This window comes from Rhyacophila brunnea, unplaced genomic scaffold (assembly GCF_057557595.1).
Source record: "Rhyacophila brunnea isolate RB1 unplaced genomic scaffold, BYU_Rbru_1.0 scaffold_8, whole genome shotgun sequence".
In the NCBI taxonomy this organism is placed as follows: Eukaryota; Metazoa; Arthropoda; class Insecta; order Trichoptera; family Rhyacophilidae; genus Rhyacophila; species Rhyacophila brunnea.
Genome location: NW_028233350.1, coordinates 9810099 through 9882187, shown reverse-complemented (window position 1 = coordinate 9882187; position 72089 = coordinate 9810099).

The following is a 72089-nucleotide window of genomic DNA, read 5'->3' as shown; positions in this document are numbered from 1 at the left end:
ACCTAAGTATTATTTATTAGAAAAATTATATATCAATAAATAAATAAATTTTGTGAAGTAAATAATTCAAAAAATATATTAAAATTTGATTTTTTATTAATTTATCATGAATAGATGAACCATTCTGAATCTATTATAACCGCTGTATGGAAAAGATGAGTTTTGGTCCAATACAATAATTCAATTACAATTATCATGTGCTATATGAGACACAGATGAATCGCGTACGATTTCATCAACCTAATCCACTGTAATATTTTTTTATTCAACGAATTATTCACAAGATTCAAGAATGTAACATTCTAATTATAAAACATACCTACATGGTTTTGAAAACACTTTTGAGAAAATATATTACAACCAATAGAAAAAATCTTAGCTCAATAATTTTAGAAGCGCTTCAGTGATTATTAAAAGGCCAATAGTTAAAATTTGTCGTAATTAAGTATGACTCCTTTAGCATAGTGGGCTATTTGAGTGGGCGCGATACCTGAGAGATGCAGGTTCGATTCCTTTTTTTGGGAATGGGACGACTAGACTCCGGACAATTGGACGCCGCAATGTCGTAGACACGTATACAGAACGTAGACGAGGTATTTTAATCAGTTTCTATCTACTATTTAGTAGTTTTTATTCATTTTACTCTTAACATAATGTATTCTTTATTGCGGATTGAGAATTACCATGGATAAGGCTTTATATAAAATAAAAAAAACTCTTTTTTCGTTGGAACTTAAACATATGGACGATTAAATCATTATTTACGCCTGCATATTAACATTCTCACCAAACTATTAAATCATAATATAATAATTTACATATAAATAATAATATCAAATATTTTTTTTAAAGCACCTATAAGTACCTAACGTCTATTTATTTTCAAATTCCGTGGCGTCCAGTTGTCCCGGTGCCAAATCGTCCTAGACCCTTTTTTTCTATTGGTTATAATATTATATTCTCTGAGAAATGTTTTCAAAATTATGTAATTATTGTGTTTAATAAGCATTGTGTAATATATATATTATCAAATAAACACTATATTATTAATATAATATCAAAATATTATTCATTAAACGATCTGTAACTCTCAACTGACCCAACCAATATACAAAAAAGTAGGCACTTTTACGGTTTTACAATAGCTAATCACGTATTTTTTGGTGTATCTACCAACATAATTTAAACAAATCGTAATTTCATATCGTTATTTTTGAGCTGGGACTAATGTGTATTACAAGTTTTTTTTCCGGCTAGATTGTAGCAATTTTACAATGATATAATTTCTAATTGAATCAAAAAAAACTTTTTATTACATACATATACCTACTATAATATTCAGCATATTAAAACAGCTATGACACGATAATCACATCAAAATTATCAGCAAGACCAACTCATCTTCTTTTTTTCATTTTACGTAAACTTTGACTGTAACCCGATGTCATATCGCCTCCTCTGAATAAGGATCCATTATTCAGGCCCTTTCTAATTTATTTTAAAAAAATGTACTTTTGCATGGCTTGCAGTTATCCATACTATGCATCAAATGACTATTGTATAATGTAAACAATGATTAAACTGAATATCCCAAACTCTATTACCTAAGCTATTGGGTTATAACGCTAAACTAGTCGCGAAACATAACTTGTATCGGACAACAAAATATAATAGTTGGATAAGAGAACAAATTAGGATATTCGACGTAGTCAAGTTTTCTAAGAACCTTGAATGGAAATGGACAATAAAAATAGTTTATGTGAGTAATAATAAATGCACATATTTTGTTGCCCAGTGCTAAAAAATTCGATACGTAGAACTAAAGATCACTAAATTGAAAAAAAAGGTCTGTGGTTCAAGGCAATGCAATGCTCTGGATTAAAAGAAATTGAATCAGACTGGAGAGGCCTTTAGTCAGTAATCTATTGATTCATATTGATTATGATAGTTGTGATATCACCTTTTATTGCCAGTATTCATCATTTAACCTCATTTACACTTATGGAAAAGATCACGAGAAATTATTGAAAAAAACTTTTTGTGCAAGATAACTAATCATTATTATTATTAATAATATGTGATAATTATTATATTATGACACCCAATAAAACCTGCTCTGTCATATATATATGAAAGCTATCTTGTGGAGCGACGCATTCGTTTTCAGGCTTAATAACCATTTGATATGTTGTATTCTTGCATATTAGATTTATATATGAGATATAACCCACAACAGCTAGTGTGACTAATTCACAATATTATGACAGATAAAAAAAACGTATAACTATCATAGTTTATGGTAGCTTTTTCTCTTGTAAAAATGTTTTTAAGAAATAACAAACGCTATATTATGTGTTTTTTTATTCTTTCCATTTTTTGATTTATTTAAAGACGAGTATTGTCTTAAAGATAAAATAAATTATTAAATGATCCAATTTAAGATATGTTAAGAACAAAAATGATTTTTAAGTAAATGAAAGAATGTGAAAAATGTAAATATATATAATAATTATAATTCGATGTATTTTCATCAAGAAATAACAATGAAGACCAATAATATTTAAAATATAAAATACATTCCATGTTTTTTTCCAATTACGAATTAAATTCATTTTGCAATATAACTACAAAATTATGTAAATAAAAATAAATATTCAATGATTTTATGTGTGTGAATACATAAAACACCGTACTATTGCAGATTAAACGCAAACAAATTATTTTTTTGACTGATTCGGAGGTTCTTTTCAAAGTTAAAATTTGAACTTTTATGCTAATCTTGACATATTAATCGCAAAATAGATGTAATAAAATCGTATCGACTTATTGAATTAGTTGGGAAAAATTTCTTCATTATGGTAGTTCCCGTAGAAAATTATTACATTCCGAATAAGAAATTAAGATTATAACAGATTACCAAATTTAATAATAATTGAATAATAAGTATGTGATATTAATTTTCTTAGTTATTTTGTGAAGAATTAGTTATAGATCTTTAAATATGGATGCAAAGCAAAGTTGTAATATAACTTAAACGTTTTGGTTTCGTAAAGGCATCCATATTTCATCAATATCAATATAATATCAATCATTGTTAAAACACTTGTAAATAATAATCACAATATTAAGTAGGTATTATAATGTAAAAAAAATGTTAATACGTACACCTGTTATCTTTGTAGTTAGTAATAATTGAAATGTAATATATGATTATATAATTGTATGTTTTGATTAAATGCACTTTCATATATCATAATAACATTTCTCTTGCAATTAGGTACATTTAATTTTATTTTTAGCAATACTGATACACCCTATTAATGAACTCTTAGTGTAAATTCAGGAATTATGAGTAGAGCAACGCGGCATGCAAAGGTGCATGTTGGGCATAACGCGGAAAGATGCAAAATGCTAGACATATCGCACAAATACCGTCATACTGTACACAATAGGCACTAAACGTATAGGGTGTAGTTGTTGTTTGCTTTCAACTACTACCGTTATTATTTTATATTCAGACGGTTGCTTTTGTATATGAGATGACAAGTGATATTGTATGGACAGTGTTGAAGGAAAATACACATTGGTATTTTATATCGTTTATATGGCACAAACACATAAGTGGTCATTTATTACAAAACAGATAGCATGCAATTATATTAATTATGTTTTAATAGTGACAAGGTTATCTGATCCTTTTTACTTGATAATTTGGAAAAGGGCTGAGCGCCCTCTACATAGGTCTAAGGTCTCCAGACAATTGTCATTTCCAACTCTCCATCATCTATGCTCTGAACATGAGCATAGACAATAACGTATCAGTTGTAGAGTTGGGTAAAACCTCTACAAACGATGCCTGATTAGACGAACTCACAAAATTCAGTAGGTGTAAGTAGTAACAAAGATCCAGGTTCCGAGAAGAGTGGCCGCAGCTAGGGTAGGCCTTTATCCAGCAGTGTATTAACCCCGGCTGATTATAATGGTGATAAAGATAGTAGTGTAGTTTAAGTATTGAAATTGTAACTACTGTAGTAGTTAGTATAAATAAAACAACCAGGGCTTGAAAAAAATAACAAAGATAAGAGTATTATATTGTGACAAGCCATTGACTTATGAGTTGAATTACGAATATTATCATTTTTTTTATTTATTTTAAACTAACGGGTTTACATATAATATATTTATATTTTTATATATTCTTCAGATTAACCGACAACTACGTTATTTTAAATTGCATTTTACTTTTCACTGCGCAATATTATAAAATTTACTGTTTTGATTTTGAATTTATAGTAGATGAATAGTATTATTTTAATATATGCCATGATGTCATACACTGGTACTACATTGTATCAAAATGAAGTAGCCACAGCATCCAGTGAGTATGATTGGTGATTACAAATAAATTTACCTGTACTGTGAAGGAGTAATTTAAACAGGCCATTGTTCTGCACGGCAAGACCAGCACCTTCGATAATAGGAAGTCCACGGGTTGCACTTCAAGATGAATTTACCTTTCATAGTGTGGGCCAAACAGTTATACTATGTTGTACAGTATTATACTCGAGAACACTGGGCTAATAATATTTATAGTTACTATCACAGATGATGAATGATTTTCATATTAATTATTCTTTTTCTTCTTCCACCCTGTCACGTCCCAACATTGGGGCATAGGGCAAGCACAAGTTCGCGCCACTTCCCTCGGTCCATCGCTAACTCCTGCGCCTCCCGCCATGTCAGACCTGCACCACGTAGGTCACTTTTGTAGCACCTCTGCAGGGTGAGGGAGGGCCAGCCACGGCGACGGAACCCTTGAGGCTGTGCCACAAGAGTACGAAGTGCCGCACTCTTTGGCGGCATTCGGAATACGTGTACCAGCCACGTAAAGCGTCTCTTTGTGATAACTTCAATCACCGAAGGCTGTTGTGTCTGCTCACAAACTCGGGTGTACCAATGTACCCCTAAGATTCGGCGGAGACATCGATTCTCAAAGCTCAAAAGCCGAGACTCTTGAAACATAGTTATTATACAATATATAAAATACCAACCAATTATAAAATAATATTATCAAAATGTAACGATCAATAAGTTATACGTAAGGTTTAATTTTATGTCATATCGTCAAAACAGGCGTAATAAATATTTTTATTTCTTCATGAGCACTCATTGTGTGAATATTACCTGGCACTTCCAATTATCCATATTCCTCCCAAATCTGATTGCATCTTTCCAGACTATGAATAAAAATATCGCGCAATTCTACTATATTTAGCACCAAGTTACTTTAGGACTCACTTACGGCTTGGTATAATATTTTAGTTTGGATGTGATGGGAGAATCCACTCTCACTTAGCCAAGTTTTTGACAAACTCGAACTATTACAGTCTCAGTTTCGAGAGCTTATTAAATTTATTGTTACTATACTATTTAGAATGAAAGCCTACATATTCATAGAAACAACTTCCGGAAAACTTAAGCTTTCAAAATGTAGGTGTAAAAATACAAGTTTTGTACCAACTGAAAAGATGAATTTACGAGTGCTAAGTTGATTTTAAGATAAAAAAGACATAAATAATCAGAAAAATAAAAAATAATAATTACAAGATAAAAAGAACTTTTTATATACAACGTTTTTTAAATTTTCTGTTGAATCATATAAACTTGACTTGACTAGCTTAAACGTTCAAAAAAAATTGTACTTGATAGAAATAATACTGAAATGGGTACTGTTCGGTTATACCGGAGCCAGCGGAAAACGCATTTTGAAAATAGCCGATAAACTGGATTATTTGTTAGTTTGGGTTAGTTTAGGTTCGGTTAGGTTGGGTTAGGTTAGGTTAGGTTAGGTTAGGTTAGGTTTGGTTAGGTTAACCTAACAAATAATCCAGTTTATCGGCTATTTTCAAAATGCGTTTTCCGCTGGCTCCGGTATAACCGAACAGTACCCTGAAATGTCATATTGATTTCCACAGTAACGCACGTATATATTAATATTAATATTAATAATTTAGTTGCTATGAACCACTTAGCAACCAATAATAGTTTTACTTTTTACGGATTTCTTTCGAAATAACTTTTCATACAAAACAGAATCAACTGAAAATTCTTCAATTCTAATTAAAGATGGCATAAAGTATTAAAAAATGCATTGGCATAGTGTTCTGATATATTCTAAAAGTTTCAAATATCTAGCTAGTCGGGAAGTTAGTTAAAAATCAATTGCAAGATTTGTACCGGACAAACAACCACCGGACAAATAAGAATACGAGCTAAGAAAAACGTTGTAAAATGTAGGCATTCTTTAGTGATGACATGCGGTATCTTGAGAAATATAAATATGTATGTTGTATTTTATCAATTAAGGGAAGAATATTATAAGGTGAAGTCCTGGCAAAAAACATCCTTGTTTAAGAATCTCAGAGACAAGTTTAAGGTCATCTTTGTTTAAAGCAGTGATAAACAGGGGAAAGAAATAGAAAGATGAAGAAGATTTATACATATTATATGTAATTGTATTGTGAACAAATTGTTTTATTATATCGCAATATAATCATCGTACTATTATCATATTTTAAACTGTAATTGATTGTAGTAAACTAGGATAGGTTAACTTATATTCTGATGTGAGACTATGTCAGGAATCAAACACATCATATGATTATAAGTTTGGATCGTGTGAACGTTTTGTTAGAAATAAGCATTAAAGTCAAGAAGCATGTAGAGTTTGTGTTTAAATGTAATGGAAGCTATGCAATACAATAGGTAGGTATACCCAATAGATAATCGTAAAGAAACCTTGTTAGAAACTTTTTTGAAATGAATAAAAAATCTTGAATCAAAATAAGTAGAATTTGATATTAATCGATTTTTAGTTTATTGCCTGTCAAATTTGAATAAATTAATGACATGACTGGACAGTAAGAAGTTATGATTGATGTTATTTTAATATGATTAAAATAAATTACTTGGAAAACTTATCGTAGAGCTTAAAACATATTTTGTCCTTTCAATATATTATCATTAGTGTCATTTATGAGCCCTTTGGTAATAAGAGTAATAAAAACACGTCATGTTATTACTTGTTGTAATAGGCCGTTTACACGTATATGGATTTATTGGCGACAATGTGTAATTGTTGTGACCATAAGGCATAAAGCCCACTAAAGCGCTCGAGCGGGGCACTTGCTCATTTTTGCGGTGAATCAGCGGGAATACAATAGATAGAAGGTACACAGCGTATGACGAATATAACGCCACGCGCGCCTTATATTTCAACGCACACAGAATCAAGCGCGGCGTCCTTGACGTAATAGCACGACAATCAAACGAAAATACCATGCGAAACCGACCAGCGAAAGGGGCGCGACGGTCACTAATTTACTCGGCGGCGGGCGCGTTGTCAAACAGGCGCGTGCTTATTCTGCATACATATTTTAATTTATTCTACACCGTGCGCTTACATCGCTTATTGTTATTGCAAATAATAAATTACTATGCTAGCACAATGACATCATTGTGAAAATGAATTTAGAGCGGACAAATAAATTACTAAATTTTATAGCTTTGCAAAGAAATACGAGGCGAAATGTGATCGGCGCCGCTTTTTACATAGGTGAGAGGTAATGCGCGGCAAGAGGCGTGTGATTATGGTTATGTATATACGCTTCTCATGCCGACTGCGTCCCGCTCGCCGCTTTGGTGGGCTTTATGCCTAACAATAAAATTAAAATGTTTCTAACCACGTATCAACATGCAAGTTGCATAACTGCAAGCATGGATCAAAAAAGGAATCTTCAAGCGATAGTTGCAAATTGCATGACATATGCGACGAACTGCACCGTACAGAGTATTTTTACTACCAGTGAATCTATCCTAGATACGAGGCGACTATAATAGGCGGCTATCGTGGATGGTTTATGCTATTAATGTATTGAGGCGCATAATTGTTACAGTAAGCGAGTTAACCGTCTGAACTGTCAAAAAATGCTTTGTTTTAGCAACACCTCTCTCACGGCAACCGTGAGTACATCAATAAATACAGAATATATAAGATTTTTTTATAAAAAATTTAAAGTTACCATGGGTATTATATGTCTTATTTATATATAGGTATCTTGTGCGTTTTATTCATCTTGATTTAATACTATCAATCGGTGACAAAAACTATAAGCTCTGCTGAGGTTTAATAAATCATATGGAGCTGACTAAATAATAATGTTTATATTAAAAAAAATTATAAGCAAGATAGTATAACATATTTTTTACCAATATTAGAGTGGGGTCTTTTAGTTTTAATACTGCGAGTATAACATCATATTCTCAAGAAAAACAATCGCTATTCGTAATGTCTCATATTATATTAATCTAACACTCTTTTATTTAATTAAATTAATTCAACACAAAATTATTTTTATTAAACATTCATTAAAATTTTTCATATTATATTGTGTTCATTGTTTATTTCATTCGTCGAATTTATTGTAAAAAATAAGGAATTATTCAAATAATGAAATCAACGTTCTTGTTTATAATATTTTTAAGTCAGTATAATTACATTGAAATTCATTTCACCATGTGGAGTTTATTGGTATTTTTACGAATGCACATCACGTATTCTTTTGAATAGCGAATCTTTATCAGGTGAAAAATCGATGAAACGTTAATATAACCTTAATGACGAATGACTTGCCAATACCCTCAATATATTGCACCACCTTGTAATTATAAGCTTTAAGCTCAGATCGCTTTCAACAAGTTTTTTGTTATCAATATTAATTCAATTGCTTTATTGTGATACGTAAAGTGCGAAGATGTTATCGATTCATTTGAGTTGATATCTGGGAATAAAAATAATTTTACTCATACTGGCAATAAAAATGTTTAATTACACTTAACCGTCATAACGCCAAGAAATTTAAGAATAAAATTAAATCATAGAACAAATGTAATGTTTATAATAATAAATATGAAACTATTTGGTTAAGATTAATTTATAAAAAAAGTTTTTTTTAATGTATTGTTTTCAATAAAACGAAGGCAGAAAAAAAGTTGAAATATATCACATGGATTATGAACCTTCACCATAAGGTGACACAATACTATTATTTATCAACTAATATAAGTTACATATACCTAACTATATACCTATCCCACGATGGCTGCGCAGCTCAAACGTCGAAACCTGTGTCTGGCAAGAAAACTTATTGTTTTTCAATTTGCGTATGAGTCAAAGTATAGACCTAGTAGGTTGAGCAACTGGAAAATCTGCCAAAATCACCAGAATAACAATGAGGTCACCTCACGTTGAACTGCACTGCATCGACACCTGCATGACTTAATGAATGTTTTTATCATCTTCTACATGCTTAAACTTTTTGACTGTCATGTCAAAATCACGTTTCTTGTTTTTAGCGGTTGGCATAATGTATTTTCTATAAGAATATTGTCTATTATATTTAGTCTGCAGGTTGGGTTTTGTTCAAAATATTATCTATGGGTGTCATGTCGCAAGTAATTTTAACCTACGCACATGTAGAAACTGTTAAAATTAATTAAGATTAGCATGAATAATTATTAATAATAATTCAAATTACTAATACATTATAGTTGACACTCTTCATCAGTGTCATTCTTCAGTGAATTTAAGGATATTGTGATCGTTCAAAATATTCTAAAAAATGACGAAACCATAGACTAAATTTATCGCCGCGACAGCGTGACAGTAGGCGACATGCACCTCAATTTGATTAGCGCTTTAGATGTCATCATCATCATCATCAGTCTGAATCTATCCACTGCTGGATGAAGGCCTCTTCAAGCTGCTTCCACTTTTCTCGGTCCTGTGCATTGCGTTGCCACGTACTTTCGCAGAACTTTATCATTTCATCGATCCAGCGGCCTCTAGGTCTACCTTGCGGATGTTTTGTACTTCTTGGATACCACTGGATGACTAGATTTGTCCAACGATTGTCTCTTCTTCGAGCTATGTGTCCAGCCCATCTCCATTTAAGGCTTTTAATAAACTTTATTACATCGCAAACCCTCGTCTGTTTCCTTATCCACTCATTCCTCTTCTTGTCCTTTCGCGTTATGCCCAGCATGTACTTCTCCATACCACGTTGTGCTACTCTAAGTTTCTGGATCTCTCTTTTACTTAGGGTTCATGTTTCACACGCATATGTGATCACAGGAAGCACACACAGGTTGAACACTTTGCTTTAGATATAAATAGTGGTATAAAATAATATTCCACTTTTGTGTATCTAATATTAAAATAACAATTACAAAATTTTATTTAAAGTAAGAATTAATTTTATTTTTCACTACCAAATAATAATTGTAATCGATTTTTGAGTTGTTTCGGGCTCGTTTCTAAGGCAATTTTTAAGAGATAGCTTTTACAACGACTTCGAAATATCAAGAAAAGAAGGAAGAAAAATACGCGGTGATAACCCTAAAATCTATTACTATATAAACAACCGAGAAAGCTTCCAACATTATTTTACATACCACATAGTACGTCCCACACTCTGATAAGAGTCATTATCCTGTTACTAGTATACATTTTTACCAAATATAGGTATGAATTGCGAGTAATTTAATGTAGATTATATACATTAATAAATGGAAAATATTTAATAATTTTGGGTAGCGCAAAGTGCTTCAAAGAAAAATTACTATTATGTAATTTATTACAAATAAAAACTAAAAGCTAAATTTGCTTTTGGCTCCTGGATAATGAACGTAATTTTCAGATTGCACACTTATTTCATTCATACGCTGACAGTACTTTTAGCAAGGCGGGCAATATAATAAATGTGACTGGGGCATATTCAGAGATGTAAATGCATTTTTGTTCCCGTTCCGCTGTCCGAGTGATACACTTAATTGCCCCTCTTCGCTAATCGCCATTTAATTGGTCACAGCGAAATTGCCGAGCGCATTTTCGTAACGAAAATAATAATTTGCAGGCCACGGTGCGCTTAGCAGGATTAATGGTAGCCACTTAATATGAGAGGCTGTGACAGAAAACTTAAAAATGCAATCATTTAAAAGAGATACGATCATAATTATCGCGCAAACGATTGCTGTAAGTAATGATTTTTTGCACATTTTCTTCACACAAATAATCGCAGCTCGACCAGATTTTTTCCCCCAAAAAACGACATTAAAAAAATTGTACTCTCTTAAATTTAGATGTATTTATTATATGGAATGTGACTTAACAAAATACTCGTTAAATGCAAAACTAACTATGTCATAAGTATAATTTATATCGTCCGTGCGAATCTCATTACAAAGATGAGTGCATTTTTTACTTCAGTATAAATAAATGATGACTGTTTTTATTGTAAAAAACACACCTTGAAATCTACAATAACTTAAATGATATAAAATGTCTAAAAACATTGTTTCATGCAGTCACGGCAATTCCCGTTGAAGTAATATTAAATTTCAATTACGTTTTTTATATTAAATTAACACTACTACATTTGATAATATTTTTAATATCGTAGAGGCTGGTTTTGGATTAGCAGCGTGTGATAAACCAAAAACCCAAGAAACGACAGGATCATCATTGCTAATAAAATGATAAATAGTACAATCATATTATCTGGAAATAATTTTTCTAAAGTGGAGACTACATATTATGTACAGTGCTTGTACCTATCCACTAATAACATACAAAAAATACATTCTCACATGCTGTGCTATAATTTCTACGGATGATTTTAATTTTATGACCATTTCAGCCCTTCATTGGAGTAGGTATATGGACACCATACAGCGCCTCCAAAAATCCCTGTCGCTTGCCAGTCTTTTTGCGTCATCCCAGGTTATGCCATAATCCCGAAGCTTTATCGTATGCACTCTGTAGTTAGCATTTAGCAGCATCCCAAGACGCCAGATCTGGTCAATTTGAAAATCAGGCAAACTAGGTTATCTCATGAACTGGTAAAAAATTCGATTTTTTTCAGTAGGTAATTATTGTCAATCTGTAAAACATGTAAAACACAGACTTAGAATTTTTACTTTAATGAAGTGACGGTTACATTAAGATAATTTTTAATAAAATCAACATTTTTTGAGACATTAATTTAAATAAAAAATAAAAAAAGTACTTATAATTAAAAAAAATACATTGAAGCCGTCTTGTTTTTTATAGTTGAAATTTATGAAAAGGTATTAATTTTGATCGTTTGATCGATGTATTAAAATCTGGCACAATTACTTGTGGAGTTACTGCCAAAATTGGTGAGTCGATAATTTAGGTATTTAGAGCTAACAACGGACTATGAGTATGCTAGAAAAAAATCAAGGACAAATTATATAGAACATACACATAACATACAAAGAAATTAGCATTATGCTTGATTTTAGAGGGCATGTCAAACTTCAAATTGAAATTAATCCATAACATGATTTCGAGACTTACAAACTTTTGGCAGTTACCCAACAATTATCTGGAATTAATTGTTTTACATTATATACTATACTAAGTATGTACATACTTTCTTTGTCACAGTGAAGCGACACTATATTTTCAAAATAATGTATTTTTAGTACTAAATAAGAGAATGAGTTAAGTTTATCATTCAAAATTTATTCAAGTTCTTGATGCAATATGGTGATATAAATAACCGCTATTCAACAGTACAATAATTAAAACTGTAAGCACAATAACGCTAACTACATACGCAAAAACATCGATCGTATTATTTGCATACAAACGGAAAGCCGTCCAGGCAATTTAAGACCATTCAAAGGATAATCAGACACGTTCGCATTTAGTAGCACATCCGCTTTGGTGAGCCTCAAAGGCTGTCGCGCCGTCTATTTCCGGCGGATCCGAGCTCCCTTGCGACATCTCGCGGCCGTAAATAAAATTATAAGGGCCACCTGAAAAGCAAACGCGAGTAAGATATGCAGAAAATACAAGCGCCAAGAGTTATCGGCTTTGTATAAGACTAAGGACTATTGTTGACATGCAGAAGCTTAGAACATTTCCATATTTATTAGTTTTATTTTTTACGAAACTTAATTGTTATTAGATTTGAAATCTTTGGAAACGGAAACAAAGTAACCGAATGGGATTCGAGCTTACGAATTTCACTATTCAGATGGGTGTTCTTTTTCATGAAGAGGGAATCTTCTGCCATAGTGAATTTACTGTAGAAATCTAGCGACAAATATTGAATGATTCAATTTAACAAGTTTTACTAATAATTACACCTTAAAAAGTTTTAAATAATCAATATCTATAAAATATTGTAATGTAAATTACTTACATATATTTTAAATTCAACGATAAACTTACAACTTACTTTTTTGGTTATTTTATTAATAAAATTTAAATTAATTGGTTGTTTTGAATGTTGTAGAAAGAATATTTAATATTGCACGGTTTTAGTGTATTTAAAAAATAATAATATTGAATTTTATATGAAATGTGTATTACTTGAAATCTTTCATATTTAATAAAATATAGAGCTTCAGTATTGTAATCCTACTAGTTCAGTAGATTATTGATAAGAGCCTCGATATTTTTTAGAGTTTGTCTAATCTGTATGTTTCATTATTTCACAACTATTTATTTCCATCTTATCTAAGTTTTCTAAACTAAAATTAACTTATAACGGGCATTGTGCTCAATTTTAACCATTGTATAATAATATTATAAGTACTTACATCGATTTATGAAAATTAAATAAAATCATTTCCTAGTTACAGTAGTAGTAACTTTATATGAAATTATAAGATAGAGTCTTGAATGTGTCTCAATTTTGGCTACCATCCCATCAATTCAACTAAATCCAACCGGTTTGACCTAGGAAGGCACAACAAAATAAGAAATGACAAAGATTTTATGGAAGTATATTACTAGGTTCGAATCCTGGGTCTGGCAAGTACACATATTGTTTTTCAATTTGTGCGTGAGTCAGGGTATGGACCTATTATAGGTTGAGCAAGTAGCTGACATCCATTTCTCGTAAAAAAAACAAAATCTGTTAATACAAACCTCTAATCTGTGGAGGCCTATATGATCCTATTAGGATTGGACACGTTCAGAAAAAAAAATATTATTATGCTCTACGTATGAAGTAAAAGAAAAACTGAGAAAAAGATTAAAAAGTAGTAAACACGTGATAGTTCCTCTGATTGTTTAATTAGGTTTCACACAGAAAGCTAATAATATTATTTAGTTATATTTGGAAAAAAATATTTTAGGAATACATTTTTCCCAGTTGATTTCAGTATTCTGTAAATCATTTTTTTGTGTTCTGTGAAACGCAGACTGAAATGTCATCTCTACATTTTTTAACTTGTTTTGTTGTACGGGAAAAATGCCTTCAGCTTTTGCTACGCAGAATTCTATTCAACCATATTATGTAGAGTGTATACCAACATCACTTATATTTTGATTCAATATTCATACACGATTAAACAAGTTGTATAAATCAATTAATTATGACATTTTATATACAAAATATACAATAATTTCCTTAAAACAAACCTCCATATTTAGGTACATACCACTACCTTGTTTAGGAATAAGGGCGTAACTCACACATAACTAATTTTACAGGAGAGGCAAAAAATGTTTTTTGAATGATTTTGGTTTAATATTAATAAAAAATAGGCATAGACATTTGGTGCAAGATGATTGATGATTTGGTGTAATATCTTTTCAATCTACTAATAATTAAAAAAGTTATTACAGAAAATCATTAAAATTGAGGGTAAATGCTTTTTTCCTTAAATTAAAAACTTAATTAAAGTTCAATTAAAACCAGAAGTTAGATAATAAATCGGCATTTGCGGCTTACTTCCTTTTTACAGAACGTGTATTTAGTTGTATACATTGTTAATATCTAATAAAAGCACTTTTCGAAAAATCGAGGGTTACGCCCTTTTTACTAAACACAGTCGATTATAGAAATATTTTTTCATATTTACCAGATATCTAAATATATAATATACTATTGTAATCTTAACCATTGCAACTTGTAAGTGTCTCGCAAAGTTCTGTGCCCCACCCATCTCAAAATGATTGATACGAGAGGTTCGGTACAAAATATATTGTCGAAGCAATGTCATTCATTACGTATGCTTTACGACCAATGAAGATTTGTGCATCCACGTTACTGTCTTCAATCACAAATCACAAAGCGGACAACTATACGACTCAACGATGCACTTGCTCGAATTATGCAAAGTAGATTACTTTTTTTTTTAACTTCTTACTACATTTTGAATAACAACGCAAATGTCATTGTGTATCAGATAAGCTTGTTGGCTTTATTAACGTTATTTTTAATATAGTACAATATTTTACGCAACGAAATACACGACAATACAAAAATTATTACCCATGCTAATCCAATTATATTATTGTTCTAAATTATATAATTTAATGTCTTAAGTAAATTATTTGAATAGATATTTTTTGGATTAATTTATTCCTTCACTGCCTTTAGTACATTACGTTGAAAATATCAAAAAAATAGAACTGAATTGACAAATAATACTTGGTTTTATAAAAGTACGTTAAAAGCAACAGATAGGAATGAAATACCCGTGAAAACGCTGTCATCTAGCTGTAGATTGATTTTGATTAATGGTGATGGTAATTTGATATAAAAATAATTACAAGATAATAAGAACTTTTTATATACAACGTTTTTAAATTTTCTGTTCAACCATATAAACTTGACTTGACTAGCTTAAGGGGGGACATGCTCAGCGTAAGTCAAAATGGAGCTTTTATTTCATTTTCAAAGCATGATCCTGGACATTCCTTAAACGTTGTAGATAATCTATTTATATAATTTTGAAGCCTTATTATCCTTCATATTTATTTAAAAAAAATATGACTGCATAATATATTTTTATTACATAAAATAGTATTCTTTTAAACCTCTCGCTCTAATGTTTTAGAATATAGTCATATTTCAGTACATGCATGTGCAGTGGTGTTAAGATTTTATACATTTATTAATTTTTAAACGCATTTATAAAACCATAAGTATAATTTACGTTGACATTATTATAGTGAAATATTTACGATAAAAAATTATTTTGATAATCTATGTGATCCCAAATTTGACAAGAATTAGGCATTTTATTATTCAAAAAATGGGCAAAATTTAACACATTTGAAGATTATTCTAAAGATATTAATTATAAGCTATGTCTTTTACCATTCAAGTGTGATAAACATCCTACGAATAATGATTGCTTTATAATAATTATTGACCTAAGAATAAGGTAGTGTTTTTAAGAAATACGCCATTTCTTTTGGCATTCCCCGGTGGTTAAGCTACAACATACGACCGTAGCTATAAATTGACAAACTATAATTGGAGTAGGGTGTAAAATGATGTTAACGCATGTGTTTGAACATGTACCTAACCGATTTTTTTAAAACGGTTTAAACAAATAAGAATACGAGCTAAGAAAAACGTTGTAAAATATGTAGAATAGATAATTTACGAGATTTAAAGAGATTTACTGATGAGGTATATGGGTGATAAGATAAGCACTTCAAAGATTGCTTAGCTAAACGGAACTTTTGCTTAGGTCATCGAATCAAGAAGCAGCAATTCGCAGAAAAAAAACTACTTGACGAAACCAAGACAGACCTGGACTATAAATACTGAGCTGTCTACACAGTTGTATACACTTACTTGATTATGAAAATATAATTTAAAATATAGAATTAATTAGTAAACAAAATAGATTCTAATGTATTTATGTTTTGTATTTGAGTATTTTTTTGCTACCCAGGTTTCTTCTTTCGGCATCTTCAGGCACTGTGTAAACAAAATAAATTTGAGATATGCAACTAAGTATCGGTTGATGATCGCGCTTTACAAAATGTTACCATTTTTTTAATCGCTTATAAAAAAATATTCAACCACAAAATACAACGATAATATTCTTTTTGATAAAACAATATTCATATTAAACATACATAATTTGAAAACACTTCTGAAAAATAATATGACACCCAGCAGGAATCAAACCTGCGTCTCTCGGAATTCGCGCCTACGCGCATTGACTACAAGACTACAGGCATATTATCTAATTGCAACAAATTTTAACTAATGGTTCTTACAATACTCTCTGAAGCGCTTTCTATTGGTTATATATTTCTCAGAAGTGTTTTCAAATTATGCATGTACAACAAAAAGAATGTTACATTCTTAAATCTTGTGAATAATTTGTTGAGTAAAAAAAATATTTAATCGTATTCTTATTATTTTAAACTGCATTATATGTTCAACACTTGTAAGTAACTAAGTTTATTTAAAAAAAATAGTTTACATCTTAATTAATAATTATAGAAATACATATTTGATTATTAACTAAGTGGTACCTATTAAAATACTGAATATCAATATTGAACCGTATCGAATAAGCTGTGATACGTTTTAAATACCTATTTACTAACAAGTGTGTGTAAATATTTATATAAAAAAGTTACTAAGTAACAATTAAAAATTCCTCAACAACACATTGTATGCATATTCAATCTTTTAGTGCGACGTTTAATAAATCAGTTGGCTAAACCTGAACAAAAATGCTACCCGGTCTTTGTTTTATAATTTATCGCGCGTTGCCAGCTACGAAGCTTCAGTATAGACATTTTATTGATAGCTTCTTGTAAATCAAAATTTTGTAGCTTTTGTTTATGTGTGTACGCATGCCATCAGCTTATAACATGCTTTCATATTCATATAACGTATATATACTAAAATTAATTGTTACAGGACAAAAATACAGTGTATACTAACATAATATTGTAATGCTGATAAATTGCTCACAGACACCAAAGCTTGTAAGCAAATAAATGATACACCTAATATTTTAAGGTTAATTAATTAGGTTTTTATTATATAATATGCACTATTTACGGGTCACACAAAATTGTGTTTTTGCTAATTGATTTTCAAATGCAAATAACACGTGAATTACCAAATTAATTAAAAGGGCCCATAAGCATTGAATTTATTGCATAATAATCAATGGTGGGAACTTTTGATTTATTTTAGCAACGATTTTAGTCTGTTTTATCTGAATTCAAGTATTTTTTTATGCAACGAACAATTCAAAAGATTTAAGAATGTAAAATTCTAATATAATTTGAGAACACCTCAAAAGCATAATACGTATAAGACAAAATCTTAAAAGATATAGGTGCCGAGCGGTATTCGAACACCCATCCATTGGATTCCTGCCAATGTATTTTAACAATAATACAGAAATTTGAACACATCGTCATTGTATTCGTTGAATAAAAAAAATAGTTTATTAAAAATGCAGAACCTTTAGCCGTTTTAGCCAGTTCAGAATAAAGGTAAGTATTTATTATTGGTACCTTGATTCAAATGACAAAATCCAGTTGTCAATAATATTAACGAAATTAAATTTGATAAACCACTTTAGCAGTATACCTAATAGCTATTAGCAAGTTTCGTCTTAATTAAATACCAATGGCAAAAGTGGTTAAGTTGATAAAAGACATTAGGTGAGTTCAGTCCAGTCCAGCAAATATATTTTTTTCAAGCTTTTTTCTATCAAAATGTGTGTTTCTGACTTTACGACTAAATGATGTAGTTACTTTTGTATTCATATTAGGTTTGTCATTATTTTATACTTAACTTCATTACAAAAAGCATTGATATAATTTAAGAACAATTTACTATTATACTTATATTATATACTTAATGATGTTGGAGGTTTTCGTTAATCAATTAACATATTATGTACCTACACGTCATAACATTCTTAAATCTTTTCTATATTCAGTATCAAATAATAATTTAATTACGAAATAAACAAAGTTTATAGACATGTATCTATAATAATATACTTATCTAGAGATTGTTAAATAACGCTTTTTTCGCTATACAAAATCCCTAACGAACTACTTGTAGCTTTTGAGAGCAGCCATTAAAGCTCTCGCAATCGAAGGCACTAAAAAGTTGACATGATTTAAGAATAAGCCAACCACTTTTCCGTCGTAAAGCGAAGCGCAATGAATTATATTGAAAATATTTATTATAAACCTCCGTGCTGATCCTTTTCTTAGGGGTACCAAAAAGCTATAATATTTTTTAAATTATCAGTTTAATTTTTAATGAAATACCTAAGTGCTGTATATTTAATCGTCTACCCCATTTACTAATTTCTTTCTCTGTGATTTTTCCATATAGGAACCTGACTAAAGATTTTGAACTACCTACATTTTATACTAGAAAGAGTATCTAATGGATTTTGTTTTTGTAATACAACTTTTAATATGAATTCTAAAATGATTGAATTCGTAATTATAGAAACGTTACTGTATTTGCAGTGTTCGACGCATTGCATTGTCATTTAAGATTTACACACTTTGACAAATAAATCTCAAAGCACATGTGTAAAGTTTTATCTAATATGTTTATAGATTTCAATAACTATATACTTAATAACAAACAATAACATTTTTGAATTTAATTATAAAACTGTGAGCATATTCATTTCCCTACGTTATATTTTTAACTGTCTACGTTATATTTTTAACACATTTTATGAATAATTAATAATATATTCTTGTAAATACAGGGTATCGTAATAGATTTTTGGGTTTCTACCACGTATTCTTCGTTATTTTTTATTTGACATTTAGGGGTCGTTGCAGAGGCCATTTTTAAGATACATCTCTTGAGAATGGGCTCTGCAACGAGCCTAAAATATCGAGGAAGGAAGGAGAAAGAACATGCGGTGGAGGTTTAAAAATCTATTACGGTAACAACCAACCGTGGAAATCTTAAATATTATAAAATAGTGGTTGCTAATCCAAAATGGCATTCAGAATAATATATTATTTACAAAAATATGTTATCAGATTATACATAGTTTTATTTGTAGAACCCCGAAAGTTTCATTAGCAAAGTTACTGTTTATTTCAGTAGTACATTACTGTGAATTATATACTTAATAGATTTATGCAAAACCAACAAAATCATTGTTTTATTTTACTTTCATGTAAAATATCAGCATGTCATTATTTGGGCATACATGTTATATGTACAACTCAGGAGAAAATTGGTGCAATTCTTGTGCTATGCTTCTCTTCAAATGATTTTCAAGATGATCTTTTTTGCCCCCCGAAACATTTAAATTAACATTGGGAATCACTGCTCTACAATATAATTTGTAAAATAATAAACTTAAAAACTGTACTTCTATCAAAATCCATAGTGTCTGCCCTGCATGGACTTAGCTTTGTCCATACCAAACATATTGGTACTACAACTTAATTCCCTATGGGTTTTATGTGATTCGCTGATGTGGGATGTGTAATGGGTAAATAAAACTTGAGCGCGCAGTAACAAACACGTCCTCTCAACAGATTTATGGGGCTTAGTGTGGTACTTGGCTTTTATCAACCTTGTTGCAAGGTTTATTATGACACAATCTTGGAATGTTACTTGATAACTATATACAATATTATAATAATGCGTTTATTGAGGTAACATTTAGGTATTTTTTAAACTGCAACTAAAATTATTAAAATATAATATTTTAATAGATCCCTTATCGTCTAGCAAAACTTGATTTTAAATTCATTTATATTTACCTACACATACCATAAAGATATACTTCGACAAAACTAGTCTTAGATATCAAGGGGGATGAAATTAGAGTATATCTACTCATTCTGGCCCAGTATTAGCAGATCACCAAATTGAGACACTGATATATTGTAGCTAATAAAAATGCTTTCTGCACATGCCTTTGCACATTATAATTAATTTCAGTAGATCATTTTTATCATTACGTTTATCTACTCGCTGATATTGGGACAATGAGATATTTATCTCATTGCCTTTTCAGCAGTTAGAATGTTTCAATTGCATTGCTTACCTCCAGTCTGATTACTTATAACGTTATAATATATTATATAACAGTCTTTCAAACTCAATATAAAAAAAAAAAATTAAATATTTTGGTTCGGTATTTTAATATTTAACAGTAAATATTTTAAAATACCCTTGAATTAACTGAGATATTTAAAAATCTTCTACATATTATGTTAACCAAATTTATAAAAAAATTACAATTATTATGTAATAAAATTCTAGTCGTTACATATTATATTCGCATAGTATGAAAGTAATAGTGAATATATTTTTTAAATGAATTCAATGATAAAATCATTCTGGAAACACTGATGTTCTAAACCAGACTTATTTGTTTAATTAAATCATATTTGTCATCCATTGTCTCATTTAAAATTAGTTTCCGAATCATCATATTTTAAGATCACTGTAGGCATGCGTTTTGTCCCTTATTGTGTTAGGTAGTAGATTAGTGGATACGTTTCAAAATAGACATTAGAAGCTAAAATGAGAGATTTACAAACACAGAACAGATAATAAATATAATCCCGATAGGCAATATTCAATACACTACATTTTGATTTGCAAGGTTTTGAATGTGTGAGTGTCCCTCGAAAATGAAATACGTATTATGCACGTGCAATGGTGTGTGTAATACACCAATATTAAATGAACGTCAATGCATAAACCAAGAGCAGTTGTCAGTATTCAACGTATGACGCATTCTTTACACGTGTTTACGTTTATCTCGGATTATTCCTTACTCGAGATCAGTTACCTGCTATTCCCTACCCGTTAGGTATTTCAATTCCCATTCTTTCTCAGTTCCCTGTTTACAATCAATATTTATTAAATTGTATTGTTCAAATTTATGTACTTCTAAACAATGACATTAATATGGACGAATCATCTGGAAAAGAAAATGACACTCACTTTATTGTCGGGTCTGCCGAATGGCATAATCTGTTCTAACGCAATTACAATAAAGGTGATATTGCTATAAATTCCTGATGCTTTTTGTTGGGTCTGCCGAATGGTTCGGTTCAAACGGGTTCACTCAAATGAACATTGACACTAGAAACACTGCTCTAACGCCATTACAATAAAGGTCACATTGCTATAAATTCCCGATGCGTGATATCGCATAATGGAAATTGCGTGACGTCTACCTATACATGCGAATGCGCGAATTTACTTGCTAGATACTGTATTGAGTGCGTCGTCCATTAATAATGTCATTGCTTCTAAATGCTATATTTTATTGTATATTTCTAACTGTAGTTTTCCAGAAAATTCTCATTATTATGGTCACAAACTATGATTAAATTCGTAACTATAAAATGTATTTGCTACATAATAAAATAACAATTTATTTTATAAATGATAGCCTTTTAAAAAATGAACATTATAACATCCTTTTTATACAGATAACTAAAATCGTGTATTCTTTGACATAATAATATAGGCTCCTACTCCAATTTGACCTTATGTTAAGTTTTTTCTCTTTCTTGAATTTACGATCATTTCTTGTTTACCGTTATCTGTCATGCCCGGAAGGAATCATTTAGGAAAACAGCAGAGGATATTGGTAATTATCATTATTGAAAAAAAAAACAGGACGTACTTACATCAGATACTTGCTAAACGTTATTATCGTCTGAAGACGCACGTACATCTGACAGGATAAGAAATATTTTTTAGGCTATATATAATTATATATTTAAGTTAAGAATGATGTAAAGCTATTGCTATTTGGCAATGAAACACGAAAGATTTTTTTTACTAATTTTTCGCGTTATACCATCCTTTAATGTAAAGTGATTGAAAAACATATAAAAATGTAAGCAGACATTTTGATCTATCAATTAGAACTTTAATTTTTGGCCTCTCCGCATGAAATCTTGGCACCCCCTTATATATATATATATTTTTTTTTAAAGTTTGTCTAATTTTCCAAATAATTTAATTTTATACACAAAACTTATTAGCTGACTCTAGGCTGATATCTATATATTTTGGTAAGTATGTAGGTAATTTACGTCCAATATTTCAGGGTAAAAAGCATTTTTCCAACGATGCACGCTTATGAAGTTTGTGTGGTAGTTATCATTTTTTAAATAATAAACCCACCTAATTATCCAAAAGATAAAATTGACTTTGATTGAGTGACTTTTTTAATATTATACATGAGAAAAAGTTAAAAAGAGATCTGTAAGAAAATATGACATTTTTTATTATTATTTAAAAGGTTTAGAGAAAATATATGAAATCCATTTTTTCTAAGTAAGTGGCGGTCACTTTAAAAATGCTAAAAGAGCACCGTGTTATCGAACTCTTAACTATGATATTATTATCTCAAGCATGCACAAACCAGAAACTTACAAATAGGTTTAAAATGCTTCAGTTAGTTTTAAAACTGCTACATAGTATTATGTAGCAAATTTGGGAATGTCTAAAATACATACACTTTATGTATAGGCGGATTTTATCGATATCCGTAGCAATTTATTCAAATAAAGCTATTTTTATCTAATTAAATGACAGCTATATGCGGTTATAGGGTATTTCATTATAGGCGGTAAGTTCTACGTATATAATCGAACTGCATATAATCACATATTAGATAATTATAAGGGACATACATTTCAATAATAAGAAAAATGTAGAGTTCTCATTTACACCGCGTATATAAAAATTAATACAAGATAAGAAGAACTTTTTATATACAACGTTTTTAAATTTTCTGTTGAATTATATAAACTTGACTTGACTAGCTTGAACGATCAAAAAAATGTATTTGATAGAAATAATACTGAAATGTCATATTGACACTCATATTGATTTTCATAGTAACGCACGTATATAATATTAATAATTTAGTTGTTAGGACTCTTGCAACCAATAATAGTGGATTGAATTACGGATTTCTTCCGAAATAATTTTTCATACAAAACAGAATTAACTGAAATTGAATTTAATTCTACTTAAAAATGGCTAAAAGTATTTAAAAAATGCATTGGCATCGTGTTATGATATATTCAAAAAGTTTTAAATGTCTAGCTAGTCGAGAAGTTAGTTAAAAAGTGATTGCAAGATTTGTACCGGACAAATAAGAATACGACCTAATAAAAACGCTGTAAATAATAAGAAATACGTACCTACGTAGCCAAATATAAATATTTTCAATCTTTATACTATACTATGAAAACATGCACAAGATAAAATGAATCGAATAAAGATGGTAAACGTATATATTAGGCATACAGCCTACAGTACAAAAGTCTCAGTAATATAAATAATTTTCTTTTATGATGTTAATTGTCAATACATGGTAGAAATGCACTTACTAATTTCACTTTTTTACGATAAAAAATGTAATTTGTACCTAGTATTACATTATATATTGAGTTTTATTTTAATTAAATAAAGGTAGGTGTATAACAACACTCATTTCAATCACCTAATATTGCTTCCTCGTCTACTGTGGATATGATAATTTTATTATTATTTTCCTAAATGCTTGAGTAATTGAGGTTGCCATGTTTATAAAATAGCAATAGGCCGAACATATCACTTTGCGACTAGATAAATAATTTAGTCATACATTGATACCTAAGAGACATTAAACGACTACAAGTTTGCCCTAAAACCCAATGGGCGAACAGAATTATTAATTATGGTAGAAGTAGCAATGAACTAGACTCCCATAAAAAAAAAACTAGAGGAGGGCTGCATGCAGCTGCAAATCTTCCCCGGATGATAATGGTATTGAAACGTATTCAGTTCACAAACACCATATAAGTAAGTTAACCGTTAAATTTCATGTCCCACACACTTGATGTATCATTGAATTTTTTAGACGCATTTAATTTTATAATTATTCATTTGTTCGTGCAGAGCATTTCTGTCGAATAACTTACGTGACGTACCCACCTCATTTATTATGCGAAGAACCGTGGTTCACGACAACAGCCTTCCGGGTATCAGACACTGCTGGGAAGTACAATGATTCTGTACTCCTAACACTTAACAGGAAAAGAGCCAAATGGATAATAGAGATTTTTGTTCGAATCAATTGTAAATATATTTAGCTATCCTATCTAACACATTGGCACATACTGAATACATCAAGTAGGTATAAAGCTTTATCAAGTTTTTTTTATTATTAATTAAAATTATTGAAGTATTATATTAAATCGTTTATTAGTCAAGTCTGAGACAATAGTCCTTGTTCCTGTGCCATCTCTTAGTTATGTAGGTAATTCGACTTCGGGAGTAAAATGATATTGACGCGCGTGTTTGAACATGTACCGTTTAAAAAAAAAATAAAAAAAAATTCGGTTAGGTACATGTTCAAACACGCGCGTTAACATAATTTTACTCCGTACTTTAATTATAGTTTGTCAATTTATGGCTACGGCCGTATGTTGTAGCTTAACTACTAGGGAATGACAAAAGAAATGGCGTATTTAAAAAAAACACTACCTTATTCTTAGGTAAATAATTATTATAAAGCAATCATTATTCATTAGATGATTATCACACTTGAATGGTCAAAAAAATAGCTTATAATAAATATCTTTAGAATTATTTTCAAATGTGTTCTTGCCGATTTTTTGAATAATAAAATGCCTAATTCTTGTCAAATTTGGGATCACAGAGATTATCAATATATTTTTTTATCGTGAATATTTTACAAAAAATATCTCGTAATAAATTATACGAATGGTTTCATAAATGCGTTTAAAAATTAATAAACGTAAAAAATCTTAACACCACTGCACAGTTATGTACCAAAATATTACTATATTCTAAAACATTAGAGCGAGAGGTTTAAAAGAATACTATTTTATGTAACAAAAATACTTTATGCAGTCATCAAATGTTTAAAATAAATATAAAGGATAATAAGGCTTCAAAATACTATAAATAGATTATCTACAACGTTTAAGAAGTGTCCAGGATCATGGTTTGAAAATACAATAGAAACTCAATTTTGACCTTCGACGAGCATGTCCCCCCTTAAGGGGGGACATGCGTTAGCTAGATATTTGAAACTTTTAGAATATATCAGAACACGATCCCAATGGATTTTTTTATTACTTTTAGCCATTTTTAAGTTGAATTAAATTCATTTACAGTTAATTCTGTTTTGTATGAAAAGTTATTTCGGAAGAAATCCGTAAACCAATCCACTATTATTACTACTATTAATTTAATACTAACTATTATTACACTAACAACTTAATTAATAATATATACGTGCGTTACTATGGAAATCAATATGAGTGTCAAAATGACATTTCAGTATTATTTCTATCAAATACAACTTTTTTTGATCGTTTAAGCTAGTCAAGTTAAGTTTATATGATTAAACAGAAAATTTAAAAACGTTGTATATAAAAAGTTCTTTTTATCTTGTAATTATTTTGATTTTAAGCTGAAGAATCCTGTACTTTTGTTCTCTCATAATTTGGCCAATTACTGCATTTTTTAGTTTTAATACTACCCAAAACTTTTTAGCACTTTTTCAGTTATTTAAAAACGTCAATAATAATATATTCACTACGGCATCCAACAAGGATCTCTCTCACCTCTACTATTTAATTACTAACTAATTACTAATTTCAAACTTACATTTTAAAATGAATCGGCGGATATTGTACCTACTTAGTTAAATCTTCGAATCAAAAACTTCTCAGGTTGGTTAGTCATTCCTTGAACATAATTGGGTCGTTTTTTACTATTCAAATATCTTCATGATCACGATGTACATACCACAGTTCGTCTTAATTTTTGGCTCCTTAGTTGAAGCGACAACTGATTATTGCAAGTGGCAGATGGGCTAAGAGCGGTAGTCGGTATTACTGGCTAGCAGTGTACTTTCTCAACTCCGTAGTCAGTCTCTTATCGAGCATATTATCAAAGTCACTTTATAATTAGACATATAATAATACCTATATACAGATTCCCTTATCATCTTTGGTATATATTAATAGTAAATGATAATGGGTACAGTTCGGTTATGAGGAATACAGTGGAAAACACATTTTGAAAATACCCGATATACTGGATTATTTGTTAGCTTAGGTTAGGTTAGGTTGGGTTAGGTTAAATTTAGTTAGGTTTGGTTAGGTTAACCTAACAAATAATCCAGTATATCGGCTATTTTCAAAATGTGTTTGCCGCTGTATTCCTTATAACCGAACTGTACCTGATTATGTTATAGACATAAAAAAATACTCCCTCTCTCTTAAATTGTAGTTCTGTCAGTATGCACGGCTGGAACCCGTGTTCTTGATTCAAATACAGAAAAATCTTGAAAAAAATACGAATTTTCACACATTCACTGTGATTTGAACTTATGGGCCACTAAATAAGGTTGACGTGAGTTGAAGGTAGTTGAAGTAAATGAATACGATATCCATATCCTATTTAAACTTGATATTGGAATTGCTATCATACCTACTTAATAATAATATATTGAAAAAAGAAGTACTTTTTCGTGGGTATATTATTCTTGTGTGTCATCTACCAATAAGGGAATAATTTTATTAGTGACTTGCCGAAGAATCCATTATGCTGGCTAATAGAAAACCGAAGTGTTTTGGAACGGTTCGAAACATAGATGGCGTCTAAAGGAGACAGTCAGTGTATTTTGTACATGAATTCTCAAAGCAAGATGTGTCGTATTATTTTATAAAAGCTATTTAGATTTCTTAGAGTTATACTATGTAACTACATAATTTATTATTATGCATAATGAAATAGGTTTATTTTATCATATTAATAATATTACTTTCATCATAGTTTTCAATTCTTTTCAGAAATACGTATACGTATTTAATAACTACCCAGGTACTTTCCATTTGCAGATATAAGTAGGAATTTCCAGATATAAGTAGGAATATAATTTTATTTATTGTTTAATCAAAATAAATAAGTACCTAGTACCTACCTACTTATATTTTTATGGAAATTACTATTTTTAACATGTGAAAATGTCGTAGAAAATACACCAGCAATATAATAATAAGTAATATTATAAACTTTAAAACCACGATAGCGAAAGTAGGAGTTTTTTTGTTTTCAAAAATATAAATTAAAAAAAAACCAATGAGACCTGACAATTAGTGGCAGCAGTGCAACGGCAGCAGGTTACCCAATAATGGTGAGCTCATGGCCCCCACAAGGGGGGAGGGTGACAGGGCTCTAGCCTGTAGGCCCGGACTCAGGAGGGGCCCAGCGTGGCGACTCGACCAGATAAGTGAGATAAACACAGATCATACATTTGCTCTAATAGCAAAAAAAAAAAGTCAGAAAAAAGTATGTGCTTGTACGATACAATTTTTGATTGTGTATCGATACTCGACAACTCCACAAAAGATACAAAAAACACTAAATATACACATATATTGTATCGCGTACACCATTTGGAAAAACGCTACTGTAGAGCATCTTCTTCTTCTTCGACCATGTCCAATCCTAATAAGACCATATGGGTCTCCACAGAGTGGAGGTTTGTATTAACAGATTTTATTTTTACGAGAAATGGATGTCAGCCACTTGCTCAACCTATTAGGTCCATACTCTGACTCATACACAAATTGAAAAACAATATGTGTACCTACGTGCCAGACCCAGGATTCGAACCTGGGACCCTCGACTCAATAGGCCGAATAGAGCATCACAGTGCCTTTATCCTTAGCGGTAGGTAGGGGGGGCTGCCAAAGATCCTAACCTGGGGGCCCGCTTTAGAATATGGGGGCCATGGGTGAGCTATATCAACAATGACTTGTCGCATTATTGAATATGCAGTTTAATAAAAAAGCAAAGGATGATTGATGGAATATTAAGATTCAGTCTCAGTATCTTATTTGTAGTACACTCTATCATCTTCCCTCAGACTGAACCCATCTCACCAAGATATACTCGATCGTAACATCTCTAAGCATAATATCTTAACGTGCTTACCCTGCACTGTTAACTTCGCTCTGGTCATTGTACTTATCCACCAGCCAATAAAGTCGCAGCCTTCTGTTCATTTACTCTCACAACAAGTCTTCTTCATCATCCATCATTCACCCCAAAGTAGTCTCGTCCCTCTACATCATCGTAAACTATAACATATGGTAGATAATATAATAATATATTATTAAATAACTATGATTCCAATAGGTGAAATAACATAATATAATATCTAAATTATTCCATGAAAAATGATAAGGTGTATTATATAAAATAAGAGTATACATATTCATGAATCTCAATTTAATTTCAGGTGAGATACGTCATATTATTTGAGAAACAGTGACCAATGTAACCCGTAGTACACTCGTTAGTCACGGCCGATAAAACGGACTGTCTTCCTAATACGTTTTTCATGGAAATGATATTTTTTCTTTTGTATTTAGTCCCGACCGTGATTCCCATAACCTATTGTACGACATAATGAAAATTAATTTCTCACCACGCTCTCAAAAAACCAAGATACTACCGTACTAAGATAATAATGATGCGATACGGTTCGATTATACTGCTTTTTAATCAGCCTTGTTTAATAGGTTTATGTAAAAGATGCGATGGAAATATTCATGGTGTTGAAAACAGTAAGATTATACTAATGCAGATGTATTGCTTAGGTCATGGTCCCCACAACCTGAAGCGGTCCCCCCAACCTATCGCTAATGTTAAGAGCACTGTAATTTTCTACAGTAGTGTTCCCTTTATAGTATACTATGGAACTTCAGGGATTCGTGTAAAATAAATCAATTTTGGTATTTTTTAATAAATCCACTTGAATTTTCGGCACTCGGTATCATATTATGAATCACAGATCGCGACCCCTTTTGTGATAGCCAAGTAATTGGATAAATACTCATTTTTAATAATCAAGAAACACGCTAAAAATAATTGAATACGTGTAATAATTAAGGCGCTAAGTACCAAAAAAACAAAAACTGAGATTTTTATAGAAAAATGTTTTACATACCAACACCAATAACTTCAACTATAGTCTAAGTGCCTCAAGCAAGTCAAAAAAATACGGCAAAATAATTAAACCTGTGGACGTTGTAAGTCCGTTGGCGTGTTTTATTTATAATGGTGTAAGTAGCACTGCAGTGGTCAACGGAATTCAATATAAAATAGCTGACGATGGTGTGTTGACACTTGCGAGTTCTTAATACCCAAAATTAAAGAAGCTGCCGTAATTACTTCACACTGTAAAACTACATTTTTCAAAAGGTCTGCTTCATAAAATTTTACTGCAATGACTCGGTATTTTGTAACTACAGGCAATACTACTTTTTGGTACTTAGAGCCTTATTTAATACACGTATTAAATTATAAAATATAATTTTACTCGGTAAATAGCGCCTTTTTATATCTTTTCTTAAATATTAGAGTAAATTTGTGGTGTGTGTTGATCTTACTTAACTGGTCGACCTGCCACGTCGAGCCCCCAGCCTAGAACCCTGTAAGCTCCTCTGCCTTCTGAAGTGAATCATGATTGCAATAACCACCTATTCGTTTTGAGATTCAGTTAACAAAATACAAAGAAACATCGACGCATAGGCAAGCGCCAAACTTATATTAAAGATTTTTCGACTATTCCATTGAATGAGAATGCTTTTTTAGTTAATAAATTTAATAATCGATAATACCTTACTATACCTAATTACTTAGTATTTATGTTCAAATTTATAGAGGCATTCGATATTGTACTAAATAAAGTAGGTACCTACATAATATATCACAACAAACGTGATATAGCGAAGAATAATATGTCTGATTAGAGTTTTTTTTTTTAATAATAATAATAATAATGAATGAATTCAACATTTTCGGAAAATAATTTAACAGAATATTTTTGGATTACGTTATGGCCTAAGTCAAAACATGAATTCTTCCACAGTTTTCCACCAGCCAGTATTTTGCATGCCGGTGAATTTTGTACAACATACTATTGTAGAACTTCTTCTGCGTATAGGTATATCTAGTCCTATGGGAGGTTGGATACCATCGTCGTCATTTTATCTCTTGATGCAGCTGCTACAAGTTGGGGCTATGTACTGCAACTGAACTATTTTACAAGGTTGTACCGCTAGGAAACTTTTTTCTACTGCATCCCAAACGTAATAAGGTCAGTTGCGATCAGTTGCAACACTTAATTATCAATCAGAGCTAATCGACTGCTGGCGGCCACGTGATCGTTTAATTTCCTTTGGATACTACTACCAAAAATTTTCATTTATACCTATATCTAGTTTCTATTCACTTTCCCAGTCAGATACCATGCTTATTGCTATTTTATTAGTTTGATGACACCCGTCACATTATGCAGGTACCTACTCTTATCTGACCGTTTATTTATTGATTTCTGTTGCGGACTTTCAGCATTATACCCAACATGAGACATTTTATGCTACTTTGCGCAACTTTTCATTTTTTAATTTATATTATTTCTATATTAAGTATCCGTGTTCAACAGTAGTAACTGGTTTTTGCATTATAGTATGGCTATTCAATAGTTTTAAAGCTTTTTTTCCAAATATCCGATCCTAAAAAGATCATATTGGCCTCCACAGGGTGGATGTTGTAGTAAGAGATCTTTGTTTTTACGATAAAGAGATGTTAGCCACTTGCTCAACATATTAGGTCCATACTTTGAGTCCAACCACACATTAAAAACACGTAAAATGTCACTCGTTGCGGTTATATTCATGCATAATAATATGCGGATCTCAATGACATTTATGTTCTTTACACTTAGTAGGCCCCTACTCGTGATTGTCTAAACTCTAAGAGGATATGGTGTTGGCCGTGAGGCTGAAAGTAATTTATAAGATGGCATGTAGGTACAAGGGCATAGTTTTGAGTACTTTAAGCACACTGGTCAGGCACCTACATAATACCTACCTATACTCTACATTCTGCAAGCAATCCCATAATATTATATTTATGCAAGAGAACATTATTCATTTTTTTTTTGCATATTTACCTACCGTGTAAGAGGCAAGACACTTACTATTAAGATTTTTTTATTATTCTAAAATTAAAATTCTCATGCAAAGTATATTTTTAATATACCTATATCCGTGGTTCTTATAAATATCAAGTCAAAGGACTTTCATAAATGTAGTCGATACGCCTTATATTGATCCTTAAAAACTTGATTTGAATAAAAAATGTAAAGAAGCTCAAGGAGTATCTGTTACGCTACTGATATGCAGTGTTTTTCTAAGCGTAACAATTGATCTTTTAGTAAAAACAGTACTTGCTCTGCCACTAAACGAAAAACATATCATCATCTCGTCATTAATCTGCCCACACGGGATGCATCGTGTGACGTTAAAATAGCCTTTCCTAGCTACACCATAGAAGTTCAACCAATATACTTGCGTAATATTTATTTATTGTTCATACGATGTATCTATAGTCTAAGGTTCATACCAAGGCCTTAACAAAAACGATGCATAAGTGCGAGTGAGAAAGTATTCGGCACCCTTGTAATCTCTGCGATACGCGCTAGATTAAGATAAAAAGTTTAAAGGTTAAGGTTAGGTGTGTGAGATGATTTGCTATGGTGTCGCCGCCAAATCTTAGTTTGTTGCTTAACTAAGTGTCGATAACCTGCGAGCGCGTGTTGCTAAAATTGATATTTTTTGTGTTAAACATAAAGTCAGAGGTAAATATTTTTAGTTAATTAAGTAGAAAAGATGGTTCTGTATATTGTATTAAAATGTGGTAGCCGTATTGATAAGCAAGAATATGGTATTACGTTTCATAGGTAAGTTGATATATGTTCGTGATAATTTATTTGTATATTATTATATAATATTTTAATATCAGTGACCTAATGTTCTTTAAAATAACTTAAATTGTGGATATCTTTATCTAATGGTTGCATTTCGACCGCTTAAAAATACTATATAACGTAAAAAAATAGAAAATTATATTTTAATTCTGAGCGTCTGGTGCGAGCACTTTAGGCGAGCACTAGCGAAATGGTCTATGGTCTCAAACATTTGTGTACGTATGCGTACGCTCACCCACAAACCAAACACACGGCACGCAGCTTCATTTAGCAATGCAATGGGTGGCGTGGCGTCTAGACTATAGTCTAAGGTTCATACTTTTTTGTATGCAATACATTCCAGTACAATAGATATAAATAATATGTAATAATCTTTAGGTATTAAACATAAAAAAAACATTGAACATGAATATGTTCAACAATTAATGTTGTTGCATTGTTAATTTTGTGTATGAATGAAAAAATTCTTTGAAAAATGGAATTAGGTATTATATTCGGATGCCATCTAGATATCAAAAATATATCAAAGATATCAAAAATATTAAAATAAAAGGTACCTTAATTTTTTAAATTATAAAAATGGTCGTCAAGAATGATGGAATTAAAAATAATTGTTTCTCTTCTTTAATGTGTTAACTGTTAATTCATGATGAAATGAATAAATAAATATTTAAATAAAACACAATATGAAATACTTATTCTACATAGTTTAATAATAATCAGGAAGGGTCAATCAACCATGGTCTTGTAAATTTGCTCCTGGGACACTTTCGGCACAACTTTGAAGAGCGCTTAACGTTCGTTACGCCACAGTATACGCCTGCATAATGGGTGTGGAGACATGACGGGTGGTGGAGGGAAAAGCAAGTGTTTTATTTTAATTATTATTTACATAGATGTATGGGATTTTTATTTGATTAGTAATTGTATCGGTAGCTCATTCCCTTAAATGCGATGTACATCGTTTCTAGTCGTATCTGCTACAACTTCTTTTCAAGATTTTTTTCTAATAGGTATATTTCTGAAATTGTTAAAAATTATATTATTATGTAGGATCTATTATTATTCGTACGTGCATATTATATAAGAGATTACGCTGTTATAACTGTTATAGAAATATATTGTAGAAAATGATATTAACCTAATGTTTTACATAATATTTACTTTATTAAGACAAAACCTTTCAACCTTTTAAAATAATATGTTATAGCTTATTACGAAATTAATTTTAAAAAAAGCCCTGATTTTTTTAATTCAAGTTACATTAAATGTAAGTTATTCAGTTTTTATTCAGCAGATCATTATAAAAACGGTCGTACCAAATATTTTCCAAATGTGAAATGGTTATCAACGTAAATATTTTACTGAATAAAATTTCATATAATATATATTAATTTCAGTACGTGTACCTATAGTAAATATACTAATTTGTCTTGATGCATGATCAGGTCATATAGACATTAACAATAACACAAATCCTTCTGATTTGAAGATGGTGACTGATAAAACAGCACATAAATCCAAATATGTATATTGCAGTTGCTGTTTTGGGTACTCTGATGTATCCAGGGAACTGAAAAAGATATCTTATATACTTAGAAAATTTAGGATATTAATAATTTTATAAATATTAATATATTAGTTTATATATATATACTTACTTATATCACTTAATTTTACACCATTTCTATTTTTTTCTCTTTTATTTATATTATTCTTTAATTACCTCTCTATGTAATATACAATTTTAAAAATCAATTTTTTTCTTTAAAATTTAACTCAAAAAAGCTTTTTAATTCAAAATGCTCCTAAATAAGTCACGCAATTAATACATACGTTCTTTTGACTAGCAAAGTTTAATTTTAATGATATAGCATAAGAAAAACTAGAATAAATGTACTCGTATGATAAATTAATATGTAAGTATATAAGTTTTTTATGAATAATGTTCAATCCACTTGAAAAACCCTGGCATATATGAGAACTACGTACAGTGGTCACGGACCGAACCATTATTTGGCAGTTCTCAAGTAAAATGGCTTTGATGGGAACAAACCAAGTAGGTAAATATTATGGGATTAAATAATTTGGTTAAGTATAGACTCGTGCGTTCACCTGGGTTTTTTATTGTCTCGCTTGTTGAGTCTACCTTTTGTACCGTTCTATTTTACATCTAAAGGATTGTTTTGTTCTGTAAGTTTATGTCATTAAATAAGTATATCTACTGATGTTTTATAATTACATAAACAGGGATTCGATTTTATACAGATCGTATGAATAATGACTATCTTTTGGATGTTCGTATAATCACTTAATCTTCGTGAAAATCAACCATATAATATATAATGGCATTAAAATATCCTTTCTATTTTATGTCTAACTTTTATATTTATAAAGCATTTTTTTAAAGTAAGTGTAATCATATATTGTAAGTCAAAATTGCTAAATTTATATTAGAAAATATTATATATTTAGGTTTTCATAGTTGTTGCTACTACTTTAATTGTTGTTAGTTGTCATAGTTGTTGCTACTACTATTTAATCACGTCAAAAATAACTAATGACTATGCGTCCGAGGCAATCAAATTTTGTTTGTACTGGCAACATGTTTTATGATTTTGAGTAAAAATATTAAACTTACCTTAATTTTTAGACAACGCAAAGATCTGTGAAATTTTAGTTGTTACGTACTCACATTAAATTTTGTTATATAGTTAAACACATTGGACGAATAGTTATTAGTTAATTTTAGTGTGTTTAGGCGTGATATAGCTGGTTTAATTAGTAAAGCATATTGGCCGGAATCCTATAGATACGAGATCGAGTTTTCTTCAAAAAGGGTGTTTCTAATAAGTGTGTTTATGAGCTGTTCCGACTTATGTATGTTACAATGTTCTATAACGAATGCCACATATTCAAGCCTTGTGTATTATTCAAGAAATAATAGAATAATATAATACTTAGTAAAAATATGTTCCTTTAAAAAAATATTAAATAAAAAAAAATCCTTTATATTCTAGATATACCAACATCTGGTATTCGAATTGGAACTGAGTTAGTCACATTATTAGGAAGTTTGAATGATATGTCAAATAAATGTTGACGTGTAATATTGAGTCCTCACACTGTAGAAAATATTATATGCTGTTAGATAATATAATAATATACATAAAAAGCTTCCCATAGTATCTAAGCAAAGCAGAAATACAAAATATATTTTGCCTGAAAATGCTTTTTTTTATTTATCTGACTGCATATTATACCTAATCGTTAAAGTTACCATCACCGGAAAATGAAAAAAATCAAAACTTAAACCAAATATTATTCCGAAATCGTTCAAGCACATAATGAAATTCATAATATTTAACCTTTTTTATTTGCCTCGAATTCGTTTTATAGACAGATGTTTGCAGTTGTGTTCATCAAATTGATATTTAAAAAATCTACATCAAAGCCCCCTTATCTCATCGTAACCCTTTCGGTTTCTTTAATAAACATAAGAAATGGGTTATAATTTTAGGGCCAAGCGTATCAGGCACCCTTATTTGATTAAGATAAAAAATTTACAATGGTTTTTTTTGTTCGTCCTACGGTCGTCGACACGAATAATAATTTAATTTTACTAGATTTCGTTCAAATTTTATTTGATCAAAAATAGCGACGACTGTTATTTTTTATTAACTCACTGTAGTGTCCCAGAGTAAATGTAATTAAACATTTAAATATATTTATAATTATTTTAAAGGCAAATAACGAAACCAAAAGTCATTTTCTTGCAACCTTTATGGTATTGGGAAAATATCATGCTTCCACTGTTGATACCTACTACGTTTTTGACATTTTACAGTCTTAGTTAGTACGTATGAGGTTTCCTAATATTATGAATGTTCTGGTATCCTGCTAAAATTGTGTCAGCGTTCGCGGGATCCACCTTACTCGGACATTTTTTTGAATAGATATACTTATAGAAGATTTGGAATAGATATACATACTTAATAGTTTCAGATTATTCTGGCAGTGCTAGCAATTCAATTATGTGTTGGTATCGTTACTTTCAAATGACACTAACACCGTTCCAATGTGATTTCTTTATGGCCGCAATATCAGACAAAACTGTCCTTTCCCTGCATTGAGAAGCCTATTTTTCTACCTATCCAACAAATTGTGGCTGAGATATGTGTTCTGGATGCCGCCAAAGTACTTCGTACCCTTATGGCCTAGCCTCAAGGGTTCCATCGTTGTGGGTGGCCGTACCTCACCCTGCAGCGGTGCTACAAAAACGATCTACGCGCTGCAGGTCTGGCGTGGCAGGAGGCGCAAGAGTTGGCGATGGATCGAGGGAACTGGCGTGAGCTTGTGCTTGCCTTATGCCCCTATGCTGGGTCGTGACAGGGTGAAAGGAAAGAAAAAATTCAACAAATCTAAAGTAAAAGTAAATACTCTTGCATATTTCTTCAAATATTCCTTTCACGGGTAAATCAACGTCATCTTGAATAAATTCTTCACATTTTTTTCAATGGTTCTTTTTTTAAAGTTTGCTTTATAGTTTGAACAGAATTTTCATAAACTACCTACCACTAATAGGTTATGGAACTTTTTACTATTTCTTGCTGATGTAATTGTAAATAATGTAATTGTAAATAATGTAATTGAGTGATCTTTTTAATTTCGAACAAATTACTAAAAAAACATTATTATTACAATTTAAATTGAATAATATTTTTTCTCTCGGGACCACTAGTTTTGTTAGACCAGCCTTTAATGTACCAACCCTTTTATTTCTGATAATAATACAATTGAGAAATGGATTATAATTACACAATTTTTCTATGGTCGAATTTGTCGTTGTCTTTTTTCTATCAAATGCACCTGGACATTTCATTAGTAGGAGGATAATATTAATTTGAATATTAGTCGATTGCCTACTTCACTGGAAATGATAATTGGAACAGTTGTATTAATTTTGACGGTCATGTGAGCATAACGTAAATAGACAAATCATGTAGCATAACGCTATAATATTATCCTAATTATCTTTTATAAATACAATATGTAGACAGAATTTAATAATCTCGAAAATACTTAAATCAATCGGGATTAAAACATGCGTCTTTCACTTTCTGATTCAGTGCTTTTATCACTAAAATAACAATTCTATAGCTGATAACGTGCATCAAAATATAAGTTAAAATTTATGAGGATTTTCCCTGCTATTTATTTTCAATTAAAAATGATAATTAATCCTGTCTAAATACAGTATTAAATAAATGAATATATTATTAAGGGGGGACATGCTCGTCGAAGGTCAAAATTGAGTTTTTATTGTATTTTCAAACCATGATCCTGGACACTCCTTAAACGTTGTAGATAATCTATTTATATAATTTTGAAGCCTTATTATCTTTTATAGTTATTTTAAACATTTGATGACTGCATAAAGTATTTTTGTTACATAAAATAGTATTCTTTTAAACCTCTCGCTCTAACGTTTTAGAATATAGTCATATTTCGGTACATAACTGTGCAGTGGTGTTAAGATTTTTTACATTTATTAATTTTTAAACGCATTTATAAAACCATTAGCATAATTTATTACGAGATAATTTTTGTAAAATATTCACGATAAAAAAATATATTGATAATCTCTGTGATCCCAAATTTGACAAGAATTAGGCATTTTATTATTCAAAAAATCGGCAAGATTAACACATTTGAAGATAATTCTAAAGATATTTATTATAAGCTATGTCTTTGACCATTCAAGTGTGATAAACATCTTATGAATAATGATTGCTTTATAATAATTATTGACCTAAGAATAAGGTAGTGTTTTTTTGAAATACGCCATTTCTTTTGTCATTCCCCAGTGGTTAAGCTACAACATACGGCCGTAGCCATAAATTGACAAACTAAAATTGAAGTAGGGAATAAAATGATATTGACGCGCGTGTTTGAACATGTACCGTTTAAAAAAAAATTAAAAAAAAATCGGTTAGGTACATGTTCAAACACGCGCGTTAACATAATTTTACTTCCTACTTTAATTATAGTTTGTCAATTTATGGCTACGGCCGTATGTTGTAGCTTAACCACTAGGGAATGACAAAAGAAATGGCGTATTTCAAAAAAACACTACCTTATTCTTAGGTCAATAATTATTATAAAGCAATCATTATTCATAAGATGTTTATCACACTTGAATGGTCAAATACATAGCATATAATAAGTATCTTTAGAATCATCTTCAAATGTGTTAATCTTGCCGATTTTTTGAATAATAAAATGCCTAATTCTTGTCAAATTTGGGATCACAGAGATTATGAAAATAATTTTTTATCGTGAATATTTTACAAAAAGTATCTCGTAATAAATTATACTAATGATTTTATAAATGCGTTTAAAAATTAATAAAAGTAAAAAATCTTAACATTACTGCACAGTTATGTACCGAAATATGACTATATTCTAAAACATTAGAGCGAGAGGTGTAAAAGAATACTATTTTATGTAATAAAAATACTTTATGCAGTCATCAAATGTTTAAAATAACTATAAAGGATAACAAAGCTTCAAAATTATATAAATAGATTATCTACAACGTTTAAGGAGTGTCCAGGATCATGGTTTGAAAATACAATAAAAACTCAATTTTGACCTTCGACGAGCATGTCCCCCCTTTTTGCAACCCGGGTGACAGTATACGTATTTGCTGATCATGTAAATACAAGAAGGGTGCATATTATGAAATTTAATCATAATTAATTGGGAGTAAAATGCAGAACACTGATTCTGGAGTAGACAATGATATCTATATCAAATTTTACTGCCAAAATGACTAATGGATTGTTCAACCATAAAGTTGGCGTTTGGGTTGCTTAAAAGGGATTCAAGTCACTGAAAATGTAAAAAACAATATTTTCTTGGACAGATAAGCTATAGAAAAATGAGAAAAAGATCTACGTTAAAATAATATGCAAAAGAACCTCATCTAATGACGATGAATTATTCAATAGTTTACGTAGAGAATCTAATATTATCATAACGTTTAATCACAATAGGGTATATTCTTCATAACTTTTAAAATGATGTAGGTACCCAATAACCTAAAAATACTTTTTATTTACATAGGTAGGTATATACATTATCTATTTATTTAATTATTGATACAAGTTAAACTTATTAGATCTAATTTTATGTGAGGTAATCAGGAAAAGATCTTATACATTATTTTTATTATTTATTATTCTATTATTCCTAAGAGGCTTATCAGTGTAGTAAAAATTACAAAAAAGTGCAAAGTTATAAAACGTATAGTTTTCTACCTACTTGCTCATATCGTCACCCCAGTTTTAGCTTGTCAAACACTGTTTTATCATATCGCGCTTTCTGAAGACAGACATTTTCAGTAATTGGCTGTGTATTTTAAAAATATTATCCTGTCTTATTGATTAAATATATCTCCTGAATGGAAACTAAAATCACACATATTATTTGTAATTGGTAATTTAAAAACGAAATCATTTTTATCCAAAAACTATTTAGAAGCAGGGTAAAAAAACTTAATTAAATGGGAAATATCTACTTACTCTTAATTCAATGCCTTTTTATTTTTCAAGGATTTTGCCCCTTCATAAGACGTTTTAAAAAACATGTTAACTCAAAGTACAAAATTGATTTCAAACATATTGTAACAAAATATTTATAACACTAAGCCATGAAGCTATCCTTGGATGGCAGGTAGAATTGTCGAATGATAATGCACATGGGCAGGTGTATCTTCACTTTTTCTATCAACTTAAGGATGTTGAACTATTTGACTAAGGGAAATAATTATTATTGTTTTTTTATATAAGGCGTTTACGATCTTTTGTAACTAATATTTTAGTTATGCTAATTATATAAGTATTTTTTATGATTATTATTTTTGGCAAAGCCAATATATCTGATTATTATCATTCCCTATTTAGCAAGGTAGTTGATATTAACTTAGCTTAATTTCAGCTTTAGATATCAATAAAGCAATATAAATAGTTTATTATTGAGGAAAATTGCCGCTAATATTGATAAATTACTATACTTAAAATTAAATACATCCGAGTTTTATGACATGAGTTTTACAAATAGGAATATTTTTATCATATCTATTATCGGCAATATCTTTTGAATAACTTTGGTGATATGGTTTTTTACTATTTTTATTATTTGCTCCCATGGAAGCATAGTTAATAGAACATCATTCTTTGAAGCTATTGCTGTAGATTTTATCCTGCTTTTGGCCAAAAATTCTTAAGTATTATTTTTATAGTGCGTGTTTATTTATTTTATACCTAAAGATTTATTTTTTAAATTCGGTAGAGTAAAAGTTAGATTGTATTAACAATTAATATTATTTTCAGGGAACACTGGATATTCTTCAGATGTCCTTCATTACAATGTGATAGGTATAAATATTAATAAGCTGAGCACTGTATTGGATTATCTTTAAAAAAAACCCTATATCCATTGATACACAATATAATGAAATAATACGTAAACCTACTATTTTTCTTAAAACAAAAATGTGCTGGAGTGAATACTAAAATATAGACCATTCGTGGTAGATAAACTTTACTAAATTAAACCATTTTCGGAGAGTTGTTCAGGTGGAACCATAAAGCATGGAGAGTGGAGGAATGTTAGTTTTACAGATTAAGAAAGTAAGTAAGTTGTACATTTTCTAAATTAAAATTAATATTTCATATTATTTTATTGGTTAAAAACATTTTTTTGAAAGGGCAATAAGAAACAAAAACATTGTCTATTATGTTGTCAAAAAAATAAATCATTCATAAATACTAGACCTTTTATTAAAAATAGTTAAATTAAACAATTATTAGTAATAATAACATAAAACATATGAGTCTTTATAGTATGGAGGTTATATTAACATTTTTTTCCATTTACTTAACTTATTATGTAGATCCATACTCTGGGTTTAATCACACATTAAAAAACTACATGTAGATTTACCAGAACCAGAATTAGAATCCAGAACCCACGATATTATAAACAAACCGTCATTTTATCGCTCGACCATTCATAGTGGGGCCAAAATTGCAAAACTCGAAACGCTTAATTCAATTCTCATAAATACAAAACTCTCGTCAACTAAAATTTCATTACAATATATTTGCTAAATAAGAATCAATTGAGACTTCAGAGCTTAATAATAAAAAAAAAAAAATGTTACAATATAAATCACTAATTTGTTGCTCTAAGTTTTGCAACAGTAGCACGCACTATATCTGCTCACAACCGCAACAAAGAGAAACAAAAATCTTTCTTTATGATAAGTGGTGCTTGGAATATTGGCAAGTCAAGCATATCTTTTGAAGGGTGAGGGGATACGACATTATGTATATTTTTTGTAACTGATCATTAACATATCGATTTTTTATAACATTTATAAAACATAATTGATAGCAAATTAAAATATATACTCTTGCATAATAATATAATCACATTATTATAACGGTGCTTCAACACTTTTAATCAAATTAAAACATATTATGTGTGGCCGCACTTTTTAGTGGACTGTAATTAAAGATGATTGTAGATGTTGGATGTTGGGGGAGGGCAGTCTAAACGAAAGTAATTATCGAGCTGTCTGCGTTGATCTAGTTTTTATAATACCTAACAACAAATATTAAATAAATAGTATTCTTCAAGTGAACTACGAAGTCACCAGTATTCACATTACACAATTACAACTCATTGCGATGCTACTAATAAAAATGACAACAAAATAAAAACTTAACTGTGCATAAAAACACACCGATATAATATAGTACGAGTACACTAACTTAGTAAACAAAAACATTGAAAAAGTTTTTCATTAAAATCTATCAGAATATTATTATGGATGGTTCTATTTTTGATTCCATGCAACAAAAATAGTCCATTTTTAGGACAGTATAAAATTACTGTAAGCATATTCTCATCATTTCTTATAGAAACGCATAAATCTGTGCAAGGGCCGAGCACTGTCGCCGCGTCGAAGGTTTATAGCGGAAGGCAAATAAACGGTTCGGCAAACTTAACTGCGCCGTGCGAGGCGTAAGCCGCATAAATCTGGATAATTCCAACTCCCAGGCGATCATTCACAACGGAGATGTGGTAATCTCCTCGCAATTGAAGCAATTCGGCCACTGGCTTTAGTCGCGCACGAACATTAACTTGGGGCGACCGTAAAATTGTTGGCATATTGTAAGGTGTGATTTATCACTTCGATAATTATCATCATTAGCCTCCTGTAAAACCCCTGGTTTCCTTTAACATCATTTTTTTATTATTTAAAACCAGCAATGACCTACGACTACGCGGAAAATATCTAAAAAAGTAAATAGATGCCCAGATTAAAAACATAGACTGATTCAATTAAAATTTATTCAAAACAATAGGATTGGGCGTCCTTCTCTGTATCTGCATCTTGCATCACCATTCCACCGCTGATATTTGATCATCTAACTAAGCTCGTGCGATCGACAAGTGTAAGGTCGGTTGTCTAACCGCACCTCATCTCTCCACTCTAACGCTGCCACCTAAATCGAACCACCAGGATAAATACTTCATTTTAAAACAGTTATATTTTGAAATGTATCTCTACTAAATTAATACCAAAAATTTATTCTATAAGCTGTCAAAGTTTTATTAATAGCCGTAATTTAAAAAAAAAACTGCTTTAGTTTCAAAGAATTAATAGTTCTAATCACAAACGAACACCTCGGATGGCTTAATATTTTATTTTTATATCTGAAAAGACGTGAAAAGTTATATTTTGAGTAATCTTGATGCTATTGTATTAATCAAGTTTGTAATATCATCGTGTCATCTCAGATAGAGTATGTCATATATGGCATTAATGGGGGTTACCATTGGGGTATGGATGGAGATATAGGATAGGGATGTATTGGGATGTAAGGAATAGGGATAGGAATATAGGATGGGGATAAGCATGAGACTCGGGGAAATAGGATGAAGCAGGGTCGTGGGTGGTTTGACTTATTACCTCTAAGACCTCAGTTACCTGTCCGGTTACTTCGCTCATTCGTTGGATGTTCCTGTATAATAATAAATTACATAATGATGGAATAAATATAAATATCTCGGATTTGAGCGCCACTCTATGATGATGCATAGAGACAATAGTGAAGGATAATTAAATGAAAAGCAAGTAGAGAAATTTCAACAATTGTATATTAATAAATAAGATAACTTGCGGGCTACAGTGTATAGAGAAATATAATTACTTAAGTGAGTCACGAGCACCTAATGCGATACAATATTTAAATAAATAAGAACAAGAACCCAAAAGCTAATTCGGTCGGTGGACCGTAATATAAAATAACAATAAATACCGATTACACAAAAGGCTCTCCAGCCTATTCGCTGCCCTCGATTCCTTCCAGGACGGAATCGAGGAGTGCGTCTTCGAACGTGTGGGGACCGTGGAGTTCCTCCGATCTCCTGGCGTGGGGGGGACGTCCTTCAGATGGCCATCGTCCTCGTCTCCAAAACGTCAGGATATCGAAAGCCCTGTGCCCAGGGTCCGAGGCTCGGAACTGGCCAAGACGTCTGCTTCCTTCGAAAGGTCAAGACTGAGAGCTCGACTCCTGCTTCGCCTTTGTGTAAAAAACCCGCTATCTCCTATAGCGCCGGAAATAGTGTCACGAACTCCGTACAAACTATTCCGTGCGCAGGCGCGATCCGGTCGTACTTTTGCTTAGTGTTGCCCTCGTAAAGACTTCCTTGACTTAGTGTGTTATGTTATAAAATAACATGACATTACCTCCAACCTCGGTAAGAGAAGGACAAGCCATAGCGAGGACTTCGACTGTCAACTTCTCGGGGGGGTCTTCTGATAGCATCAATCCTCCCAGGGGTTGGGCATCATGGACGGCATGCTTAGAGATAGCGCGGCTACAGGCGAAGCGAAGGAGACATATAGATGAAATTTCCACTCTGTTATTTGGTGACAGAGGGAGAGGCTTATGAAGAATCCAAAAAAAACGAAGAAGATTATTTGCTGAAGAGTGAAGAGCTGGGAGAGGTCTTGTAGATTTACCCTACCTAACCGGTCCACCAATAATTTATAAATTTTGAAAAAGATCTAATAAATATAAAAAAGAGACACCTAAGCTCGTGTACATAGAAATATATAAAATATTATAATTTATCACAGATAATTCACATCATAACAAATAGTGGGGATTCAACCCAGCAGTGTAAAACTGCAATACTTAGAATATATAAAAATTGATTTAGATAAAGCTTCCAAAAAGATAGGAAGAGTTGTATAATAATTATTAGTTTGAAAAGATTTGATATCAGTGTAAAAAATTGAAATAATAGCCAAAAAATTTACATAAATGCACCTCAGATAATAATAATATATGAAATGGTATAATAAAAATATATTGTATATAAAGGAATTAATATTTTAGTTCAAGAAATTTAATTCAATTCATTAATTGATAAAATTGCAGAGATAGTATAATATAATAAAGTAATTAATAGAATTATATTCAAGAAATTAAAATTGCTTCTATAATTTGAGTAATAATATAAGCATTGAGTAATTAAGTTGAAAATAATAATAGATCAATGAATGATTTAATAGATTGATTTCGAATAATATTAAGTTATTGAAAAAAAGATGAACCTTTAATAGTTGGCAAAAGTTATAAAGTGCACAAAGCAAAAAATATAAATTCTCAATCGTATATGCCGTGGTTTTTGGCAAGTATACATAATACAAAATAATAAATACAATAAATTCACCAACTTGGTTCGAACAAATAACATAATAATTAATAAACAATGAGTGCCAGTTTGCTTTTGCGTGAGGGCGTATCTGTCGGAAGGTAATAAATACTGTGCGTCAAGCACCGTCCGAATATTTAAAAAGAACATTACTAAAATATACTACAAAATACTAGGCAGATGACCAATCCGACCGAACTGACAACGTGGTTAATAACCAATCGCTGTGACGTGGTTTCTCTGTTGAGCCTATAAAAAAAACAAATGACGTGTGATGGAACTCCAAGCCACGATCCGGATCCCAAGCAGCGCTCCCACAAATAAAATAACGCGAACAAGGAGGAAACTAAGCTAGAAAAGAATTCCTAGTACAAAATGTAAAGTTAAAATTAATCGATGACTTTAGTATACTAATTTAAGATCTACGATTGCGTTGCGAGGTCTTCGTCCAGCCCTGGATACGCGATTCTTACTTCAAGACTACGCTAGAACTAAACTGGCCAAACTTAATACTAGATAAAATTACCACACCGCGGACCCCGAGATCAACTCAACCTCGCAAAGCAAGAGACCCCTCATCCGATGCCCAATCTCCCTTGGTTCTCGGTGTCTCCAACCCAAGGACGAGAGAGCCTAAGGCGGAAACCCAAAAGAGGCGTGGCCCGGATGCATAAGAAAACATGAAGCTAAAAGAACGCCGCGCGAAAGCAAACAACGGCAAGGAACCCATGATCACATCGGAAGCTAAATGTAATTAAAATGAACCACCTGGTTCGCAACTGATTTGACATTCAAGTCAAGGTTGCCAAAAAAAATTAAAAATTGATTAAAAGGCTAACGAGCACGTATTATAACGACCACCTTCCTGTAATAGGAAATAAAAAAAAAAAAAAAACAAAAGGAATGGCTTCTCTCACTTCGGTTCAGGCACCTTCTCCAACAAAACTGCATAAAAAAAATCCAACCCAGTAAGACCGGGTTTCGAGGTAGGAAACAACGTCCGCATTCGGTAGAGCATCGCGCTGAAACCATACCTCCCACCATACAACCAAAAAGAAGCAACGGAATCTCAGGCAGCTGGATTCCGTTACCAGTGGAGGCTTAGCCGGAAACACCTTCCGTTCCGACCAGCGCTACCAAATAATTAATAATCAATATACTGCTAGAGAGAAAAATAAGGGGTACCCTACCAGATCACCTTCAGTTCTGGTAGCGGTACAGATCCCTAGCAGATGGACAAAACAAAACATTGATCACCATCCATCTAGCCTGAACCGAATTGAGTTAAGATAAAAAAAATAATAAAACAATGCCAAACTCTAATGTATATGATGAAATAATAAAAAAACCAAATAGCAAACAAAACCGTCACGCAAAAACAAGTACAAAGGCAGCTGGTATAAATAAAGATCACACGATCACCAGCGCGATGTACTTAATTAGACAATTGTACATAATTTCAAATATAGATATTTTATCACTAGGTAGCTAAACTGACAGGCCCTTCCAAACGCTAAGACAGCGGTTGCGTCTTCCGGGAACACCATAACTCTCATCCTGGCACTATGGTAGTATTTAGAACTATGCTTGTTTACCAAAAGTAGGTCCAGATGCTGAATGTGTGGTATGAATTGAGTAGGCCTCCTTCCCGAAAGGTCTGCAACCACCACCTTTGCGATGGACGTTCACCGGAACAAGGGTGTATTGCCATGTGCAGGAAAGAAGTCAGTAACTGAAATAGTTTACCATAGGTGAGTAAAAATTCACAAAGAAATTGAAATAAAGAAATATAGAATTTTATAATAGAAAGTATTACTCAATGACATAATATATGTATAAAATTTGCGATAATTAATTCGATAAAAAATCAATCCAAAAAAGAAGCTTGTAAAAGAGCAAAAATAATAATTATAATTTATAAATATCTGAGGTGTGTAATAGACAAAAGACCAAACAGTACAAAATTCCTTCACGAAAAAATTGAATATTAATAAATAGGCATTATTAAAATGCGGCCCTGACAAAATTCAAAATAATTTGTTGAGTGTCATTAGCACGGAAACACACCTTTCCATAATAATAAAAGAAAAGATATTTGACAGAGTGTGTGTCATAATGAATGAAGGTTTGACAACTCCTAAAGGTTTCAAACATAGTTGATAATAAATTAAAATATCAGCATTTTTAAAGAAAAATTTGCCCATTGAAATAAGCATGGTGAACAAGCAAAAAAAAATAATCAATTATTAAATTCAAGTTAAATTGAAAGAAAAAATAATTTAGTTAGTTCAAATGTAAATGTAATTAAATATCCATTCAAGATTGTATTTGAAAGAAAAATATTTTAATACTCAAAGAAAAATTTAATTATATCATTTAACAACTATACATGAATGGAAATATTTTACCAAATTCAAAATTAACATGTATGCAACACGTATATAGAAAATTTTTAAATAGTAATTTTTTTTTTATTTATCCAAAAAAAATTGCAAAATCAAAAAGAATGTAATTAATAATTTAAGTGAAAGTAAATTGAATGTTTATGAATAATAAATAGCTGATTGCTAGGATTTGAAAAGAGAAAAAAAGAATTTAAAGATATTAATTAATGTTAGCTTATATGCTTTTTAAAAAATTAGGAGAGGACGGAAAGTTGCATATAGTTGAGTGAAAGCATCTAGAATTAAATCAACAAGCTTTAAAAAAATATGTCTTTAAATTAGAAAGGATTGTGACAGGAGAGAAAAAATTAAATTGATTCAAAAAAATATGTAGACGGAATTTTTTTTATATAGGAATTAAGAAGGAAAATTTTATTAAAAATATTCACCTGTAAAAATAATTATTTATGTATAATAAATAATCATTCTTACGAAAGAACAGAATCTTGAAATTAAATATTTCAAATAAATTCTATGAAGGTGTCATCTAGCGACCGCAAATGTAAGCGCGCTTGACGTTTAACGTAACAGAAATCAATTTGAAATATGAATATTGAATAGGAATTAAAAATGACTAAATTTATTTCAATGAACGAAAGATTACTTCAATTTTATCAATAATGAACGCGAAATGAATAATTTCAATTGTCTACATTATAAAAAGAACAGATTTGAAAAAACTAATATCGAACTGTCAAACTAGTAAGAAAAACAATGTAAAAACATATTATCCGAAATAAATGTATTCTACCGTCGCAAATAATTAATTGTAATAGCAAAATAAAATGAATAGAAAGTTAATAATTAAGAAGAAATGAATTCAGAATAATTTAGTGTCAAATTTTAACAAGACTGAAAATATATCACTCAAATAATCGATGACGGCTCGACTGTCGACTAAGTAGTGGAATAACCCGATAATGATTTTATTCGAGATATAGAAATTATTAATTATTCACAATATAGAAATGGAACGAAAGGACCTTTTGTAAACTTCCATAATAAGGTTCATCCAGCTGTCCAATTGATTTGGTGTTACATCCACATAGTATGTTTCAATTCAATGGTTCTATCAAATTTGAGGTTAATAATTCTTGTCATCCAGTAGGTATATAAGTGTTCATGTCGATCTCGTCCAAGTTTGACATCCTTCCTTCTCCTTTGGAACTTTATTAAATCACTTTTAGCACCATACTAAACATAAAACAAACTTTTTGCTGAAACAATCAATGGTTAACACAAATTCCGATGCCCAAATATTGACATTTCCATACCAATAATGTGGGTATCACATAAATTATAGAAGAAATATGTATTGATGATAAATGTGCAAATTGTATTTCAAAATTAGGTGTAAACCATATAAAACACTCTTAATATTAATTTGCGAAGGAATAATTGTAGCTTACAACACAAAATTAAATAAATTTCACAAGGACAATAATGAAATTGGCGTGACGTATTGATCTCTCCTTTAGATCGCCATTCTTCGCGTACAGCATCGACTAGTCTCCCGTCTGTTGCAAGTACCGCGTAAGTCAATAAAAGACTATATAAATATATGAAAAATATAACACACATAGTTACGACCACCGAACCAGAAAAATTTAAGAAAAATATTAAGCAAATAATACGTTTTAATTTGTCATTAATTAATTTATAAGTTTAAGAAGTTATAACAAATAGAATAATTATCAAAGTGCGTCTAAAATCACGCCCGATACGGAAGCGCACGCAAGCGATGTCACACGACGGTAATCAAAAAACATTCAAAACTGAACCGGCAAAAATTGGTATAATTAGAACTAATGACTCTGAAAACAAAATACAGTTACGGTAACAATTATTGTATGAAATCGTGACTAGCAAAATTTAGATTTTTTTTATTATCGGAACAAATTAAATTTAGAGAAAATAGAACGAAATAACGAAAGAGTTCGCAATCCGAAACAAATAACTGTAGTCTTTGGGAGGTAAGTCATCGTGTTTTGGAAAAGAAATATTCAAAAAGAAACACGATGCTTGTTGGGCGCCAATGTCATATATGGCATTAATGGGGGTTACCATTGGGGTATGGATGGAGATATAGGATAGGGATGTATTGGGATGTAAGGAATAGGGATAGGAATATAGGATGGGGATAAGCATGAGACTCGGGGAAATAGGATGAAGCAGGGTCGTGGGTGGTTTGACTTATTACCTCTAAGACCTCAGTTACCTGTCCGGTTACTTCGCTCATTCGTTGGATGTTCCTGTATAATAATAAATTACATAATGATGGAATAAATATAAATATCTCGGATTTGAGCGCCACTCTATGATGATGCATAGAGACAATAGTGAAGGATAATTAAATGAAAAGCAAGTAGAGAAATTTCAACAATTGTATATTAATAAATAAGATAACTTGCGGGCTACAGTGTATAGAGAAATATAATTACTTAAGTGAGTCACGAGCACCTAATGCGATACAATATTTAAATAAATAAGAACAAGAACCCAAAAGCTAATTCGGTCGGTGGACCGTAATATAAAATAACAATAAATACCGATTACACAAAAGGCTCTCCAGCCTATTCGCTGCCCTCGATTCCTTCCAGGACGGAATCGAGGAGTGCGTCTTCGAACGTGTGGGGACCGTGGAGTTCCTCCGATCTCCTGGCGTGGGGGGGACGTCCTTCAGATGGCCATCGTCCTCGTCTCCAAAACGTCAGGATATCGAAAGCCCTGTGCCCAGGGTCCGAGGCTCGGAACTGGCCAAGACGTCTGCTTCCTTCGAAAGGTCAAGACTGAGAGCTCGACTCCTGCTTCGCCTTTGTGTAAAAAACCCGCTATCTCCTATAGCGCCGGAAATAGTGTCACGAACTCCGTACAAACTATTCCGTGCGCAGGCGCGATCCGGTCGTACTTTTGCTTAGTGTTGCCCTCGTAAAGACTTCCTTGACTTAGTGTGTTATGTTATAAAATAACATGACAAGTAATAATTAAAAAATATTCAAAAGACGGACACTTGGTAGTAATTTATTACTAATAAAATATACCTAGGTACATTTTGTTAATTTAAAGAATTTCTTTTCAAATTAAATTATTAATATAATATTATATTATAATTTTAGATTTATAAATGATTTAAGAAACAATAAAATATTATTTGGGTAATTCACGGAAATCATTGAGCATTTTTTAAATAAATTTTTTAGTTTGTTCTTGAATTCAATAAAATACGTAATCTTTTTAAACTTTTAAAGATAAATTCAATATATAACTAATATTTATTAAATTTTAGATTTAATATTTTATCGCTATACTCGCTAGAGGCATTACTTTCATCCTTACTATATTTAGGGACTGACATGAACCACAGTTCAGTTTTAATCCAAATAAGTGCTGCTATGCTGCAATTCTGATTTGTCGCAATAACTTCCAGTCTCCAACAATTTGTCATAATATCTGCATAATATTGTTAAACAATAAATAATATTTCTCAGATAGGTCATGTTTATTTCTTTTATGACGATGTCAGGTTTTTGGTATACCTAAGTCGTTAACAGTGATTATCATAATAATAAAATTACACTAATTTTATTGTCAACTCATTATAATATCGTATTATTCTTTTCTTATCCGTTAGTTGGTTTTATTTTACAAAGAAAAATTGTCATATTAAGGGGTAAAATGTTACAGCCTACAACTAATATTAATTATTTAATGTTATACAGTTCCTTGAAAATATCAAACGGGAGTGAGTGGGAGACATAGCACACAATATAAGAGATAAATGCTGAACAAATCTAGTAACGGAGCTACAAAACGTCTAAAAATGTAGATTTAGATCAGAGGTCGGTAAATCTCAGCTTGCAAGCCGCTTGTGACTATTTGAGTACGTGTCTTTAGACTCTAAAGAAATATTGAACACATAATTTCATGGAACTAGAATTTTTTTTAAATATTAATGGTTTAATCCGAACTTTAGTAGTAACGAAGAGATAAGCGAACGCACCAAGTAGCCTCTCATCATGGACCCGGCTCGGCCACATGCTGCGGATGTCAGAAGATAACCTCAACCTGGCATGCCTGTTTTCAAGCCAATTGGATTCAGTATACTAGAATAATATCTATAGAGTGTATATGGTGGAGTTACGTGATACTAGTATGACCTGGAACGATGTATGAAAACTGGCTAGTGACAGGAATTCTTGAAGGCGCCGCATGGTGTCGATATGCTCCAACTAAGGGGCTGATATGTCCAAAGAAGAAGAAAAAATATGAAAGTAGATAAATGTCATACAAATGCTGTGTGATTTATTTTTTATGACATTATAAAATACGTTTTCGGTAAAGTAATAGAACTGATAGGTACCTACTTAATTAAGATTACTATTCACATTGTAATAAAATGGCATATCCATTACTAATTTTGAAAGGTTAGTTAAAAAAATATAATATCGACTTTGACGTTTCTGGAGAATTTTTTTTTGAAAAAGGAGCTAAAATCTATTGCTCTTGAAAAAGGTCTCAATCAATGTGCTAGGTACTCATATTTACTTGTCTGTATTAAAATATTATATAGTTCACAATTTACATGACCAAGAAGAACAAAATCAAATGAGCCTTTATCGAGCAGTTGATTGTACGTATCATGAAGACTGAAGACTATAATATTTAGAAGGAGAATAATAAATAAGTAAGTGAATATCTTTTTTCTTACGGATTAGGTACTGCAAGTGGTTTCATTGTACTATATAAAATACTTAAAGACAGATTAGACAGGCAGAACTTAAAGACAGGCTTAGTACCATTTAAAGATGCTTCTTAGAAGAATAAAATCTATTACGGTATCGATGTCAAACTCTACTAATTGTTGAGGAACATACAACAAAAGAAAAATACTAATAAATAAATTATTAAAAATAAATTTAGCGGTACCTTATCAACTTTAAGGAAAAAATTTACTTAGTTCTAGTGATCTGTATTTTGAATTTTCAACATCTTAAGACAAAATTTTCCTAAATAAATATGTTTATTATGAAAATGTGTTAAATATTATATTCGTTTACATTTTTTACGTACAAAAGAAAAAGAGAGATAATTAGTATGATACATTGATAAACCAGTCAAATAATAATTATTAACCACTCAGTTCTAGGAAAGAGAAAAATTTACTACAGAAAGAGTGAAATTCAAATAGAGACCTACAAAGACGTTCAAAAGTCAAAATTCTTTTGGTTCTCCTGAATAATAGTGTTTTAGACTTCTTCTCTTTCCTTCTTCCTCTCTTCCTTATCCTTTTCAGATAAAATTTTTATTTAGTGTTAACGCAATTTAAAGAGGTATAAATAAAATTGTATCAATTTTTCTTGATATTGTAATTAGCTTCGAAATATTAACCAAGGAATTTGTTTTCTTACGTAACCACATTTCCTTGTATTATTTAAATAAACATTAACCATTAAATCTATAATTACTCACATTTTTTCCATTAATTCGTCTTCCTGCTTTGTGTACATCAATTAAATCCGCATTACTTTTATCATCAATCAAAACGCCATATAAATTCAAATATTTTGAGTTAAAACCGTCTATGCGATGGACACACTTCTAGGCAGGTGAACATCGCAACTCTTTACGTATTACATTAGACAATATAATAATAAACTGGCTTTAATATATAAAAAAAAAACAAGTGCAACACATTTTTCTACGAGCGTGCGCTAAGTGTTTTATAGGGCAGATGTTAGTCATAATTAGTGAGTGTTGTTATCAAATTGTATCGTGGCTTTGATGGTTAGTCAAAATAGTATTCATATCAGTTACGGTTGTATTTATAATATAAACTGTAACAAACTGTAGGATTTCAGGAAAATTTATCTTTTAATATTTTTTTTTGTTCTTTACTGCTATAAATCGCAGCAGGCATTCTAGTATCTAGACTTAATAACTTGAAAACAACTCATGCATAAAAAAAATCATTTTTTTAGAAAAAAAATACGACACCCGACGGAACTTAAATCAGTAACCGCTGAATTTGCGCCTGTGCGCTTTTCCAATGCTACTACAGGTATCCTACGTAATTATGATGATTTTAACATTACTAGTAGGTACGTAGTTCTGACATGAAATGCTTATGAAATTGCGTTATAATTAAGAAGGTTGCCCGTGGCTTAAGTGTACAAGCACACTGGCGAAAATTTAGTGGTTACGGGTTCAAGACCCATCGGGTGTCATATTTTTTTTCTAGTGGATATATGCATGAGATATTTTCAAATTGTGTATGTTCAATAATACATTCTCAAACCTTGTAAATTATATATATGAAATAGTTTCTTTAATCTTTAATTCTTTAAATCTTTTTTAAGCACAAACAACAATAATAATTATTATAAGTCGTTTAAATACTAACATACATAATCTTATAAATACTTTAAACTGTAGATAATTATTACAGTGTAAAATCAAATCGCATATGTAATACCTAACCCGTAAGTGATAATATTACAGACCAAATATTTTTTATACTATTTTATTCCATTCTTTGGAGGGCGAATAAAACGAACCTACTCTGAGTGTACTTATGTGTAGGGTCTCTGTGATACGAGGTGTCGTCTAAATTCAACATTTTCAAAAAATATTAAGCAAATATAGTGAAATCATTGGCAAACGTCTGATAACTAATATGAATTCTGTTCTAACAATATTGATATCGAACCTTATATTTCAAAGAACAAATTCAAGTCGAAAATCACTACAGCTAAATACCTAATGTAATGTAGGTATTAATATCTGTAGAATTATCATAGGCGTCGTATTTTACGTTTTTCTTAGCTCGTATTCTTCTTTGTCCGGTACAAATCTTGCAATCGATTTTTAACTAACTTCCCGACTAGATGTATCTATAGTCTAAGAAATAGACATTTAAAACTTTTAGAATATATCAGAACATAATGCCAATGCATTTTTCAATACTTTTAGCCATCTCTAAGTAAAATTGAATTCATTTTCAGTTAATTCTGTTTTGTATGAAAAGTTATTTCGACACCATTATTGGTTGCTAGGAGTCTGGGATCCTAACAACTAAATTATTAATATATACGTGCGTTACTATGGAAATCAATATGACATGTCAAGTACAAATTTTTTTGATCGTTTAAGCTAGTCAAGTCAAGTTTATATGGTTCAACAGAAAATTTAAAAACGTTGTACATAAAAAGTTCTTTTTATCTTGTAATTTTATTTCCATATTTTTATTGCTAGGTAGATATATATTTTAGGTGTCTTAAAATACATAATATGAAAAATATATAATCTTCATAATAATAACTATCTTCGGATTTTATTCAATTTTAATTATTCTATTTTATTAAAATTAAACCTTACTCCAGTGTGCAAAGGGCATTAGCATACGATAAGAGGAAAGACTCGAGTGATGTCCGTCAAATTATATCATATGCCCAAGCGACCTTCTTATATTGCATCAACTTATTAGCTCAGGGGATTTCATTCTCGTCTAATTGCGCCAAAGAGTTATAATAGAGACTTCCAAGCAGTTTTACCTGTTATTTTAAAAATATTTTCTTCAGAAGAAAAAATATTTTTTCATAATATATCCAATACACTCGTTACTCAATCACGCGTAATATTTTCAAATCGATCATGTCAACGCTTAATCAAATAAATAATGTTTATTGGAGATGAGTATCAAAAGACCGACTAAGCCACTGGTTTTGAAGCCCATTGAAATGATTTTCCTTAAACCTGGGTGTTTCTGTAATTATTTCACTGATACTGCTACATTACTATCATTGGGTCAAATTACTAGTAAATGTAGTGTTAAAAACTACATACGTTTGTGACAACAGCTGATATCGGAAAAACTTCAAAAAGTCAATGTAATAAAAGTAATCAACGTTGCTGTTATTATTTAGACCTGCTTTGCGGGCCAAAAATAAATCCTCGTCAATGGCACTCAGCTAGAACAGGTGAAAAGCTACATCTATCTGGGACAACAAGTGTCTATAGATGGATGTATATTTGATGAAATTATTCGCAGAGTAAAGCTAGGCTGGAGTGGTTTTGGCCGCCTGAATAATGTCTTCAAAAGTGACCTTCCACTGTGCCTAAAGCGCAAAGTGTTCAACCAGTGTGTGCTTCACTCACACGTGAGTACCACTTGTTGATCGTAGGGGATACGATAATGTAAAATTTCACAATTAATGGGGGATTGGAAAAATAAAATAATTTGAAATATGATAACGTTTTTTTAATAAAATAAAAAAAAACGTAAAAATTAAATAAGCGCCATACTTAAATAAAAGTAATGTACATTATTTTCAATTAACTGAGAAAATAATATTAATTTTGTTCCTAGTTGTAAATAATAATCTACTACCCTGAACCGCTGTCTGAGAATGGGTTTCATAAAAATGCTCTAGTTCTCAGTTCTTAAAGATTTTTGTTACAATTATTGTCAGTTCAAGATAGTAAAATATGTAGGTATGCACCTTAAAATCTTACATTTACAATTTGAAATTATATTAAAAGGGGGTGGTATTGCGAGTATACCTAAGGGCAGCAATTTGCCTAGGGACGTCACTGAGTGGATACTTGGACCGGAAGCTTAATGTTTAGTTCAAATACCACTCAGTACAGAGTAGTTTTTGATGTTTTTCCATAAGAAACGTGTATTATCGAAAGTTATGCATGTATCCATTTAAATAATTTTATTGATAATGCTTAAATATAATTTATTTTTAATATCGACTTTATACTACGCTTTTTAGGTATACCTAAAATGTTACCATACATCGTAAACCGAACGCTTGATTTAAATACATCATCTTACCTGATATATGACAAGCATGCATGAAGTTAAACACCCTCGAGATAGCACCCTGTCATATTAACTTGACATATTACTAGTATACGTGTAGAACATCATAGGTTAGGAAAACGATAATGTAGAGAATATCCCTCATAGCCGAGACTTGATAACTCACTTTGCTAAATTTTCCCTACGTGATGTCTTCAATCATACGAGAAAAGATAACTCACTTATCGATTTTGTTTAGTTAGTAGATTACTAAAGCGTAAAATTAAGTTAAATTAAGTTGTTATCTGTGATTTTGAAATATATTTTGGTTTATAGTTAGCGTTTTGACTTTATATAATACCTAAGTACAAAATAATTACAAGTTAAAAATAACTTTTTATATACAACGTTTTTAAATTTTCTGTTGAATCATATAACTTGACTTGACTAGCTTAAACGATCAAAAAAATGTGTCCTTGATAGAAATAATACTGAAATGTCATTTTGACATGTCATATTGATTTCCATAGTAACGCACGTATATATTAATAATTTAGTTGCTAGGACCCCAGACCCCTAGCAACCAATAATGGTGTCGAAATAACTTTTCATACATAACAGAATTGACTGAAAATGATATCAATTATACTAAAAGATGGCTAAAAGTATTGAAAAATGCATTGGCATCGTGTTCTGATACATTCTAAAAGTTTCAAATGTCTAGGTAGTCGGGAAGTTAGTTAAAGTTCGATTACAAGATTTGTACCGGGCAAAGAACCACCGGACAAATAAGAATACGATCAAAGAAAAACGTTGTAAAATAGCTTATTGTTGCAAATTTAACAAAAAAAACACCAAAAACTACTGAAACTTTATAATAGACTACCTACACTGTTAAGAGAAAATAAGTAGAGTTTTATTTTGATATACTTATATTATTATGTAAGTAAAGGTTCTGAAATTACAAGACAAAACTTTTAGAAAATAACGCACATATTGTAACAATAATTCACAGTGAATTGTGACACTAGTAAATAAAGTGGTTAGATAGTAACAATGAAGTAGTGCGCTCTAGCTTAGTTAAAGGATGTACGTATACGTCCAACTGTTGTCGATCGCCCGGGCTTGGTTAAGTTCTCAGTTAATAGATTTAAACCGAATTATTTTATCTCTTATCTACGTTTTATTTCTATATTTCACGCAGATAAAATCGCGTGCAATCGCTAGTTATAGTATTTTAGTTTAATTTTCTTTTCATATTGTAAGATATTTTTTTTAAAACACCTTTTAAAAATATAATGTTACACATTACAAAATACGTACTTTACTGAGTTTATGTACGGGTCTTCAAAGTGTACCTAATGGTTATATCAATAAACTTTTTTCTTTAACACAATGTCATGCGGCCCAATAATATGGAATAATGTAGTGAAATAGAAAATTGTAGTCGTAAATGTGAAATAATCACATAATTACACAGGTTTTGACAAAATCATATAAATGTATGGTGATCTCACCTCATTTCACCTGTGTAGCCCCCAGATTAGAAGCTAGTACCTACCGTATGAAGCGGACTATAAATGCCACCTTATAAATATATAAATAATAGTTGTCAATTATTTTTTGTCAACTGATTGGGTGTCCTGGCGGTGGGTAAGACGGAAGAGCTAGGCAAAATTGTAAAGTTATTTAACAGAATAGGAGTGAGGACCTGATCGACGGATCCCTTTCTAGAAGAGAAGAGGCGATATGACAGCGAGTCGCAGTCAAAGCCTCGGTAAAATCACAAAAAAAAAAAAAATTGTCAACTGATTGGACTGAAAATGAACATTGAAAAAACAGCATAGATTTTGGCCAGCCTCGGGATTGAGCCAACCCACAGCTTTAATTTCATACATATTTAATTTGCTCATTAAAATACTTTGGTGGTTTTGCCATTACTGTAGATAAAAGCAAATAAATACGCATTTAACGTCAAAATCGTGAGGAATTCCTTTTCCGCTTCAATGGCTCGACTCGAAAGGTGAAATTCTTCAGATTGTCATAAAAATCATCCGCCAAGACAGCATTGCCGATCGATTTGTACAATCTATTGTATGATTTTAAATTAAAACGTTTTCAAATGAATCTCAAACGTCATCGATTCTCAATCAGGCTGAAAGGAAAATCTTCGTTTCCTTCTTCCGTGACAAATGTAGGCTTTTCCGAATTAGGTCTAATCGATTCTCACACTCAGGGGAGTTTAACACTATTTTACGGTCATTGCACAGTGCCGTTGAGCTAGAAAGAAAAATAATATTAACTCAATAATGAATATAGACATTTAAAGCGACAATATTTTCTGTGAAATTAGTATGTAAATTGTACCATATGTAATTTACCATGAACTGTCTTACCGGAAAGAGATTGCTGTTGTAGGTATAGCATAGAATTGAATAATTACAAGATAAAAAGAAATTTTTATATACAACGTTTTCAAATTTTCTGTTGAATCATATTTACTTGACTTGACTAGCTTAAGCGATCAAAAAAGTTTGTACTTGATAGAAATAATACTGAAATGTCATTTTGACATGTCATATTGATTTCCATAGTAACGCAGGTATATATTAATAATTTCGTTGCTAGGACCTCAGACCCCTAGCAACCAATATTGGTGTCGAAATAACTTTTCATACAAAACAGAATTAACTGGAAATGAATTCAATTCTACTTAAAGATGGCTAAAAGTATTAAAAAATGCATTGGCATCGTGTTCTGATATATTCTAAAAGTTTCAAATGTCTAGCTAGTCGGAAAGTTAGTTAAAAATTGATTGCAAGATTTGTACCGGACAAAGAACCACCGGACAAATAAGAATACGGGCTAAGAAAAACGTTGTAAAAATACACGCTGTTCGTGGAGCATTTCAGGCAGTAATGTTCCAATTTTATTAGTTTCAATAAGAACATTAATTTAATATTGATTGGTATCAAAATTTTTATAATAACCCAGTCATTATTTTACCGACCATGTCAGATCCTTATAAGATCATAAATGGGTGGAGATCTACAGAGTGGAGGTTTGTATTAACAGATTTTGTTTTTACGAGAAATGGATGTCAGCCACTTGGTCAACCTATTAGGTCCGTACTCTGACTAATACACAAATAGAAAACAATATGTGTACTTGCCAGACCCAGGATTCGAACTTGGGACCCACGACGCAATAGGCCGACGCTTAAACCGTGCGCCCATCGGCATAGTCATTATTAGTTATCAGAAATTTGATAGGTAGGTACGACTTGCTACTTACGAGCACTTACACGAATTGTACATAAATTATACAATATTATTGTACTGATTTACTTACTTACCTATTTTCTTCTATGTTTCCTTTGTATTCCGGTGATTTTTGTTATGTATTTGTAAGTATTTTATTTAGCCATGAACTTGATCTCAATATTTATTAAAATATTTGTGACATGCCAAGTTTTTTATTTAAATCAATAATATATTACAAATATTACTAAATCAGGTAATCACTAACACAGATATCTCTCTTTTTTTAGACAAAGTGTTTTATTTTTATATGTGATTGCACATGGGTACCTAGAGCTATAATTATATATCGTCTCAAGTAATTATGTGAAAAGCTTATTCTCGTGCCTTTAGATTTTTTTCAGTGTTTTCAAGATTCTCATTTCTCGACTAATCATCAATAAAAATCTCGAGAATTTTAGAAATTCTTATCAGAAATAATTTATATTATTAAATATAAACTCGAAGATATTTTTTTGCAGAATATTTTAGTTATTCGGGTTTTAAGAACTTTAAATACTCTTGGTTTTGAATCTGGTTTGATATTATTTTTCGATCTCGAGAAATCCATAAACCACCCTCAAGTTCTTGAGAATTAAATAATATAGAATTTCAGAATTCTCGAATCTCAAGAAATCACAATCTATACGTACCTACAACCGTACAACACATAATATTATTATAGGATAATAATTTAATGTAGTACTTAATTATGTGTTTTCATAAATTGTTTAAAAATAACAATTTGCATTTTTTAAACGTTCAGTGTCCATAAGTTGAAAACTTCTGCCATAAATAATCGGCGGCCATTAATAAAGTACCTGCGCCTGTGCAACCCAGTTATCAAAAGGAATCGATATATTGTTGTCAAGTTAGCTATGAGAGCCTGCAACTTTTTGTAGGTATGCATGGTCACCATAATTACTGATTCCCTTGATCACGTGTCGTCAACCAATGTGTACCTAATTGTTACTTTTTTAGTCTTTCAGGAAATTATGTGACTAGAAAAAATATCAGATACCTAACAATAGAATTTCATTTACATTGTTACTAAACAATTGTAAATTAATTTCTATAGAAAACATAGCTTTAGGTTTATGTAAGAGTATAGGTACTCAAATATTACATCGTATAACTATATAATATCGTCACTGTTCTGGCAGAAGACACTAATTCGAAAAAATGACATACTGAGTTAGTTATACCAAAATGTTCCTTATTTCAAAATTTACCTTCTAGAAACCTTCTTAATAAATGAACAGTTTTTATTTTAAAGTCATCCTTTTTACGATTAATTAATAAACTCAGATGATAGACCATTTCAAACATCTTCGAAGTCAAATTACTCAAAACTAGTATTCTACAGTTAGTGTGTTCTGCCAGAATAGAGACGATATTTTAAATGTACGGCTATGGATACATACTATTTTATGATAGTTTAAATTTTCAAAACTCTGCTTCAATTGATATATAAATGTTTCATAAAAATAATAAAAAGTGTTAAATAATTTGTATACTTTCAAGAATTTACTTTTCAATAGAAACTGCCAAATGACAAATTGTTGTAAATGTCACCTCAATTAATACTACAACTAGATAACTCGATTTTCACTTTTTTTGAGATAGCTATTGAATATGATTCTACGTTTCCCTTTCTAAAAAGAGATAAAACTTGGTAAGTCAGAAGTTAATGGGAAATGTATTAATTTTGTGTTTGAAAATATTAGATAACTTTACTTTAAAACCATAAATTATTAAATAAATAAAATAATAATATATCTACAATGTATTTTATATAATTGAACATTATTTAGTTGTTCCCAAGTTGTTCAAATTATAGATTTATGTTAATCAAGTAATGTGTAAATTTCATTTTCACAACAATGTACAAATCAAAGTTATCTAGTTATAGCATTGAAGTGACGAAATATTACAGTAGGTAGTATTATTAGAAATATTTAATAAACTAATCATTAACATTTTATTTATTACATTTAAAGGTAGACCTAACCATAATTTAAAAATATATATATAAAATGCCGTTCATTAATTGATGGCTTTCATCTGGTTATTATATAATAATATATTGTGATAAATCTATTTGGAGTCCGCCAAGATTGTACGATTTTAAGTATTTTTAATGAATTTGAATTTTAAAATCACCTAGAAAAATATTGATGATTATTATTGTTATTTTAACTTTTCTGGAAACGTCAAACCTTTTCGAGAACCTTTAGTTGCGAACTCCTGAGGTATAGACTGACCATTGTTGGTGTAGGGCTAAAGAAGCCGATCAATCGGGTCGAACTCAGCGTGTGCCCAAGCAGAATGTAAATTGGATATCGAAGTTGTTTACATTAAATCTTAACCGATTTCCTGACCCGTGGATTTTTCGGAACATAGGTCTGTATTTATTTCATCGATCAGTATAGGTATTTATGCAGTTTTCAGAATCTCTCAATCTATACAAAGCTGGTCGTCTTTCAGTAGCGGAATTTGAAATAGTGAAGGTTAAATCCCGCTGTATCCAACCTTTTTCCATGATTTATAAACTATGTGTGTTTTTAAGGTTTATCAACATTATGTATTTTTATACTTATATCAAATATCAAGCCAAGAAAATTACTATGACTACCTGAGTACGTGTATCCATTTAGACAGAGACAGTCATACTCACTCCAGCTGCCTACCTACTGAAGATTTGGTCTTCTCCACAAGTGTCTTTAACTGGCTCCCGTCTCTTGATTCCAACTTCTACGCCTTTCTATATTCATTTACCTTCACAGTGTTCACCTGGGAGAGGCATTATGAGGTCCACTTTCTATATTGCCCGCCTGTCTATGAATGGTTAACATTCAACAAGATTTCCCAGCTAATGGTTTATCTTTATTCGTTAAACCCTATTTTCTAGTGAACGCTCAAAAAAATCTCTCAAAGTTTGTTAGTTTATGTTCTTGGTTATGGGTTAGGCATAGTATGTTTCACTTTCATACACGATTACTAGTCGATACAATAGATTCAGCTTTTTATCCACATATAATCGGATTAATTAGACAATACACGAAAAATGTATTGAAATTCTTGAATCCACTGTAGTTTTATTTTTCATTATGTGACCAATATATAAATTCATGAATTCCATAAATGCAAATCAGTCATTATTAACAACTGCACTGATACACAGCGAATCACTAATTGATCATTAATATTCGCAATGTAACTACATATTAATTGTTTATTTATTTTACTTACATTATACCTACATGCAATTAAAAATTTTGGTGAATACAATATTTTAACAGATTTCCTCGTTAGAAATTATATTTTTATTTGTGTTTTAATTTTTTAAATAATTTTTCAATAGGTAATAGTCGAGAGCGGTATTCGATACATATTATAATAGGTACCTATAAGTATCATTATTGTATATATTATTATGAAATATCAATTATAATATTACAAACTCAATCATTTTTTTTATTATCATGCGTCAATAAATCGATTAAGTATGTTGCAATTATTATGATTTATGAAAATTCCTACGACTTAAAATTTTGAAAAACCGGTTGTATTTCAATTCATAGTTCAATAATGCTCGGAATGATTCATTTCAAAAAAATCATAGCAGAGTGAGTAAGACGGTTAATGTTATGTTAATATATTAACATTACTACAAGAATTTTATCTACTAGTTATTTAATAATACATCGTTGTTTAAATAAGAATGATTTTCATGTTTGACAAAAAGTTTGATGTTGACCGTGCGAAGAGGGCATCGCTAATTTATAATAGCGTCGATTTTAAGTTCGGCGTCTCCCGCTGACCTAAAATTTAGTTACGCCCTATAAAACCATTTAAAAGCTAAGCTTCTGAATTCCATGCACTTTTTCCTCGTGTAAATCGATCCATGGAATTATATTCTCTTATTATCACGAAATTAAATTTAGGTTTATAGAGTACCCATATGGATACGACTATAGTGATTTACACCCATTGTTTTGCGAAAATTTATTGTTCAACCAATATTAAACTTGCTTTTTAATTTAAATCACCTTTATTCATTTTTTTATTACGGTGTCGATTTACTATAAGATGAAGACATCTCGTACCTCCATCCAATTGTATAAGATCCAACCAATGTATGCTTTAATAATCGCTCACATATGCATGTAAAATATGGACCCTCAATGTACGTTAATTAAATAAAAACGATAAAATAATATTAAATAATTACAAGATAAAAAGAACTTTTTATATACAACGTTTTTAAATTCTGTTGAATCATATAAACTTGACTTGACTAGCTTGAACGATCAAAAAAATTTGTACTTGACATAGTAACGCACGTATATATTAATAATTTATTTGCTAGGATCCCAGACCCCTAACAACCAATTGGAACCAAGTGGAAATAACTTTTTATATAAAACAGAATTAACTGAAAATGAATTCAATTCTACTTAAAGATGGCTAAAAGTATTAAACAAATGCATTGGCATCGTGTTCTGAATTATTTTAAAAGCTTCAAAAGTCTAGCTATTCGGGAAGTTAGTTAAAAATCGATTGCAAGATTTGTACCGGACAAATAAGAATACAAGCTAATAAAAACGTTGTAAAAATGCTAAGCTCATTATCTAGTCCATTTTACTTTGTGACACAATATTTATAAGAAAATGTATTGTTTATTCCCAATTTGGAAAACACTTCTGAAACATACCAATTTGAAGTAATCTTGACCAGGTACCATATTTTGTGAGTTGTTTCGAAATTATATAAGTACCATGTAATATGTCTATCCAATAAAAAGTGTTACATTCTTTAATCTTGTGACTGATTATTAGGTGAAGAGAAAAAATAGATTGTTTTAATAAAGCATTAAATTAAATATTAACTATCTATTTATTAATACTTCGGTACACAAACAATTGAAATTGTCAGCTGTTATAGAGTATTTAAATACTGACTGACTAGGGAATGATTTTAGCGGATGATTTAATTTGTCTAGTAAAACCGCCTGGCCGAATATAAATATATAGTAACTAACTATTCAATATGCACAGTGTGTTGGTATATATCGTAATACTGATAATACTTTCTTACCTGCATAGTATATAGGTAGTTATTCAATTCAAAATATTCCAAGTTTGTACTAAACTTAATAATAGCAAGTTCACGATTTGTCCTGAAGGCTTTAAGTAACATGGGAAAACTAACTTGCACTAAAGTGAACGACGCAGTAACTGCTGAACAGTTAGCTATGAAGCATTATTATAATAATAATTCACTTAATTTTATCAGAGTGGACCGTTTACCCTTTGAACTCTCATAAAATATAAATTTTCAAACATACCATTGAAGTATTACGAAATCAGCAAATATGAGCTTTTATTTTTACGTTTTTCTTAGATCGTATTCTTATTTTTTCCGGTGGTTCTTTGTCCGGTACAAATCTTGCAATAGATTTTTAACTAACTTCCCGACTAGCTAGACATTTGAAACGCTTAGAATATATCAGAACACGGTGTCAATGCATTTTTTTTAATACTTTTAGCCATCTTTAAGTAGAATTGAATTCATTTTCAGTTAATTCTGTCTTGTATGAAAAGTTATTTCGACAACATTATTGGTTGCTAGGGGTCTAGGGTCCTAGCAACTAAATTATTAATATAAACGTGCGTTACTGTGGAAATCAATATGACATATCAAGTACAAATTTTTTTGATCGTTTAAGCGATTTAAAAACGATGTATCTAAAAAGTTCTTTTTATCTTGTAATTATTCTTGTTTGATTTTGGTGTGTATTTGGTATTACTCTGTTTGAGTTATAAATAAAAACATATATATAACGCTGAAGCTGTCTATGAAAAAAAAAATGTTTTTTTAATATAGGTATCTTGTAAAACTAAGAAATTCTACAGGCGCACGATGCATCCGATTAAAAAATATCCCCCGAAAATTACATCCGCTTAGGATTATTAGTCCAGTAAAAGATGAACAGTTCCTTATTGACAAAAAAAATACTTTAGTTCATGCAAGTTGTGTACTATTCCGTTTGAATTGTTTTATGCATACCGACGAATAGTACAAGCAGAAATAAATTCAGATTTTATTAAGTAGGTACCCTCAAAACCTTGAATTTGATCTTTTTAGTACATTGATGTACCTACTACTGGATGAATCATGCTTCTTAAAATGACGCCCGATTTTCAGCGACTAGGCCAGTGTTAAAACTTACTGTTTTAATATCAGCGGACTTAACTCGACATAAGCTCACTTAATATTTGTCTCGAAAACGACCTGGCAATAATTATGAGTAAGCCCGATCTAGCTTGCATCTTACTCTAACTAATAGTCAGCGCATGCGACTTGCTCTGTCCGCTCAGACCTGATTTTTTGGTAGCTTGCAAGCTTTGGGTTGCAGACACCCTTAGGGTCACTATTCCAAGAATGCAAATTTAGTTTTACAGCCAGGGCAATACGGGTGAAATTCGGGAATTCATGTTAACGGTCTTAACGCATTATGCCTACAAGGAAATATTATAAGACGATATTCGTAATATCTTCTTTTGTGGTACATTTTTAAAATGATACTTGTATGGGAACTCCTCATCTAGTAGTATATCAATGATTTAGTACCAATTTTAACCGAGGATAATTTATAAAAGCCGAGCGTAAAGTATTGTAAACATTAAATCTTATTATGAGATAGAAGCGCTATTTAAATAGCCTGTGCAATTTGGATGGATTGGGACTGTTGAGATTGTTTGGTTGGGGTCCTGTAAAATTTCAGTTCCCTTCCACGGACGATGACCATCATATCCGAATTCAGATTTTTCATGCAAAGGAATGATGGAATTTAGGTCGGAGCCCCCCCTAGAAACAGAAAAAATACATATAATTAAGTGAATGGCATTTTAGTAAAATTTCTTCTTCTTCGTCAAGACCTCATCACTGAGTTTCGTTACCCGGATGATTTGACTATCGAACACTTTTTTTAATGGGTTGATACCACTCCTCATAGCATTCGACGACTCGCAAAGCCTGTGGCAGTCATAAATTGGTGCAATTATCTGCGAAATCCAATATTTCCTTTAATATTCCGATGCGGCATGTCCTAAAGACAAGGCAGCGCAGATGACACAAATGGACACTAACGATCTTAATAATTTTAATATGTTATGACTGTCAATCAATGCGCATTCGACAGCCACTTGTCGATACAATAGCTCGCAATAACACGTCGTAGGTGATAGGTGAACCCCCTTAGCTATAAACTCCTGCAGTTGAGGTGTTTATTAATAAAATTAAGGTGTGAACTGTCTGAGTAAGAAGAATATACATGTAAAAGTCCGGTATATCGCGGTTGAAGTGACGAGAATCTGAAGGCGGGGTAAATGTGGAAGTCGTTGGCACCTGCCAGATTTTGTTAACCCTACCCCCTCCCGCCGTCTTAAATATATATAAAAAAAGAGAATTTTTCGTAATGTTAAGCTCCCCCCCAAACCATTATTTTCGAACTTATAAGTCACATAACGATAGTCTAATGTCAATACCCCGTATCTGACATATAATATGACGAAAATGACTTTTTGGTGTTACAAAAAACAACGAAAATCCTACTGCGAAATTCCCATATCTGTAGTAGTTATTTTAACAAAAATGATACAGCCATTTTGGTAATTTTCCGTATCTGAACTTTGCAGAAATAAACCTGTAATAGCCCGTATCTTGCCTCTAAGCTGCCAAGCGTTTTCCATTACGTGTATTGAATTTAGCTTCAAAATGTCACTTTCGAATTATTTAAAAGGTAAAGCAGTAAGTAATACAACACATTTGGATGTTTATCGTTATAAAAGTATATGTCAAATTTAAATGGATTTTATAATTGTATTAAGCGTTATGTGCTTTTCTTTACCACTTTTTACGTTACGGGTTATTGGCATGCTATGTAGTTACAACATGTGTGTACCTTCTATTAACAGTCAGATACGGGATATTAAATATTTAGTTATTTTAGCTTCCTGCACAATTTGTAAAAAGTCACTTACGGGATATTGACATTAGGCCATCGATAAGAGAGAAGTCACCTTCTATTTAATTTAATAAGTCATTGCTAAAATGAAGGACTTATAATCGGTTTTCAACAGGATCCTAAAAATGTCGTCTCTCTAAATATGAGGCCGAATATAAAGATGCGAATGCTTCTACGCCTGTTGTATAATGCACCAATGCTATAATAGATAATAATATATTATATTATTTATTTCATATAACTGCGTTTGCTGAATCACGAACAGATCATCGCTATTCTTGAAAATGTTAGAGAGACTGACAGACTAAGTACCTAATCGTGCAAGAGTTCTATAAACTATTAGCTTGTGGGTAAAGTTGGTTATTCAAACATATCTAACTACCCACGACATAGCCATGCACTTTAGATACCTGTATTATAATATTTTCCAGCATTTTTTAATGTAGGTACCTTGTGGTACCGGTATTTCAAAACCGGTATTCAATTATTTTTCGATACCGAAATACCGGTTTCAAAAATCCAATATACCGGTATTTTCGGTATTAATAAAGCATACACATTTATGTTTTTCGAAATTGACCTTACTTATTACTATATTGTACCTATATTTAATTTAATGCAATATAAGTTTTATGCTATCCAAATGCAAATATATTGACTGAAACTAACAAAGATTAAATAATATTAAAACAAAATTCCTCAAATATACTCATAGAATAATAATTGTCATAATGAATTAACATATTTCGAAAAGATAACATTCGTGGCTAATATTAAATAATTTACAATTATTTTATAACTATATATCCAATGTTGATAGTATATCCAACAAACGTTGAATTTCAGAGAGATTTTTGTGTATCTGGAGCACTTGTAAAATAATATGATCTATGCATATTTACAAAGTTACTTTATGTTGCTATAAAATAGTGTTTTAAAATTTAAATAGATTTTAATAGTCATATTTATTGATAGGTTCCTACTTAATTTTTTCTATAATATGTTTTGACGAATTCAATACCAGTATTAATGCCGGTATTTAATAAGAAATACCGAAATACCGGTATTAATATCTTTAATCGGTATTGCAATCCCTATAGGTACCTAACACAATAAGAATATTATTCCTGATTGCTAATACCTACTAATAATTACGTAAATAATTATTTATTTCTCTAATATCCATTAGCCTCATTTCTGCAACAATTGTCCACTAATATTTTTTTATTAATAAAAACGTAGTAGGTATCTAATAAAAACACCCACGATTATTGATTACGAGACGAGGTGCTGGCATTTACTCCGACAGAGTATGAATGACTTTGTCCATTCTTGTTGACTTCTGAAGCCGCATTTAGACCAAGCGAGCGAACGTTTGTTCTTCCATCCTTAATTGGGGGTTGCTGAACAAGCTGACCTTTGCCCCGAGCAAGACGGAAGCTGTCCTCCTCAGGGGTAGTTCTCGGGTCAACATAACTCGACGGCCACCCACGGTTCGTTTTGGCCAGACCTCAGTGCGTTTCTCCGAAAGGGTTACGTATCTGGGAGTAATTCTTGATGACAAGCTGTCTTTCGTTCACCATGCCAAGACGGCCGTCTCTAAGGCCAATTCGGCCTATCAGAGAATGGCCCGAATGGCAGGCAGCAATTGGGGACTTAAGCCTAGAGCCCTTAAGGTTGCATACGGCGCAATTTTCATGGGAATTGCCGGTTACGCCTCCAGCATTTGGCATTCCCGAGTAAACTCCTTAACTCTCGTGAGACGCGCACTACTAAGCGGGCAGCGACTTGCGCTGATCTCGCTTACCAAAGCCTACCGCACAACTTCTACTGACGCGCTTGCCGTACTCGCGGGGGTGCTACCCCTCGATCTGCACGTCCAAGTCAGAGGATCGATCACCCTCCTCTTGAGGGGGATCAGCACAACACTCGCCGGTGTCCATCTGACACCACCGCAGAGATCCGAGGACGTTCCTTACAGGAAGACTGTAAGTGACATTGTGTACAAGACCGCATTTGCGGCATGGCAGGCGAGGTGGACCGCCTCCCCCAAGGGGCGGCACACTTACCGTTTTTTTCCAGACGTATTTTGCAGGCACCAAACTAGAAGACTCCAACCTTCGCACTGGATTAGCCAGTTCCTCACCGGCCATGGCAACTTCGCCGCCAGACTCCACGAGTTTGGCTTGATAGTAGATGGGCCGGGTTGTACCTGCGGGCATGACCACCAAGATGTTGAACACATCCTCTGGGATTGCCCGCTTATGGAATTCGAACTAGCGGAGCTGTTTGCCAGGGTCCGTCCTCACACGGGCCCAATTGGTCATGGAGATTTGGTAGCAACCGAGGCCAACTTTGCGGCATTTGAGAAATTTGCAGCGTCGTATGGGGAGCGGGATAGTCCCGACTCTGTAGACTCATCCATTTCAATTCGTGACACTCAGTATGCGGGTACACAAAGCGCTTAACGTCAGCGGACAGCAGAGCCAGTCCAAAAAACAAAAAATTTTCTTTCTTAACTTTCTTCTTTAAGCACTGCGGTGCATGGTTGCAGCATCAGTCCCGTGCGGCTCCGTCTCGGGACGGAATGAGCACTTAAAATCACTTCTTTCAGACACGTTTAAAGCGTCATAGAAAGCGGCCGTGCATATCCACGGTTGTGCATATATGACGGGTGGTGGTGGGCACTATTTTTGTTCTTCCCCCACTCCAGCGAAATTCTTATGCTCGCTCAATAAAAAGCGAGAGAATTTTGCTGGAGTGGGAGAAGAACAAACATTCGCTCACTTGGTCTAAATGCGGCTTTAGGAAACTCTTAGTGGGGAGAGCGTTATTATAATTTTTACTTTTTACTCTATTACCAAGTACCAACGGACTTTCGTATAGCCTATATTTCCCGTCTTTTCAAAGCTTGAATTTTTGATGGATCATGACTCGACTACTTCATGGAATAACACACTAACTCTAAATTATCAACTTTTCAGGAGAGCAAAAAAACCATTCAAAAAAATGTGTAGCAAAAGCCGTTTATTATGTGCAAATATTATTTAAATTATAATTTATATCTTTAAATAGAGTATCATTTAACGCTTTCGCTGCTGAATAGATAATGAGATTTTAATTGCCCCCTTTAAAATGCACGTTAATTACATCGATCGGCCGCCTGGTCATTACGCACCGTGTGCGTCTTCCGCGTCCAAAGTATTAAGCATACAATCAACTTTTGCAAGACAACAATTTGGGAAATAATACCCTAAATGTGTTTTTCCACGTTAAGTTTGACAACTAAAATATTACATCTAGATTTGGTGGGATTTTTCCCGTTTATATATTTTTAGAGGGTGTATATATCTATACTTGGTGTGTTTTTCCACGTAATTATTTTTTTTCCGTAAAAAAAGTACCACGTAACTTGAGATGGTGTTTTTTTTCATGCTAATTCTGAAAGATAATCTTAAATATCTCGACTTAGAGAGATTTTTGTTTTGACTTTTACGGGGAATGACATACTATGTGCTCTTAGTGTTTTCTCTCTCGATGATATTTGATTAAACCAAAAATATGTTTAGATATTCTGATGGAATATGAAGAGATTTTTTAATTAAACAATATTTTATCGCAATAAACTGTATTTTAACCATTAAGTCAGTTTGAGGAAATTGTTTTACAGAACATAATATTATAGTAAAATAATTGCAAAGTTACTTAATGAATATTCCACTCAACATAATAATGATTGGTAGTATAAATTAGGAAATGATAGGATAGTTTGTTACCTATATATTTTACGTAAATTACGTTGCAGCATTATAAACGTTATGTAAATTAAACTGTTTTAAATTAAGTATAGGAAAACTATCATATAATATACAACTGTATTCTTAAAATTAGATTTAAAATATGTAAAAATAGTACTTATAAGACTTCTATACTTCTATGCAGCTACTTATTTCTATCGCACCTCACTTAGCTGTTTGTAGATGCCAAAGGTAACA